Source organism: Anopheles arabiensis (assembly GCF_016920715.1).
Source record: "Anopheles arabiensis isolate DONGOLA chromosome X unlocalized genomic scaffold, AaraD3 X_pericentromeric_contig0035, whole genome shotgun sequence".
Taxonomy (NCBI): domain Eukaryota; kingdom Metazoa; phylum Arthropoda; class Insecta; order Diptera; family Culicidae; genus Anopheles; species Anopheles arabiensis.
The window spans coordinates 1-70,769 of NW_024412113.1; the positions used below are offsets into that span (position 1 = coordinate 1).

The window sequence follows — 70,769 nt, forward strand, 5'->3', positions numbered from 1 at the left end:
ATAGGGCGTGTCGATCGAGATTCTACCCTGTGCCCTCCTGTGGCGGAAGTTGTGAACAAGCGTTGAACAAGCGTCGGTAGTGCGAGACACGCACGCAACGTTTCTGGATGAAGGAATCATCATTGACTTTGCTGAAGTTACCCTGCATTGGCAGTATCAGTTATTCGAGTCAGGGCCACGCCGGGCTAACTTGTGTTGGTTTCACTGGACGGCCAACGTGAAACGCAAGGCGACGTTTCAGCTTCACGTTTGACCTGGAGCCTGGAGATTGCTGCACGCGGGGAGAGCGGTCGTTCACGGCGATGGTTTCAACAGCTAAGTTTACAACAACATATTCATTATCCCACACTGACAAGTTCGAATGATTACGTACAGGATCGGCCAGCGGAACATCAGGAGGATGGTACACCGAGAACCAGGCTTGGAAAATCCCAATCGGCTTGGAGAATGTGCTCCTACTACTTCCACCGCTGGAGCCTCAATCTGGGTGACCGATTGCGGTGAGGACGATGTTGGGATGGGCTGTTTACGGGACACAAAGGGAAACACCATCAGGCGAGTGACGATACCGGGTGGTGAGATAGTATGCACCACCAAACACACAAGCAGCGGGAAAGGCAGCGTCGACGTACCAGGACCAGGGCATCCTGCAGCAGCACAGCGGTGTCTATGAGCAGCTGCTATGACGGCCGAATGCCACCGGTAGCAGCAATCCTTACGACAATTCCAGCGGCAGCAGCAGTACGTACGATCCACAACACCCATCGCGCAAACACTCCACCGCTACACGGCCGCGCACGGAAAGCGCATCTGAGCACGGAAAGCGCATGTGATCACGGAAAGTGTAAAGTGAATCGGGAAAAACGATGACAGTTGTTGTTGAACTTGTCCCGTTCTAGCCAAGGTGGATTCAAAATATCAGGTGGTGGATTAGGGGGCCTTTGGGGGGTCGCCATAGTTGAGGACTTTACGTCATTTTAGAACCGTTGACCATTGGTTTCCGCACACAAAGCTTAGCAAATATAACAGATTTCGATTTGTTATTATGTGCATTTTAGTGTGTCGATTGATTTTATCGAAAAACGTAATAAATATATACAAAAGATTTGATGATTTGTTTATGCACGAAATTTAAAATCATGCATGAGTTCTAATGTCAAGTAAATTGCGGCCATGCGGCTCGTAGATAATGAGGAATTAATGTAAAATTGAAAAAATAATGATTTCTTAATTTTTATCATCAAAAATGTCGAAAACACAAAGAATTCTAGAATAAATTCACAGAATAACACAAAATAACACACTTTAATGTATGTTTCAATGTTAAATAAGAAATACTCACCAAGTCCAAAATATATTTTTAAAGAATATTTATTCGAAAAATGGGGTAGATAAATTATATGAACAAATTTAATTCATGTAAACAAAGTTTGAATCCTGGGGACCTTACGTCAAGTGACGAATTGTCAAAATGCACTAGAGTCCACCACCTGATATTTTTAAATTCACCTTGGGTGGGTCGCCATAGTTGGGGACTTTGGTGTCATTTTAAACCCGCTACACACCGTTGGTTTCAAAAAGTATAGCAAACAGAACACTTTCTTTCTTGCTTATAGGCAAGTGCATTTTTGTATTTATTCATTTTATTGAACAAACATCAGAGATACAAAATCAGGCAATACTTACTGCAATTGTCCTCGTGTGTCCATGTGTGTCTCGTAGATGATGCGGAATAAAGGTGAAAATAGCAAATAAATTAATGATTTCTTAGTCTTCGTCTCTATCTGTCCTCACCTGATCTCGGATTGCATCCACCTTGCGTAGAGCTTCGGTTGACAGTAAAAGATGCAGCGGTTCTGAGTAGTACTAAATCTCGCCGATAGATGACGCTGGACATTGGGACATTGGTTCGTGTTGGAGGAGGCGAATGAGCTGTGCGATTCGTGCGCGATCGGGTGATTTCTCGCCATCGCAATTCGCAAATTCGCACGCTTCATATCTCGGCGGCATCTCGACATCGCGACCGAAAACGGGTACCATTTTACGAGGTGTAATTAGAATCCGCGCAATAAACCGTTTCCATCAAAGGCACACATCCGCGTGTTTGGAAGACTCTCCTGCAAAAAAAAAAAGTAAACGTTTTCGCTACGCGATTAAATGTTAATGTTCACAAACCAATTTCATGTTTTTTTAGTTCTCTAAAGTTCCAATCCGGGCGAGGTTTTCAATACTTTTGCATTCATACTTTAAAGGCTTGCGTCCATCCAGCCTGGGTAATATGTAAGTTCTTTTTAAATTCTGCCGCCGGTTGATGCTTTGATGTTGATCCTGTTTCGGAGATAAAAGCGTCCACCACTTTGACGCATTCTCATGGAGACGCACGGTGGCGGGTGTGATACAGCTGCTGGCTGTTGGTCTGGCTTTTCATCTCCACGGACTGAAATTACAACAAAACATTATTTAAACGATGTAAACAAATGCCTACCGGTTGTTACAGGATGAAGGGAACGATGCTGAGCGCCACTGTCCCAGAAAACCTTATCACTTTTACCCGTACAAAAAGCCGTAAAAAGAAAAACCCAATAAAAAGAAGCACACAGGACGCGACACAGGATCTGCACAGAACTCGCACAGGCTACGCCAGGCCAGGACACCGGTACGACGAAATGAACCAAAATCGGACCTGGAAATGTAACAACACTTGGATGCGTTTTCAAAACCCACACACCACAGGTAACTAGATGGTTAACAGCCGAAAAAATGCGTAATCTGTCAAGTTGCTGTTTCGATCGTAGTACACATGTGAACATCACCCAACCAAAGGCTATATATGTAGACCACACTTATGCATCAGGTTATATCCTCACTACGAGTAAACGCAAGGTGACGTGTTTTCGTTCGCTCTCACTTTTAACGGTTTTTCGAGTGTTTTGCGAAAAATTGATTCTGCTGTTGCTTCTAGTTACATTTCGCAGGTGGCCAAAGAGAATCGAACATGTCGATTAGAGAAGGACGTGCGCCCAATTCTAGTTCGCCGGAGTCCTTGATGGTGGTGAATCTCTCCACCTATCGGATTGAAGGCGAATTCGATGCTGGTGGCTGCGGCACGGTGTTGGTGGGCAGCCATGCCCGCTCCAAGCAGCCGGTGGTGATGAAAATGGCCAGCAAAGAGGTGGACCGGCTTCTGCTCGCCACGGAGCGCCGGATCTATGCGCGGCTGCCGAAGGCTCGTGGATGGCCCAGACTCATCGACGCCGGTACGTATCGCAAACGCGACGTGCTGGTTTTGGAGCGCCTGGGGCCATCACTGCAGGACTTACTGAACTTGTGCGGAGGACGCTTCGGTCTGAAGACGGTTTCGCAGCTAGCGCTGCAACTGCTCGACAGGCTGGAAACATTCCACGAGCTGGGGTACGTTCACCGCGACCTGAAGCCGGACAATGTCCTGCTGGGTCGCGGAACGACCCGCAAGACGCTGCACTTGATCGACTTCGGTCTTGCCGAGCCGTATCGGCACCCACGCACGGGGAACACATAGCGCAGGATGCGTTTTCCCGTTCGCCGGAACGATCGAGTTTGCACCAGTGTTCGCTCATCTGGAGTATACACCGAGCAGGCGAGATGACATTTTGTCACTCGCCTACATGCTGGTGTTTTGCTCCGCGGTGGCCTACCGTGGTATGGTACCGAGGAGCGATTTGATCCGGACGAGGCACTGCTTCTGAAGTTGCGCATTACGCCTAGCGAGCTGTGTAGAGGACTGCCGGCTGAGTTTCAGCGGTTGACCGAGTACGCGTTGCAGATGGAATTCTGCGACGCGCCGGACTATACCGAGCTGAAGCGGATGTTCCGGAATCTGCTGCGCCAACATTCCATGCAGCACGATTTGCATTTCGATTGGAACCGGTTTGGCTGCTAAACCAGCACCTAATTTCTTTTCTTCTCTCTCTCTCTCTCTCTTCGTTCCAGCTTTCGTAAAGTGACGTGTAAGTCACCCCAGTATAAGGCGCCGTGAAGGAACAGCCCGATGCTGGGACGGTGGCCAAATCCGATCCTCTGCCTCCTCGTGGCGCCACTGGATGTTGGCCTCTGGTGTTGTCAGACTCACCAGCGGCCTAACCAAAGAGGACGGTCAGTGGGACACCAAGCGTTTGCTCAACGGAGCTACACGTACATTTGATGCTATGGGGTTGAAGGGAAATAAATATGTATTTATTGTACTTTAGTGTAAGATTGAGGCCATGTAAAAATACACGTGTAGCATTGGAATAAATTGAAATGTACAAATGCCTATATAAAACGAGTTAATTTTCGAGTTTGCAATGATTGCAATTTTCAACTCTTTCTCGCCGGATAGCATCAACTTCAAACGTACATTGTGGGGATGTTTTCCACTGCCGACGCCGATCCACGAACACAAATTTTGATAGGCCACCTTTACATGAGCATAGCTTTCGAACGCGAGCTTATATAAGGGCGTGCGTGCGGGGCATCGAAGGAAAGCTCTCGCCAAGTACTATCCGACGGTGGGGTATTGCCCCTCCTCCCGCCCTCCCTGTTCCATACTGCAGGAAGGAAAACCGTCAAATTGCTTTCGAACGGAAGCTAATACAAAGCTATATCAGGCAGCGACAGACGCGTCGGTACAAGTTGTGCAACTTTTGTCTCACAAACGTGTCCTCCTAGGAACCACTCAGCACGACTCTTCCAGTCAAAAACGTGATTTTGTGTGAAATTTTCACCGTTTTACACACAGGTGTGTGAATGTTCTATCCCCTTCCCGGATCCATTGTTATCCCTCGTTGGATAGGGCGCGGCTAGTAGACCAAATTTGGTACGACCATTTGCGTAGGTACGATCAACACTCGTTACTCAAAATCGGAGTCAAAGTCCTTCTGCAGAACGCGCCACGGGCTGTCATTTGAAAACGGCCTCCGGAAAATGAACCGAATTTTTGTGATTCGGTTTCACATGTGATTCGTGATGGAAAAAGCCATCGAACACTTCAATTTACATCGAGATTAGAATGCGTGTAGCGGAAGAGAACGTTTCTCCGTCGACGCTTAGATAATCGAGATAATTCATTTGCTGCTACTCGCCATTTGTCTGAAGCATTCTTACCCCGGTTTAGTAGCGATGTCCACATCTGCAACCGAATGTAGAGGAAAGAACTTCAGTCCGGAATCAATGGCCTACAAAAATGGACAACTAAAACGAAATATCAGGGAAATGTAAAATATTTCACACCAAACAACCTTAAAGCTTGGGTTGTTCCAAAATATTTTATCGAATAGAAATAGTGTCTTCGAAAGTCTCTGGCTCCTCTTTACCGTACTGCTCTGAGGCATTCTATCGGGGCCTTTATAGTCCAGTCCTATTCCATCACTGTTCTGCAAAAGCGGGCAGCTTTCTTTCTCACATATCATCACACACCGATTGGATTACAGAAGCCTTCATTGAAGGTGCCAAACAGGCATTCACGGTGCTGACGGAAGGAAGAACGGTTGCCACAAACTGCAGAACAATCACGAAATGGAGAAAGGTTATGGGTCCAAAACAGCCCCAGAGTTGATTGGGAAATGCAAAACAGAGCCGATAGATGATGCTAAATTCAGATGGTTCGTGTTCGAGGAGGCGAATGAGTTGCGCGATTCGTGCGCGATCGGGTTTCTCGCCATCGCAAATTGAAACTCCCTACCTTCGTTGGATCGAACACGGATCATACGCTAAGAGAATGATGCGAAGCGCATGTCTCCCATGGAACGTATTGAGATTGTAACGCAGATGAAGCTGTGCCGCAAACCACGTAACAAAGCCTTGTCGATCGAGATTCTCCTGTGTCCTGTGGCCCGGGTTGTGCAAGCGTTGAACAAGCGAGTGCGAGACACGCACGCAATTTCTGGATGAAGGATCATCATTGACGCTGAAGTTACCCTAGCAGCGAGTATCAGATTGAAGGGCCAGCCGGGCCCCACTTGAGTTGCAGTGGACGGCCAACGTGAAACGCAAGGCGACGTTTCAGCTTCACGTTTGACCTGGAGCCTGGAGATTGCTGCACGCGGGGAGAGCGGTCGTTCACGGCGATGGTTTCAACAGCTAAGTTTGCCACAACAACATATTCATTATCCCACACTGACAAGTTCGAATGATTACGTACAGGATCGGCCAGCGGAACATCAGGAGGATGGTACACCGAGAACCAGGCTTGGAAAATCCCAATCGGCTTGGAGAATGTGCTCCTACTACTTCCACCGCTGGAGCCTCAATCTGGGTGACCGATTGCGGTGAGGACGATGTTGGGATGGGCTGTTTACGGGACACAAAGGGAAACACCATCAGGCGAGTGACGATACCGGGTGGTGAGATAGTATGCACCACCAAACACACAAGCAGCGGGAAAGGCAGCGTCGACGTACCAGGACCAGGGCATCCTGCAGCAGCACAGCGGTGTCTATGAGCAGCTGCTATGACGGCCGAATGCCACCGGTAGCAGCAATCCTTACGACAATTCCAGCGGCAGCAGCAGTACGTACGATCCACAACACCCATCGCGCAAACACTCCACCGCTACACGGCCGCGCACGAAAGCGCATCTGAGCACGGAAAGCGCATGTGATCACGGAAAGTGTAAAGTGAATCGGGAAAAACGATGACAGTTGTTGTTGAACTTGTCCCGTTCTAGCCAAGGTGGATTCAAAATATCAGGTGGTGGATTAGGGGGCCTTTGGGGGTCGCCATAGTTGAGGGACTTTACGTCATTTTAGAACCGTTGACCATTGGTTTCCGCACACAAAGCTTAGCAAATATAACAGATTTCGATTTGTTATTATGTGCATTTTAGTGTGTCGATTGATTTTATCGAAAAACGTAATAAATATATACAAAGATTTGATGATTTGTTTATGCACGAAATTTAAAATCATGCATGAGTTCTAATGTCAAGTAAATTGCGGCCATGCGGCTCGTAGATAATGAGGAATTAATGTAAAATTGAAAAAAATAATGATTTCTTAATTTTTTGTCATCAAAAATGTCGAAAACACAAAGAATTCTAGAATAAATTCACAGAATAACACAAAATAACACACTTTAATGTATGTTTCAATGTTAAATAAGAAATACTCACCAAGTCCAACATATATTTTTAAAGAATTTTTTTTTTCGAAAAAATGGGGTAGATAAATTATATGAACAAATTTAATTAATGTAAACAAAGTTTGAATCCTGGGGACCTTACGTCAAGTGACGAATTGTCAAAATGCACTAGAGTCCACCACCTGATATTTTTAAAATCCACCTTGGGTGGGTCGCCATAGTTGGGGGACTTTGGTGTCATTTTAAACCCGCTACACACCGTTGGTTTCAAAAGTATAGCAAACAGAAAAAATTTCTTTCTTGCTTATAGGCAAGTGCATTTTTGTATTTATTCATTTTATTGAACAAACATCAGAGATACAAAATCAGGCAATACTTACTGCAATTGTCCTCGTGTGTCCATGTGTGTCTCGTAGATGATGCGGAATAAAGGTGAAAATAGCAAATAAATTAATGATTTCTTAGTCTTCGTCTCTATCTGTCCTCACCTGATCTCGGATTGCATCCACCTTGCGTAGAGCTTCGGTTGACAGTAAAAGATGCAGCGGTTCTGAGTAGTACTAAATCTCGCCGATAGATGACGCTGGACATTGGGACATTGGTTCGTGTTGGAGGAGGCGAATGAGCTGTGCGATTCGTGCGCGATCGGGTGATTTCTCGCCATCGCAATTCGCAAATTCGCACGCTTCATATCTCGGCGGCATCTCGACATCGCGACCGAAAAACGGGTACCATTTTACGAGGTGTAATTAGAATCCGCGCAATAAACCGTTTCCATCAAAGGCACACATCCGCGTGTTTGGAAGACTCTCCCTGCAAAAAAAAAAAAGTAAACGTTTTCGCTACGCGATTAAATGTTAATGTTCACAAACCAATTTCATGTTTTTTAGTTCTCTAAAGTTCCAATCCGGGCGAGGTTTTCAATACTTTTGCATTCATACTTTAAAGGCTTGCGTCCATCCAGCCTGGGTAATATGTAAGTTCTTTTTAAATTCTGCCGCCGGTTGATGCTTTGATGTTGATCCTGTTTCGGAGATAAAAGCGTCCACCACTTTGACGCATTCTCATGGAGACGCACGGTGGCGGGTGTGATACAGCTGCTGGCTGTTGGTCTGGCTTTTCATCTCCACGGACTGAAATTACAACAAAACATTATTTAAACGATGTAAACAAATGCCTACCGGTTGTTACAGGATGAAGGGAACGATGCTGAGCGCCACTGTCCCAGAAAACCTTATCACTTTTACCCGTACAAAAAAGCCGTAAAAAGAAAAAACCCAATAAAGAAGCACACAGGACGCGACACAGGATCTGCACAGAACTCGCACAGGCTACGCCAGGCCAGGACACCGGTACGACGAAATGAACCAAAATCGGACCTGGAAATGTAACAACACTTGGATGCGTTTTCAAAACCCACACACCACAGGTAACTAGATGGTTAACAGCCGAAAAAATGCGTAATCTGTCAAGTTGCTGTTTCGATCGTAGTACACATGTGAACATCACCCAACCAAAGGCTATATATGTAGACCACACTTATGCATCAGGTTATATCCTCACTACGAGTAAACGCAAGGTGACGTGTTTTCGTTCGCTCTCACTTTTAACGGTTTTTCGAGTGTTTTTGCGAAAAATTGATTCTGCTGTTGCTTCTAGTTACATTTCGCAGGTGGCCAAAGAGAATCGAACATGTCGATTAGAGAAGGACGTGCGCCCAATTCTAGTTCGCCGGAGTCCTTGATGGTGGTGAATCTCTCCACCTATCGGATTGAAGGCGAATTCGATGCTGGTGGCTGCGGCACGGTGTTGGTGGGCAGCCATGCCCGCTCCAAGCAGCCGGTGGTGATGAAAATGGCCAGCAAAGAGGTGGACCGGCTTCTGCTCGCCACGGAGCGCCGGATCTATGCGCGGCTGCCGAAGGCTCGTGGATGGCCCAGACTCATCGACGCCGGTACGTATCGCAAACGCGACGTGCTGGTTTTGGAGCGCCTGGGGCCATCACTGCAGGACTTACTGAACTTGTGCGGAGGACGCTTCGGTCTGAAGACGGTTTCGCAGCTAGCGCTGCAACTGCTCGACAGGCTGGAAACATTCCACGAGCTGGGGTACGTTCACCGCGACCTGAAGCCGGACAATGTCCTGCTGGGTCGCGGAACGACCACAAGACGCTGCACTTGATCGACTTCGGTCTTGCCGAGCCGTATCGGCACCCACGCACGGGGAACACATAGCGCAGGATGCGTTTTCCCGTTCGCCGGAACGATCGAGTTTGCACCAGTGTTCGCTCATCTGGGTATACACCGAGCAGGCGAGATGACATTTTGTCACTCGCCTACATGCTGGTGTTTTGCTCCGCGGTGGCCTACCGTGGTATGGTACCGAGGAGCGATTTGATCCGGACGAGGCACTGCTTCTGAAGTTGCGCATTACGCCTAGCGAGCTGTGTAGAGGACTGCCGGCTGAGTTTCAGCGGTTGACCGAGTACGCGTTGCAGATGGAATTCTGCGACGCGCCGGACTATACCGAGCTGAAGCGGATGTTCCGGAATCTGCTGCGCCAACATTCCATGCAGCACGATTTGCATTTCGATTGGAACCGGTTTGGCTGCTAAACCAGCACCTAATTTCTTTTCTTCTCTCTCTCTCTCTCTCTCTTCGTTCCAGCTTTCGTAAAGTGACGTGTAAGTCACCCCAGTATAAGGCGCCGTGAAGGAACAGCCCGATGCTGGGACGGTGGCCAAATCCGATCCTCTGCCTCCTCGTGGCGCCACTGGATGTTGGCCTCTGGTGTTGTCAGACTCACCAGCGGCCTAACCAAAGAGGACGGTCAGTGGGACACCAAGCGTTTGCTCAACGGAGCTACACGTACATTTGATGCTATGGGGTTGAAGGGAAATAAATATGTATTTATTGTACTTTAGTGTAAGATTGAGGCCATGTAAAAATACACGTGTAGCATTGGAATAAATTGAAATGTACAAATGCCTATATAAAACGAGTTAATTTTCGAGTTTGCAATGATTGCAATTTTCAACTCTTTCTCGCCGGATAGCATCAACTTCAAACGTACATTGTGGGGATGTTTTCCACTGCCGACGCCGATCCACGAACACAAATTTTGATAGGCCACCTTTACATGAGCATAGCTTTCGAACGCGAGCTTATATAAGGGCGTGCGTGCGGGGCATCGAAGGAAAGCTCTCGCCAAGTACTATCCGACGGTGGGGTATTGCCCCTCCTCCCGCCCTCCCTGTTCCATACTGCAGGAAGGAAAACCGTCAAATTGCTTTCGAACGGAAGCTAATACAAAGCTATATCAGGCAGCGACAGACGCGTCGGTACAAGTTGTGCAACTTTTGTCTCACAAACGTGTCCTCCTAGGAACCACTCAGCACGACTCTTCCAGTCAAAAACGTGATTTTGTGTGAAATTTTCACCGTTTTACACACAGGTGTGTGAATGTTCTATCCCCCTTCCCGGATCCATTGTTATCCCTCGTTGGATAGGGCGCGGCTAGTAGACCAAATTTGGTACGACCATTTGCGTAGGTACGATCAACACTCGTTACTCAAAATCGGAGTCAAAGTCCTTCTGCAGAACGCGCCACGGGCTGTCATTTGAAAACGGCCTCCGGAAAATGAACCGAATTTTTGTGATTCGGTTTCACATGTGATTCGTGATGGAAAAAGCCATCGAACACTTCAATTTACATCGAGATTAGAATGCGTGTAGCGGAAGAGAACGTTTCTCCGTCGACGCTTAGATAATCGAGATAATTCATTTGCTGCTACTCGCCATTTGTCTGAAGCATTCTTACCCCGGTTTAGTAGCGATGTCCACATCTGCAACCGAATGTAGAGGAAAGAACTTCAGTCCGGAATCAATGGCCTACAAAAATGGACAACTAAAACGAAATATCAGGGAAATGTAAAATATTTCACACCAAACAACCTTAAAGCTTGGGTTGTTCCAAAAATATTTTATCGAATAGAAATAGTGTCTTCGAAAGTCTCTGGCTCCTCTTTACCGTACTGCTCTGAGGCATTCTATCGGGGCCTTTATAGTCCAGTCCTACTCCATCACTGTTCTGCAAAAGCGGGCAGCTTTCTTTCTCACATATCATCACACACAGATTGGATTACAGAAGCCTTCATTGAAAGTGCCAAACAGGCATTCACGGAACTGACGGAAGGAAGAACGGTTGCCACAAACTGCAGAACAATCACGAAATGGAGAAAGGTTATGGGTCCAAAACAGCCCCAGAGTTGATTGCGAAATGCAAAACAGGACCGATAGATGATGCTAAATTCAGATGGTTCGTGTTCGAGGAGGCGAATGAGCTGCGCGATTCGTGCGCGATCGGGTTTCTCGCCATCGCAAATTGAAACTCCCTACCTTCGTTGGATCGAACACGGATCATACGCTAAGAGAATGATGCGAAGCGCATGTCTCCCATGGAACGTATTGAGATTGTAACGCAGATGAAGCTGTGCCGCAAACCACGTAACAAAGCCTTGTCGATCGAGATTCTCCTGTGTCCTGTGGCCCGGGTTGTGCAAGCGTTGAACAAGCGAGTGCGAGACACGCACGCAATTTCTGGATGAAGGATCATCATTGACGCTGAAGTTACCCTAGCAGCGAGTATCAGATTGAAGGGCCAGCCGGGCCCCCAGTTGCAGTGGACGGCCAACGTGAAACGCAAGGCGACGTTTCAGCTTCACGTTTGACCTGGAGCCTGGAGATTGCTGCACGCGGGGAGAGCGGTCGTTCACGGCGATGGTTTCAACAGCTAAGTTTGCCACAACAACATATTCATTATCCCACACTGACAAGTTCGAATGATTACGTACAGGATCGGCCAGCGGAACATCAGGAGGATGGTACACCGAGAACCAGGCTTGGAAAATCCCAATCGGCTTGGAGAATGTGCTCCTACTACTTCCACCGCTGGAGCCTCAATCTGGGTGACCGATTGCGGTGAGGACGATGTTGGGATGGGCTGTTTACGGGACACAAAAGGGAAACACCATCAGGCGAGTGACGATACCGGGTGGTGAGATAGTATGCACCACCAAACACACAAGCAGCGGGAAAGGCAGCGTCGACGTACCAGGACCAGGGCATCCTGCAGCAGCACAGCGGTGTCTATGAGCAGCTGCTATGACGGCCGAATGCCACCGGTAGCAGCCATCCTTACGACAATTCCAGCGGCAGCAGCAGTACGTACGATCCACAACACCCATCGCGCAAACACTCCACCGCTACACGGCCGCGCACGGAAAGCGCATCTGAGCACGGAAAGCGCATGTGATCACGGAAAGTGTAAAGTGAATCGGGAAAAAACGATGACAGTTGTTGTTGAGCTTGTCCCGTTGTAGCCAAGGTGGATTAAAAATATCAGGTGGTGGATTAGGGGGGGCCTTTGGGGGGTCGCCATAGTTGAGGACTTTACGTCATTTTAGAACCGTTGACCATTGGTTTCCGCACACAAAGCTTAGCAAATATAACAGATTTCGATTTGTTATTAGGTGCATTTTAGTGTGTCTATTGATTTTATCGAAAAAACGTAATAAATATATACAAAAGATTTGATGATTTGTTTATGCACGAAATTTAAAATCATGCATGAGTTCTAATGTCAAGTAAATTGCGGCCATGCGGCTCGTAGATAATGAGGAATTAATGTAAAAATTGAAAAAAATAATGATTTCTTAATTTTTATCATCAAAATGTCGAAAACACAAAGAATTCTAGAATAAATTCACAGAATAACACAAAATAACACACTTTAATGTATGTTTCAATGTTAAATAAGAAATACTCACCAAGTCCAACATATATTTTTAAAGAATTTTTTTTTTCGAAAAAATGGGGTAGATAAATTATATGAACAAATTTAATTAATGTAAACAAAGTTTGAATCCTGGGGACCTTACGTCAAGTGACGAATTGTCAAAATGCACTAGAGTCCACCACCTGATAGTTTTAAATTCACCTTGGGTGGGTCGCCATAGTTGGGGGGACTTTGGTGTCATTTTAAACCCGCTACACACCGTTGGTTTCAAAAGTATAGCAAACAGAAAAAATTTCTTTCTTGCTTATAGGCAAGTGCATTTTGTATTTATTCATTTTATTGAACAAACATCAGAGATACAAAATCAGGCAATACTTACTGCAATTGTCCTCGTGTGTCCATGTGTGTCTCGTAGATGATGCGGAATAAAGGTGAAAATAGCAAATAAATTAATGATTTCTTAGTCTTCGTCTCTATCTGTCCTCACCTGATCTCGGATTGCATCCACCTTGCGTAGAGCTTCGGTTGACAGTAAAAGATGCAGCGGTTCTGAGTAGTACTAAATCTCGCCGATAGATGACGCTGGACATTGGGACATTGGTTCGTGTTGGAGGAGGCGAATGAGCTGTGCGATTCGTGCGCGATCGGGTGATTTCTCGCCATCGCAATTCGCAAATTCGCACGCTTCATATCTCGGCGGCATCTCGACATCGCGACCGAAAAACGGGTACCATTTTACGAGGTGTAATTAGAATCGGCGCAATAAACCGTTTCCATCAAAGGCACACATCCGCGTGTTTGGAAGACTCTCCCTGCAAAAAAAAAAAGTAAACGTTTTCGCTACGCGATTAAATGTTAATGTTCACAAACCAATTTCATGTTTTTTTTAGTTCTCTAAAGTTCCAATCCGGGCGAGGTTTTCAATACTTTTGCATTCATACTTTAAAGGCTTGCGTCCATCCAGCCTGGGTAATATGTAAGTTCTTTTTAAATTCTGCCGCCGGTTGATGCTTTGATGTTGATCCTGTTTCGGAGATAAAAGCGTCCACCACTTTGACGCATTCTCATGGAGACGCACGGTGGCGGGTGTGATACAGCTGCTGGCTGTTGGTCTGGCTTTTCATCTCCACGGACTGAAATTACAACAAAACATTATTTAAACGATGTAAACAAATGCCTACCGGTTGTTACAGGATGAAGGGAACGATGCTGAGCGCCACTGTCCCAGAAAACCATCACTTTTACCCGTACAAAAAAAGCCGTAAAAAAGAAAAACCCAATAAAAGAAGCACACAGGACGCGACACAGGATCTGCACAGAACTCGCACAGGCCACGCCAGGCCAGGACACCGGTACGACGAAATGAACCAAAATCGGACCTGGAAATGTAACAACACTTGGATGCGTTTTCCAAAACCCACACACCACAGGTAACTAGATGGTTACCAGCCGAAAATGCGTAATCTGTCAAGTTGCTGTTTCGATCGTAGTACACATGTGAACATCACCCAACCAAAGGCTATATATGTAGACCACACTTATGCATCAGGTTATATCCTCACTACGAGTAAACGCAAGGTGACGTGTTTTCGTTCGCTCTCACTTTTAACGGTTTTTCGAGTGTTTTTGCGAAAAATTGATTCTGCTGTTGCTTCCAGTTACATTTCGCAGGTGGCCAAAGAGAATCGAACATGTCGATTAGAGAAGGACGTGCGCCCAATTCTAGTTCGCCGGAGTCCTTGATGGTGGTGAATCTCTCCACCTATCGGATTGAAGGCGAATTCGATGCTGGTGGCTGCGGCACGGTGTTGGTGGGCAGCCATGCCCGCTCCAAGCAGCCGGTGGTGATGAAAATGGCCAGCAAAGAGGTGGACCGGCTCCTGCTCGCCACGGAGCGCCGGATCTATGCGCGGCTGCCGAAGGCTCCGTGGATGGCCCAGACTCATCGACGCCGGTACGTATCGCAAACGCGACGTGCTGGTTTTGGAGCGCCTGGGGCCATCACTGCAGGACTTACTGAACTTGTGCGGAGGACGCTTCGGTCTGAAGACGGTTTCGCAGCTAGCGCTGCAACTGCTCGACAGGCTGGAAACATTCCACGAGCTGGGGTACGTTCACCGCGACCTGAAGCCGGACAATGTCCTGCTGGGTCGCGGAACGACCCGCAAGACGCTGCACTTGATCGACTTCGGTCTTGCCGAGCCGTATCGGCACCCACGCACGGGGAACACATAGCGCAGGATGCGTTTTTCCCGTTCGCCGGAACGATCGAGTTTGCACCAGTGTTCGCTCATCTGGAGTATACACCGAGCAGGCGAGATGACATTTTGTCACTCGCCTACATGCTGGTGTTTTTGCTCCGCGGTGGCCTACCGTGGTATGGTACCGAGGAGCGATTTGATCCGGACGAGGCACTGCTTCTGAAGTTGCGCATTACGCCTAGCGAGCTGTGTAGAGGACTGCCGGCTGAGTTTCAGCGGTTGACCGAGTACGCGTTGCAGATGGAATTCTGCGACGCGCCGGACTATACCGAGCTGAAGCGGATGTTCCGGAATCTGCTGCGCCAACATTCCATGCAGCACGATTTGCATTTCGATTGGAACCGGTTTGGCTGCTAAACCAGCACCTAATTTCTTTTCTTCTCTCTCTCTCTCTCTCTCTTCGTTCCAGCTTTCGTAAAGTGACGTGTAAGTCACCCCAGTATAAGGCGCCGTGAAGGAACAGCCCGATGCTGGGACGGTGGCCAAATCCGATCCTCTGCCTCCTCGTGGCGCCACTGGATGTTGGCCTCTGGTGTTGTCAGACTCACCAGCGGCCTAACCAAAGAGGACGGTCAGTGGGACACCAAGCGTTTGCTCAACGGAGCTACACGTACATTTGATGCTATGGGGGTTGAAGGGAAATAAATATGTATTTATTGTACTTTAGTGTAAGATTGAGGCCATGTAAAAATACACGTGTAGCATTGGAATAAATTGAAATGTACAAATGCCTATATAAAACGAGTTAATTTTCGAGTTTGCAATGATTGCAATTTTCAACTCTTTCTCGCCGGATAGCATCAACTTCAAACGTACATTGTGGGGATGTTTTCCACTGCCGACGCCGATCCACGAACACAAATTTTGATAGGCCACCTTTACATGAGCATAGCTTTCGAACGCGAGCTTATATAAGGGCGTGCGTGCGGGGCATCGAAGGAAAGCTCTCGCCAAGTACTATCCGACGGTGGGGTATTGCCCCTCCTCCCGCCCTCCCTGTTCCATACTGCAGGAAGGAAAACCGTCAAATTGCTTTCGAACGGAAGCTAATACAAAGCTATATCAGGCAGCGACAGACGCGTCGGTACAAGTTGTGCAACTTTTGTCTCACAAACGTGTCCTCCTAGGAACCACTCAGCACGACTCTTCCAGTCAAAAACGTGATTTTGTGTGAAATTTTCACCGTTTTACACACAGGTGTGTGAATGTTCTATCCCCCTTCCCGGATCCATTGTTATCCCTCGTTGGATAGGGCGCGGCTAGTAGACCAAATTTGGTACGACCATTTGCGTAGGTACGATCAACACTCGTTACTCAAAATCGGAGTCAAAGTCCTTCTGCAGAACGCGCCACGGGCTGTCATTTGAAAACGGCCTCCGGAAAATGAACCGAATTTTTGTGATTCGGTTTCACATGTGATTCGTGATGGAAAAAGCCATCGAACACTTCAATTTACATCGAGATTAGAATGCGTGTAGCGGAAGAGAACGTTTCTCCGTCGACGCTTAGATAATCGAGATAATTCATTTGCTGCTACTCGCCATTTGTCTGAAGCATTCTTACCCCGGTTTAGTAGCGATGTCCACATCTGCAACCGAATGTAGAGGAAAGAACTTCAGTCCGGAATCAATGGCCTACAAAAATGGACAACTAAAACGAAATATCAGGGAAATGTAAAATATTTCACACCAAACAACCTTAAAGCTTGGGTTGTTCCAAAAATATTTTATCGAATAGAAATAGTGTCTTCGAAAGTCTCTGGCTCCTCTTTACCGTACTGCTCTGAGGCATTCTATCGGGGCCTTTATAGTCCAGTCCTATTCCATCACTGTTCTGCAAAAGCGGGCAGCTTTCTTTCTCACATATCATCACACACCGATTGGATTACAGAAGCCTTCATTGAAGGTGCCAAACAGGCATTCACGGTGCTGACGGAAGGAAGAACGGTTGCCACAAACTGCAGAACAATCACGAAATGGAGAAAGGTTATGGGTCCAAAACAGCCCCAGAGTTGATTGCGAAATGCAAAACAGGACCGATAGATGATGCTAAATTCAGATGGTTCGTGTTCGAGGAGGCGAATGAGTTGCGCGATTCGTGCGCGATCGGGTTTCTCGCCATCGCAAATTGAAACTCCCTACCTTCGTTGGATCGAACACGGATCATACGCTAAGAGAATGATGCGAAGCGCATGTCTCCCATGGAACGTATTGAGATTGTAACGCAGATGAAGCTGTGCCGCAAACCACGTAACAAAGCCTTGTCGATCGAGATTCTCCTGTGTCCTGTGGCCCGGGTTGTGCAAGCGTTGAACAAGCGAGTGCGAGACACGCACGCAATTTCTGGATGAAGGATCATCATTGACGCTGAAGTTACCCTAGCAGCGAGTATCAGATTGAAGGGCCAGCCGGGCCCCCACTTGAGTTGCAGTGGACGGCCAACGTGAAACGCAAGGCGACGTTTCAGCTTCACGTTTGACCTGGAGCCTGGAGATTGCTGCACGCGGGGGAGAGCGGTCGTTCACGGCGACGGTTTCAACAGCTAAGTTTGCCACAACAAAATATTCATTATCCCACACTGACAAGTTCGAATGATTACGTACAGGATCGGCCAGCGGAACATCAGGAGGATGGTACACCGAGAACCAGGCTTGGAAAATCCCAATCGGCTTGGAGAATGTGCTCCTACTACTTCCACCGCTGGAGCCTCAATCTGGGTGACCGATTGCGGTGAGGACGATGTTGGGATGGGCTGTTTACGGGACACAAAAGGGAAACACCATCAGGCGAGTGACGATACCGGGTGGTGAGATAGTATGCACCACCAAACACACAAGCAGCGGGAAAGGCAGCGTCGACGTACCAGGACCAGGGCATCCTGCAGCAGCACAGCGGTGTCTATGAGCAGCTGCTATGACGGCCGAATGCCACCGGTAGCAGCAATCCTTACGACAATTCCAGCGGCAGCAGCAGTACGTACGATCCACAACACCCATCGCGCAAACACTCCACCGCTACACGGCCGCGCACGGAAAGCGCATCTGAGCACGGAAAGCGCATGTGATCACGGAAAGTGTAAAGTGAATCGGGAAAAACGATGACAGTTGTTGTTGAACTTGTCCCGTTCTAGCCAAGGTGGATTAAAAATATCAGGTGGTGGATTAGGGGGGCCTTTGGGGGGTCGCCATAGTTGAGGGACTTTACGTCATTTTAGAACCGTTGACCATTGGTTTCCGCACACAAAGCTTAGCAAATATAACAGATTTCGATTTGTTATTAGGTGCATTTTAGTGTGTCTATTGATTTTATCGAAAAACGTAATAAATATATACAAAAGATTTGATGATTTGTTTATGCACGAAATTTAAAATCATGCATGAGTTCTAATGTCAAGTAAATTGCGGCCATGCGGCTCGTAGATAATGAGGAATTAATGTAAAAATTGAAAAAAATAATGATTTCTTAATTTTTGTCATCAAAAATGTCGAAAACACAAAGAATTCTAGAATAAATTCACAGAATAACACAAAATAACACACTTTAATGTATGTTTCAATGTTAAATAAGAAATACTCACCAAGTCCAACATATATTTTTAAAGAATTTTTTTTTCGAAAAAATGGGGTAGATAAATTATATGAACAAATTTAATTAATGTAAACAAAGTTTGAATCCTGGGGACCTTACGTCAAGTGACGAATTGTCAAAATGCACTAGAGTCCACCACCTGATAGTTTTAAATTCACCTTGGGTGGGTCGCCATAGTTGGGGGACTTTGGTGTCATTTTAAACCCGCTACACACCGTTGGTTTCAAAAGTATAGCAAACAGAAAAAAATTTCTTTCTTGCTTATAGGCAAGTGCATTTTTGTATTTATTCATTTTATTGAACAAACATCAGAGATACAAAATCAGGCAATACTTACTGCAATTGTCCTCGTGTGTCCATGTGTGTCTCGTAGATGATGCGGAATAAAGGTGAAAATAGCAAATAAATTAATGATTTCTTAGTCTTCGTCTCTATCTGTCCTCACCTGATCTCGGATTGCATCCACCTTGCGTAGAGCTTCGGTTGACAGTAAAAGATGCAGCGGTTCTGAGTAGTACTAAATCTCGCCGATAGATGACGCTGGACATTGGGACATTGGTTCGTGTTGGAGGAGGCGAATGAGCTGTGCGATTCGTGCGCGATCGGGTGATTTCTCGCCATCGCAATTCGCAAATTCGCACGCTTCATATCTCGGCGGCATCTCGACATCGCGACCGAAAAACGGGTACCATTTTACGAGGTGTAATTAGAATCCGCGCAATAAACCGTTTCCATCAAAGGCACACATCCGCGTGTTTGGAAGACTCTCCCTGCAAAAAAAAAAAAAAGTAAACGTTTTCGCTACGCGATTAAATGTTAATGTTCACAAACCAATTTCATGTTTTTTTTAGTTCTCTAAAGTTCCAATCCGGGCGAGGTTTTCAATACTTTTGCATTCATACTTTAAAGGCTTGCGTCCATCCAGCCTGGGTAATATGTAAGTTCTTTTTAAATTCTGCCGCCGGTTGATGCTTTGATGTTGATCCTGTTTCGGAGATAAAAGCGTCCACCACTTTGACGCATTCTCATGGAGACGCACGGTGGCGGGTGTGATACAGCTGCTGGCTGTTGGTCTGGCTTTTCATCTCCACGGACTGAAATTACAACAAAACATTATTTAAACGATGTAAACAAATGCCTACCGGTTGTTACAGGATGAAGGGAACGATGCTGAGCGCCACTGTCCCAGAAAACCATCACTTTTACCCGTACAAAAAAAGCCGTAAAAAGAAAAAAAACCCAATAAAAGAAGCACACAGGACGCGACACAGGATCTGCACAGAACTCGCACAGGCTACGCCAGGCCAGGACACCGGTACGACGAAATGAACCAAAATCGGACCTGGAAATGTAACAACACTTGGATGCGTTTTCCAAAACCCACACACCACAGGTAACTAGATGGTTACCAGCCGAAAATGCGTAATCTGTCAAGTTGCTGTTTCGATCGTAGTACACATGTGAACATCACCCAACCAAAGGCTATATATGTAGACCACACTTATGCATCAGGTTATATCCTCACTACGAGTAAACGCAAGGTGACGTGTTTTCGTTCGCTCTCACTTTTAACGGTTTTTCGAGTGTTTTTGCGAAAAATTGATTCTGCTGTTGCTTCCAGTTACATTTCGCAGGTGGCCAAAGAGAATCGAACATGTCGATTAGAGAAGGACGTGCGCCCAATTCTAGTTCGCCGGAGTCCTTGATGGTGGTGAATCTCTCCACCTATCGGATTGAAGGCGAATTCGATGCTGGTGGCTGCGGCACGGTGTTGGTGGGCAGCCATGCCCGCTCCAAGCAGCCGGTGGTGATGAAAATGGCCAGCAAAGAGGTGGACCGGCTCCTGCTCGCCACGGAGCGCCGGATCTATGCGCGGCTGCCGAAGGCCCGTGGATGGCCCAGACTCATCGACGCCGGTACGTATCGCAAACGCGACGTGCTGGTTTTGGAGCGCCTGGGGCCATCACTGCAGGACTTACTGAACTTGTGCGGAGGACGCTTCGGTCTGAAGACGGTTTCGCAGCTAGCGCTGCAACTGCTCGACAGGCTGGAAACATTCCACGAGCTGGGGTACGTTCACCGCGACCTGAAGCCGGACAATGTCCTGCTGGGTCGCGGAACGACCCGCAAGACGCTGCACTTGATCGACTTCGGTCTTGCCGAGCCGTATCGGCACCCACGCACGGGGAACACATAGCGCAGGATGCGTTTTTCCCGTTCGCCGGAACGATCGAGTTTGCACCAGTGTTCGCTCATCTGGAGTATACACCGAGCAGGCGAGATGACATTTTGTCACTCGCCTACATGCTAGTGTTTTTGCTCCGCGGTGGCCTACCGTGGTATGGTACCGAGGAGCGATTTGATCCGGACGAGGCACTGCTTCTGAAGTTGCGCATTACGCCTAGCGAGCTGTGTAGAGGACTGCCGGCTGAGTTTCAGCGGTTGACCGAGTACGCGTTGCAGATGGAATTCTGCGACGCGCCGGACTATACCGAGCTGAAGCGGATGTTCCGGAATCTGCTGCGCCAACATTCCATGCAGCACGATTTGCATTTCGATTGGAACCGGTTTGGCTGCTAAACCAGCACCTAATTTCTTTTCTTCTCTCTCTCTCTCTCTCTCTTCGTTCCAGCTTTCGTAAAGTGACGTGTAAGTCACCCCAGTATAAGGCGCCGTGAAGGAACAGCCCGATGCTGGGACGGTGGCCAAATCCGATCCTCTGCCTCCTCGTGGCGCCACTGGATGTTGGCCTCTGGTGTTGTCAGACTCACCAGCGGCCTAACCAAAGAGGACGGTCAGTGGGACACCAAGCGTTTGCTCAACGGAGCTACACGTACATTTGATGCTATGGGGGTTGAAGGGAAATAAATATGTATTTATTGTACTTTAGTGTAAGATTGAGGCCATGTAAAAATACACGTGTAGCATTGGAATAAATTGAAATGTACAAATGCCTATATAAAACGAGTTAATTTTCGAGTTTGCAATGATTGCAATTTTCAACTCTTTCTCGCCGGATAGCATCAACTTCAAACGTACATTGTGGGGATGTTTTCCACTGCCGACGCCGATCCACGAACACAAATTTTGATAGGCCACCTTTACATGAGCATAGCTTTCGAACGCGAGCTTATATAAGGGCGTGCGTGCGGGGCATCGATGGAAAGCTCTCGCCAAGTACTATCCGACGGTGGGGTATTGCCCCTCCTCCCGCCCTCCCTGTTCCATACTGCAGGAAGGAAAACCGTCAAATTGCTTTCGAACGGATGCTAATACAAAGCTATATCAGGCAGCGACAGACGCGTCGGTACAAGTTGTGCAACTTTTGTCTCACAAACGTGTCCTCCTAGGAACCACTCAGCACGACTCTTCCAGTCAAAAACGTGATTTTGTGTGAAATTTTCACCGTTTTACACACAGGTGTGTGAATGTTCTATCCCCCTTCCCGGATCCATTGTTATCCCTCGTTGGATAGGGCGCGGCTAGTAGACCAAATTTGGTACGACCATTTGCGTAGGTACGATCAACACTCGTTACTCAAAATCGGAGTCAAAGTCCTTCTGCAGAACGCGCCACGGGCTGTCATTTGAAAACGGCCTCCGGAAAATGAACCGAATTTTTGTGATTCGGTTTCACATGTGATTCGTGATGGAAAAAGCCATCGAACACTTCAATTTACATCGAGATTAGAATGCGTGTAGCGGAAGAGAACGTTTCTCCGTCGACGCTTAGATAATCGAGATAATTCATTTGCTGCTACTCGCCATTTGTCTGAAGCATTCTTACCCCGGTTTAGTAGCGATGTCCACATCTGCAACCGAATGTAGAGGAAAGAACTTCAGTCCGGAATCAATGGCCTACAAAAATGGACAACTAAAACGAAATATCAGGGAAATGTAAAATATTTCACACCAAACAACCTTAAAGCTTGGGTTGTTCCAAAAATATTTTATCGAATAGAAATAGTGTCTTCGAAAGTCTCTGGCTCCTCTTTACCGTACTGCTCTGAGGCATTCTATCGGGGCCTTTATAGTCCAGTCCTACTCCATCACTGTTCTGCAAAAGCGGGCAGCTTTCTTTCTCACATATCATCACACACAGATTGGATTACAGAAGCCTTCATTGAAAGTGCCAAACAGGCATTCACGGAACTGACGGAAGGAAGAACGGTTGCCACAAACTGCAGAACAATCACGAAATGGAGAAAGGTTATGGGTCCAAAACAGCCCCAGAGTTGATTGCGAAATGCAAAACAGGACCGATAGATGATGCTAAATTCAGATGGTTCGTGTTCGAGGAGGCGAATGAGCTGCGCGATTCGTGCGCGATCGGGTTTCTCGCCATCGCAAATTGAAACTCCCTACCTTCGTTGGATCGAACACGGATCATACGCTAAGAGAATGATGCGAAGCGCATGTCTCCCATGGAACGTATTGAGATTGTAACGCAGATGAAGCTGTGCCGCAAACCACGTAACAAAGCCTTGTCGATCGAGATTCTCCTGTGTCCTGTGGCCCGGGTTGTGCAAGCGTTGAACAAGCGAGTGCGAGACACGCACGCAATTTCTGGATGAAGGATCATCATTGACGCTGAAGTTACCCTAGCAGCGAGTATCAGATTGAAGGGCCAGCCGGGCCCCACTTGAGTTGCAGTGGACGGCCAACGTGAAACGCAAGGCGACGTTTCAGCTTCACGTTTGACCTGGAGCCTGGAGATTGCTGCACGCGGGGAGAGCGGTCGTTCACGGCGATGGTTTCAACAGCTAAGTTTGCCACAACAACATATTCATTATCCCACACTGACAAGTTCGAATGATTACGTACAGGATCGGCCAGCGGAACATCAGGAGGATGGTACACCGAGAACCAGGCTTGGAAAATCCCAATCGGCTTGGAGAATGTGCTCCTACTACTTCCACCGCTGGAGCCTCAATCTGGGTGACCGATTGCGGTGAGGACGATGTTGGGATGGGCTGTTTACGGGACACAAAAGGGAAACACCATCAGGCGAGTGACGATACCGGGTGGTGAGATAGTATGCACCACCAAACACACAAGCAGCGGGAAAGGCAGCGTCGACGTACCAGGACCAGGGCATCCTGCAGCAGCACAGCGGTGTCTATGAGCAGCTGCTATGACGGCCGAATGCCACCGGTAGCAGCAATCCTTACGACAATTCCAGCGGCAGCAGCAGTACGTACGATCCACAACACCCATCGCGCAAACACTCCACCGCTACACGGCCGCGCACGGAAAGCGCATCTGAGCACGGAAAGCGCATGTGATCACGGAAAGTGTAAAGTGAATCGGGAAAAACGATGACAGTTGTTGTTGAACTTGTCCCGTTCTAGCCAAGGTGGATTCAAAATATCAGGTGGTGGATTAGGGGGGCCTTTGGGGGGTCGCCATAGTTGAGGGACTTTACGTCATTTTAGAACCGTTGACCATTGGTTTCCGCACACAAAGCTTAGCAAATATAACAGATTTCGATTTGTTATTATGTGCATTTTAGTGTGTCGATTGATTTTATCGAAAAAACGTAATAAATATATACAAAAGATTTGATGATTTGTTTATGCACGAAATTTAAAATCATGCATGAGTTCTAATGTCAAGTAAATTGCGGCCATGCGGCTCGTAGATAATGAGGAATTAATGTAAAAATTGAAAAAAATAATGATTTCTTAATTTTTATCATCAAAAATGTCGAAAACACAAAGAATTCTAGAATAAATTCACAGAATAACACAAAATAACACACTTTAATGTATGTTTCAATGTTAAATAAGAAATACTCACCAAGTCCAAAATATATTTTTAAAGAATTTATTTATTCGAAAAAATGGGGTAGATAAATTATATGAACAAATTTAATTAATGTAAACAAAGTTTGAATCCTGGGGACCTTACGTCAAGTGACGAATTGTCAAAATGCACTAGAGTCCACCACCTGATAGTTTTAAATTCACCTTGGGTGGGTCGCCATAGTTGGGGGACTTTGGTGTCATTTTAAACCCGCTACACACCGTTGGTTTCAAAAGTATAGCAAACAGAAAAAATTTCTTTCTTGCTTATAGGCAAGTGCATTTTTGTATTTATTCATTTTATTGAACAAACATCAGAGATACAAAATCAGGCAATACTTACTGCAATTGTCCTCGTGTGTCCATGTGTGTCTCGTAGATGATGCGGAATAAAGGTGAAAATAGCAAATAAATTAATGATTTCTTAGTCTTCGTCTCTATCTGTCCTCACCTGATCTCGGATTGCATCCACCTTGCGTAGAGCTTCGGTTGACAGTAAAAGATGCAGCGGTTCTGAGTAGTACTAAATCTCGCCGATAGATGACGCTGGACATTGGGACATTGGTTCGTGTTGGAGGAGGCGAATGAGCTGTGCGATTCGTGCGCGATCGGGTGATTTCTCGCCATCGCAATTCGCAAATTCGCACGCTTCATATCTCGGCGGCATCTCGACATCGCGACCGAAAAACGGGTACCATTTTACGAGGTGTAATTAGAATCCGCGCAATAAACCGTTTCCATCAAAGGCACACATCCGCGTGTTTGGAAGACTCTCCCTGCAAAAAAAAAAAAAGTAAACGTTTTCGCTACGCGATTAAATGTTAATGTTCACAAACCAATTTCATGTTTTTTTTAGTTCTCTAAAGTTCCAATCCGGGCGAGGTTTTCAATACTTTTGCATTCATACTTTAAAGGCTTGCGTCCATCCAGCCTGGGTAATATGTAAGTTCTTTTTAAATTCTGCCGCCGGTTGATGCTTTGATGTTGATCCTGTTTCGGAGATAAAAGCGTCCACCACTTTGACGCATTCTCATGGAGACGCACGGTGGCGGGTGTGATACAGCTGCTGGCTGTTGGTCTGGCTTTTCATCTCCACGGACTGAAATTACAACAAAACATTATTTAAACGATGTAAACAAATGCCTACCGGTTGTTACAGGATGAAGGGAACGATGCTGAGCGCCACTGTCCCAGAAAACCTTATCACTTTTACCCGTACAAAAAAGCCGTAAAAAAGAAAAAACCCAATAAAAGAAGCACACAGGACGCGACACAGGATCTGCACAGAACTCGCACAGGCTACGCCAGGCCAGGACACCGGTACGACGAAATGAACCAAAATCGGACCTGGAAATGTAACAACACTTGGATGCGTTTTCAAAAACCCACACACCACAGGTAACTAGATGGTTAACAGCCGAAAAAATGCGTAATCTGTCAAGTTGCTGTTTCGATCGTAGTACACATGTGAACATCACCCAACCAAAGGCTATATATGTAGACCACACTTATGCATCAGGTTATATCCTCACTACGAGTAAACGCAAGGTGACGTGTTTTCGTTCGCTCTCACTTTTAACGGTTTTTTCGAGTGTTTTTGCGAAAAATTGATTCTGCTGTTGCTTCTAGTTACATTTCGCAGGTGGCCAAAGAGAATCGAACATGTCGATTAGAGAAGGACGTGCGCCCAATTCTAGTTCGCCGGAGTCCTTGATGGTGGTGAATCTCTCCACCTATCGGATTGAAGGCGAATTCGATGCTGGTGGCTGCGGCACGGTGTTGGTGGGCAGCCATGCCCGCTCCAAGCAGCCGGTGGTGATGAAAATGGCCAGCAAAGAGGTGGACCGGCTTCTGCTCGCCACGGAGCGCCGGATCTATGCGCGGCTGCCGAAGGCTCGTGGATGGCCCAGACTCATCGACGCCGGTACGTATCGCAAACGCGACGTGCTGGTTTTGGAGCGCCTGGGGCCATCACTGCAGGACTTACTGAACTTGTGCGGAGGACGCTTCGGTCTGAAGACGGTTTCGCAGCTAGCGCTGCAACTGCTCGACAGGCTGGAAACATTCCACGAGCTGGGGTACGTTCACCGCGACCTGAAGCCGGACAATGTCCTGCTGGGTCGCGGAACGACCCGCAAGACGCTGCACTTGATCGACTTCGGTCTTGCCGAGCCGTATCGGCACCCACGCACGGGGAACACATAGCGCAGGATGCGTTTTTCCCGTTCGCCGGAACGATCGAGTTTGCACCAGTGTTCGCTCATCTGGAGTATACACCGAGCAGGCGAGATGACATTTTGTCACTCGCCTACATGCTGGTGTTTTGCTCCGCGGTGGCCTACCGTGGTATGGTACCGAGGAGCGATTTGATCCGGACGAGGCACTGCTTCTGAAGTTGCGCATTACGCCTAGCGAGCTGTGTAGAGGACTGCCGGCTGAGTTTCAGCGGTTGACCGAGTACGCGTTGCAGATGGAATTCTGCGACGCGCCGGACTATACCGAGCTGAAGCGGATGTTCCGGAATCTGCTGCGCCAACATTCCATGCAGCACGATTTGCATTTCGATTGGAACCGGTTTGGCTGCTAAACCAGCACCTAATTTCTTTTCTTCTCTCTCTCTCTCTCTCTCTTCGTTCCAGCTTTCGTAAAGTGACGTGTAAGTCACCCCAGTATAAGGCGCCGTGAAGGAACAGCCCGATGCTGGGACGGTGGCCAAATCCGATCCTCTGCCTCCTCGTGGCGCCACTGGATGTTGGCCTCTGGTGTTGTCAGACTCACCAGCGGCCTAACCAAAGAGGACGGTCAGTGGGACACCAAGCGTTTGCTCAACGGAGCTACACGTACATTTGATGCTATGGGGTTGAAGGGAAATAAATATGTATTTATTGTACTTTAGTGTAAGATTGAGGCCATGTAAAAATACACGTGTAGCATTGGAATAAATTGAAATGTACAAATGCCTATATAAAACGAGTTAATTTTCGAGTTTGCAATGATTGCAATTTTCAACTCTTTCTCGCCGGATAGCATCAACTTCAAACGTACATTGTGGGGATGTTTTCCACTGCCGACGCCGATCCACGAACACAAATTTTGATAGGCCACCTTTACATGAGCATAGCTTTCGAACGCGAGCTTATATAAGGGCGTGCGTGCGGGGCATCGAAGGAAAGCTCTCGCCAAGTACTATCCGACGGTGGGGTATTGCCCCTCCTCCCGCCCTCCCTGTTCCATACTGCAGGAAGGAAAACCGTCAAATTGCTTTCGAACGGAAGCTAATACAAAGCTATATCAGGCAGCGACAGACGCGTCGGTACAAGTTGTGCAACTTTTGTCTCACAAACGTGTCCTCCTAGGAACCACTCAGCACGACTCTTCCAGTCAAAAACGTGATTTTGTGTGAAATTTTCACCGTTTTACACACAGGTGTGTGAATGTTCTATCCCCCTTCCCGGATCCATTGTTATCCCTCGTTGGATAGGGCGCGGCTAGTAGACCAAATTTGGTACGACCATTTGCGTAGGTACGATCAACACTCGTTACTCAAAATCGGAGTCAAAGTCCTTCTGCAGAACGCGCCACGGGCTGTCATTTGAAAACGGCCTCCGGAAAATGAACCGAATTTTTGTGATTCGGTTTCACATGTGATTCGTGATGGAAAAAGCCATCGAACACTTCAATTTACATCGAGATTAGAATGCGTGTAGCGGAAGAGAACGTTTCTCCGTCGACGCTTAGATAATCGAGATAATTCATTTGCTGCTACTCGCCATTTGTCTGAAGCATTCTTACCCCGGTTTAGTAGCGATGTCCACATCTGCAACCGAATGTAGAGGAAAGAACTTAAGTCCGGAATCAATGGCCTACAAAAATGGACAACTAAAACGAAATATCAGGGAAATGTAAAATATTTCACACCAAACAACCTTAAAGCTTGGGTTGTTCCAAAAATATTTTATCGAATAGAAATAGTGTCTTCGAAAGTCTCTGGCTCCTCTTTACCGTACTGCTCTGAGGCATTCTATCGGGGCCTTTATAGTCCAGTCCTACTCCATCACTGTTCTGCAAAAGCGGGCAGCTTTCTTTCTCACATATCATCACACACAGATTGGATTACAGAAGCCTTCATTGAAAGTGCCAAACAGGCATTCACGGAACTGACGGAAGGAAGAACGGTTGCCACAAACTGCAGAACAATCACGAAATGGAGAAAGGTTATGGGTCCAAAACAGCCCCAGAGTTGATTGCGAAATGCAAAACAGGACCGATAGATGATGCTAAATTCAGATGGTTCGTGTTCGAGGAGGCGAATGAGCTGCGCGATTCGTGCGCGATCGGGTTTCTCGCCATCGCAAATTGAAACTCCCTACCTTCGTTGGATCGAACACGGATCATACGCTAAGAGAATGATGCGAAGCGCATGTCTCCCATGGAACGTATTGAGATTGTAACGCAGATGAAGCTGTGCCGCAAACCACGTAACAAAGCCTTGTCGATCGAGATTCTCCTGTGTCCTGTGGCCCGGGTTGTGCAAGCGTTGAACAAGCGAGTGCGAGACACGCACGCAATTTCTGGATGAAGGATCATCATTGACGCTGAAGTTACCCTAGCAGCGAGTATCAGATTGAAGGGCCAGCCGGGCCCCCACTTGAGTTGCAGTGGACGGCCAACGTGAAACGCAAGGCGACGTTTCAGCTTCACGTTTGACCTGGAGCCTGGAGATTGCTGCACGCGGGGAGAGCGGTCGTTCACGGCGATGGTTTCAACAGCTAAGTTTGCCACAACAACATATTCATTATCCCACACTGACAAGTTCGAATGATTACGTACAGGATCGGCCAGCGGAACATCAGGAGGATGGTACACCGAGAACCAGGCTTGGAAAATCCCAATCGGCTTGGAGAATGTGCTCCTACTACTTCCACCGCTGGAGCCTCAATCTGGGTGACCGATTGCGGTGAGGACGATGTTGGGATGGGCTGTTTACGGGACACAAAAGGGAAACACCATCAGGCGAGTGACGATACCGGGTGGTGAGATAGTATGCACCACCAAACACACAAGCAGCGGGAAAGGCAGCGTCGACGTACCAGGACCAGGGCATCCTGCAGCAGCACAGCGGTGTCTATGAGCAGCTGCTATGACGGCCGAATGCCACCGGTAGCAGCCATCCTTACGACAATTCCAGCGGCAGCAGCAGTACGTACGATCCACAACACCCATCGCGCAGACTACTCCACCGCTACACGGCCGCGCACGAAAGCGCATCTGAGCACGGAAAGCGCATGTGATCACGGAAAGTGTAAAGTTAATCGGGAAAAAACGATGACAGTTGTTGTTGAACTTGTCCCGTTGTAGCCAAGGATTAAAAATATCAGGTGGTGGATTAGGGGGGCCTTTGGGGGGTCGCCATAGTTGAGGGACTTTACGTCATTTTAGAACCGTTGACCATTGGTTTCCGCACACAAAGCTTAGCAAATATAACAGATTTCGATTTGTTATTATGTGCATTTTAGTGTGTCGATTGATTTTATCGAAAAAACGTAATAAATATATACAAAAGATTTGATGATTTGTTTATGCACGAAATTTAAAATCATGCATGAGTTCTAATGTCAAGTAAATTGCGGCCATGCGGCTCGTAGATAATGAGGAATTAATGTAAAAATTGAAAAAAATAATGATTTCTTAATTTTTATCATCAAAAATGTCGAAAACACAAAGAATTCTAGAATAAATTCACAGAATAACACAAAATAACACACTTTAATGTATGTTTCAATGTTAAATAAGAAATACTCACCAAGTCCAACATATATTTTTAAAGAATTTTTTTTTTCGAAAAAATGGGGTAGATAAATTATATGAACAAATTTAATTAATGTAAACAAAGTTTGAATCCTGGGGACCTTACGTCAAGTGACGAATTGTCAAAATGCACTAGAGTCCACCACCTGATAGTTTTAAATTCACCTTGGGTGGGTCGCCATAGTTGGGGGGACTTTGGTGTCATTTTAAACCCGCTACACACCGTTGGTTTCAAAAGTATAGCAAACAGAAAAAATTTCTTTCTTGCTTATAGGCAAGTGCATTTTTGTATTTATTCATTTTATTGAACAAACATCAGAGATACAAAATCAGGCAATACTTACTGCAATTGTCCTCGTGTGTCCATGTGTGTCTCGTAGATGATGCGGAATAAAGGTGAAAATAGCAAATAAATTAATGATTTCTTAGTCTTCGTCTCTATCTGTCCTCACCTGATCTCGGATTGCATCCACCTTGCGTAGAGCTTCGGTTGACAGTAAAAGATGCAGCGGTTCTGAGTAGTACTAAATCTCGCCGATAGATGACGCTGGACATTGGGACATTGGTTCGTGTTGGAGGAGGCGAATGAGCTGTGCGATTCGTGCGCGATCGGGTGATTTCTCGCCATCGCAATTCGCAAATTCGCACGCTTCATATCTCGGCGGCATCTCGACATCGCGACCGAAAAACGGGTACCATTTTACGAGGTGTAATTAGAATCCGCGCAATAAACCGTTTCCATCAAAGGCACACATCCGCGTGTTTGGAAGACTCTCCCTGCAAAAAAAAAAAAAAGTAAACGTTTTCGCTACGCGATTAAATGTTAATGTTCACAAACCAATTTCATGTTTTTTTTTAGTTCTCTAAAGTTCCAATCCGGGCGAGGTTTTCAATACTTTTGCATTCATACTTTAAAGGCTTGCGTCCATCCAGCCTGGGTAATATGTAAGTTCTTTTTAAATTCTGCCGCCGGTTGATGCTTTGATGTTGATCCTGTTTCGGAGATAAAAGCGTCCACCACTTTGACGCATTCTCATGGAGACGCACGGTGGCGGGTGTGATACAGCTGCTGGCTGTTGGTCTGGCTTTTCATCTCCACGGACTGAAATTACAACAAAACATTATTTAAACGATGTAAACAAATGCCTACCGGTTGTTACAGGATGAAGGGAACGATGCTGAGCGCCACTGTCCCAGAAAACCTTATCACTTTTACCCGTACAAAAAAGCCGTAAAAAAGAAAAAACCCAATAAAAGAAGCACACAGGACGCGACACAGGATCTGCACAGAACTCGCACAGGCTACGCCAGGCCAGGACACCGGTACGACGAAATGAACCAAAATCGGACCTGAAAATGTAACAACACTTGGATGCGTTTTCAAAACCCACACACCACAGGTAACTAGATGGTTAACAGCCGAAAAAATGCGTAATCTGTCAAGTTGCTGTTTCGATCGTAGTACACATGTGAACATCACCCAACCAAAGGCTATATATGTAGACCACACTTATGCATCAGGTTATATCCTCACTACGAGTAAACGCAAGGTGACGTGTTTTCGTTCGCTCTCACTTTTAACGGTTTTTTCGAGTGTTTTTGCGAAAAATTGATTCTGCTGTTGCTTCTAGTTACATTTCGCAGGTGGCCAAAGAGAATCGAACATGTCGATTAGAGAAGGACGTGCGCCCAATTCTAGTTCGCCGGAGTCCTTGATGGTGGTGAATCTCTCCACCTATCGGATTGAAGGCGAATTCGATGCTGGTGGCTGCGGCACGGTGTTGGTGGGCAGCCATGCCCGCTCCAAGCAGCCGGTGGTGATGAAAATGGCCAGCAAAGAGGTGGACCGGCTTCTGCTCGCCACGGAGCGCCGGATCTATGCGCGGCTGCCGAAGGCTCGTGGATGGCCCAGACTCATCGACGCCGGTACGTATCGCAAACGCGACGTGCTGGTTTTGGAGCGCCTGGGGCCATCACTGCAGGACTTACTGAACTTGTGCGGAGGACGCTTCGGTCTGAAGACGGTTTCGCAGCTAGCGCTGCAACTGCTCGACAGGCTGGAAACATTCCACGAGCTGGGGTACGTTCACCGCGACCTGAAGCCGGACAATGTCCTGCTGGGTCGCGGAACGACCCGCAAGACGCTGCACTTGATCGACTTCGGTCTTGCCGAGCCGTATCGGCACCCACGCACGGGGGAACACATAGCGCAGGATGCGTTTTTCCCGTTCGCCGGAACGATCGAGTTTGCACCAGTGTTCGCTCATCTGGAGTATACACCGAGCAGGCGAGATGACATTTTGTCACTCGCCTACATGCTGGTGTTTTTGCTCCGCGGTGGCCTACCGTGGTATGGTACCGAGGAGCGATTTGATCCGGACGAGGCATTGCTTCTGAAGTTGCGCATTACGCCTAGCGAGCTGTGTAGAGGACTGCCGGCTGAGTTTCAGCGGTTGACCGAGTACGCGTTGCAGATGGAATTCTGCGACGCGCCGGACTATACCGAGCTGAAGCGGATGTTCCGGAATCTGCTGCGCCAACATTCCATGCAGCACGATTTGCATTTCGATTGGAACCGGTTTGGCTGCTAAACCAGCACCTAATTTCTTTTCTTCTTTCTCTTTCTCTCTCTCTCTCTTCGTTCCAGCTTTCGTAAAGTGACGTGTAAGTCACCCCAGTATAAGGCGCCGAGAAGGAACAGCCCGATGCTGGGACGGTGGCCAAATCCGATCCTCTGCCTCCTCGTGGCGCCACTGGATGTTGGCCTCTGGTGTTGTCAGACTCACCAGCGGCCTAACCAAAGAGGACGGTCAGTGGGACACCAAGCGTTTGCTCAACGGAGCTACACGTACATTTGATGCTATGGGGGTTGAAGGGAAATAAATATGTATTTATTGTACTTTAGTGTAAGATTGAGGCCATGTAAAAATACACGTGTAGCATTGGAATAAATTGAAATGTACAAATGCCTATATAAAACGAGTTAATTTTCGAGTTTGCAATGATTGCTATTTTCAACTCTTTCTCGCCGGATAGCATCAACTTCAAACGTACATTGTGGGGATGTTTTCCACTGCCGACGCCGATCCACGAACACAAATTTTGATAGGCCACCTTTACATGAGCATAGCTTTCGAACGCGAGCTTATATAAGGGCGTGCGTGCGGGGCATCGAAGGAAAGCTCTCGCCAAGTACTATCCGACGGTGGGGTATTGCCCTCCTCCCGCCCTCCCTGTTCCATACTGCAGGAAGGAAAACCGTCAAATTGCTTTCGAACGGAAGCTAATACAAAGCTATATCAGGCAGCGACAGACGCGTCGGTACAAGTTGTGCAACTTTTGTCTCACAAACGTGTCCTCCTAGGAACCACTCAGCACGACTCTTCCAGTCAAAAACGTGATTTTGTGTGAAATTTTCACCGTTTTACACACAGGTGTGTGAATGTTCTATCCCCCTTCCCGGATCCATTGTTATCCCTCGTTGGATAGGGCGCGGCTAGTAGACCAAATTTGGTACGACCATTTGCGTAGGTACGATCAACACTCGTTACTCAAAATCGGAGTCAAAGTCCTTCTGCAGAACGCGCCACGGGCTGTCATTTGAAAACGGCCTCCGGAAAATGAACCGAATTTTTGTGATTCGGTTTCACATGTGATTCGTGATGGAAAAAGCCATCGAACACTTCAATTTACATCGAGATTAGAATGCGTGTAGCGGAAGAGAACGTTTCTCCGTCGACGCTTAGATAATCGAGATAATTCATTTGCTGCTACTCGCCATTTGTCTGAAGCATTCTTACCCCGGTTTAGTAGCGATGTCCACATCTGCAACCGAATGTAGAGGAAAGAACTTCAGTCCGGAATCAATGGCCTACAAAAATGGACAACTAAAACGAAATATCAGGGAAATGTAAAATATTTCACACCAAACAACCTTAAAGCTTGGGTTGTTCCAAAAATATTTTATCGAATAGAAATAGTGTCTTCGAAAGTCTCTGGCTCCTCTTTACCGTACTGCTCTGAGGCATTCTATCGGGGCCTTTATAGTCCAGTCCTATTCCATCACTGTTCTGCAAAAGCGGGCAGCTTTCTTTCTCACATATCATCACACACCGATTGGATTACAGAAGCCTTCATTGAAGGTGCCAAACAGGCATTCACGGTGCTGACGGAAGGAAGAACGGTTGCCACAAACTGCAGAACAATCACGAAATGGAGAAAGGTTATGGGTCCAAAACAGCCCCAGAGTTGATTGGGAAATGCAAAACAGAGCCGATAGATGATGCTAAATTCAGATGGTTCGTGTTCGAGGAGGCGAATGAGTTGCGCGATTCGTGCGCGATCGGGTTTCTCGCCATCGCAAATTGAAACTCCCTACCTTCGTTGGATCGAACACGGATCATACGCTAAGAGAATGATGCGAAGCGCATGTCTCCCATGGAACGTATTGAGATTGTAACGCAGATGAAGCTGTGCCGCAAACCACGTAACAAAGCCTTGTCGATCGAGATTCTCCTGTGTCCTGTGGCCCGGGTTGTGCAAGCGTTGAACAAGCGAGTGCGAGACACGCACGCAATTTCTGGATGAAGGATCATCATTGACGCTGAAGTTACCCTAGCAGCGAGTATCAGATTGAAGGGCCAGCCGGGCCCCCACTTGAGTTGCAGTGGACGGCCAACGTGAAACGCAAGGCGACGTTTCAGCTTCACGTTTGACCTGGAGCCTGGAGATTGCTGCACGCGGGGGAGAGCGGTCGTTCACGGCGACGGTTTCAACAGCTAAGTTTGCCACAACAAAATATTCATTATCCCACACTGACAAGTTCGAATGATTACGTACAGGATCGGCCAGCGGAACATCAGGAGGATGGTACACCGAGAACCAGGCTTGGAAAATCCCAATCGGCTTGGAGAATGTGCTCCTACTACTTCCACCGCTGGAGCCTCAATCTGGGTGACCGATTGCGGTGAGGACGATGTTGGGATGGGCTGTTTACGGGACACAAAAGGGAAACACCATCAGGCGAGTGACGATACCGGGTGGTGAGATAGTATGCACCACCAAACACACAAGCAGCGGGAAAGGCAGCGTCGACGTACCAGGACCAGGGCATCCTGCAGCAGCACAGCGGTGTCTATGAGCAGCTGCTATGACGGCCGAATGCCACCGGTAGCAGCCATCCTTACGACAATTCCAGCGGCAGCAGCAGTACGTACGATCCACAACACCCATCGCGCAATTACTCCACCGCTACACGGCCGCGCACGGAAAGCGCATCTGAGCACGGAAAGCGCATGTGATCACGGAAAGTGTAAAGTTAATCGGGAAAAAACGATGACAGTTGTTGTTGAACTTGTCCCGTTGTAGCCAAGGATTAAAAATATCAGGTGGTGGATTAGGGGGGCCTTTGGGGGGTCGCCATAGTTGAGGGACTTTACGTCATTTTAGAACCGTTGACCATTGGTTTCCGCACACAAAGCTTAGCAAATATAACAGATTTCGATTTGTTATTAGGTGCATTTTAGTGTGTCTATTGATTTTATCGAAAAAACGTAATAAATATATACAAAAGATTTGATGATTTGTTTATGCACGAAATTTAAAATCATGCATGAGTTCTAATGTCAAGTAAATTCCGGCCATGCGGCTCGTAGATAATGAGGAATTAATGTAAAAATTGAAAAAAAATAATGATTTCTTAATTTTTGTCATCAAAAATGTCGAAAACACAAAGAATTCTAGAATAAATTCACAGAATAACACAAAATAACACACTTTAATGTATGTTTCAATGTTAAATAAGAAATACTCACCAAGTCCAACATATATTTTTAAAGAATTTTTTTTTTCGAAAAAATGGGGTAGATAAATTATATGAACAAATTTAATTAATGTAAACAAAGTTTGAATCCTGGGGACCTTACGTCAAGTGACGAATTGTCAAAATGCACTAGAGTCCACCACCTGATAGTTTTAAATTCACCTTGGGTGGGTCGCCATAGTTGGGGGGACTTTGGTGTCATTTTAAACCCGCTACACACCGTTGGTTTCCAAAAAGTATAGCAAACAGAAAAAATTTCTTTCTTGCTTATAGGCAAGTGCATTTTTGTATTTATTCATTTTATTGAACAAACATCAGAGATACAAAATCAGGCAATACTTACTGCAATTGTCCTCGTGTGTCCATGTGTGTCTCGTAGATGATGCGGAATAAAGGTGAAAATAGCAAATAAATTAATGATTTCTTAGTCTTCGTCTCTATCTGTCCTCACCTGATCTCGGATTGCATCCACCTTGCGTAGAGCTTCGGTTGACAGTAAAAGATGCAGCGGTTCTGAGTAGTACTAAATCTCGCCGATAGATGACGCTGGACATTGGGACATTGGTTCGTGTTGGAGGAGGCGAATGAGCTGTGCGATTCGTGCGCGATCGGGTGATTTCTCGCCATCGCAATTCGCAAATTCGCACGCTTCATATCTCGGCGGCATCTCGACATCGCGACCGAAAAACGGGTACCATTTTACGAGGTGTAATTAGAATCCGCGCAATAAACCGTTTCCATCAAAGGCACACATCCGCGTGTTTGGAAGACTCTCCCTGCAAAAAAAAAAGTAAACGTTTTCGCTACGCGATTAAATGTTAATGTTCACAAACCAATTTCATGTTTTTTTTAGTTCTCTAAAGTTCCAATCCGGGCGAGGTTTTCAATACTTTTGCATTCATACTTTAAAGGCTTGCGTCCATCCAGCCTGGGTAATATGTAAGTTCTTTTTAAATTCTGCCGCCGGTTGATGCTTTGATGTTGATCCTGTTTCGGAGATAAAAGCGTCCACCACTTTGACGCATTCTCATGGAGACGCACGGTGGCGGGTGTGATACAGCTGCTGGCTGTTGGTCTGGCTTTTCATCTCCACGGACTGAAATTACAACAAAACATTATTTAAACGATGTAAACAAATGCCTACCGGTTGTTACAGGATGAAGGGAACGATGCTGAGCGCCACTGTCCCAGAAAACCTTATCACTTTTACCCGTACAAAAAAGCCGTAAAAAAGAAAAAACCCAATAAAAGAAGCACACAGGACGCGACACAGGATCTGCACAGAACTCGCACAGGCTACGCCAGGCCAGGACACCGGTACGACGAAATGAACCAAAATCGGACCTGGAAATGTAACAACACTTGGATGCGTTTTCAAAACCCACACACCACAGGTAACTAGATGGTTAACAGCCGAAAAAATGCGTAATCTGTCAAGTTGCTGTTTCGATCGTAGTACACATGTGAACATCACCCAACCAAAGGCTATATATGTAAACCACACTTATGCATCAGGTTATATCCTCACTACGAGTAAACGCAAGGTGACGTGTTTTCGCTCGCTCTCACTTTTAACGGTTTTTTCGAGTGTTTTTGCGAAAAATTGATTCTGCTGTTGCTTCTAGTTACATTTCGCAGGTGGCCAAAGAGAATCGAACATGTCGATTAGAGAAGGACGTGCGCCCAATTCTAGTTCGCCGGAGTCCTTGATGGTGGTGAATCTCTCCACCTATCGGATTGAAGGCGAATTCGATGCTGGTGGCTGCGGCACGGTGTTGGTGGGCAGCCATGCCCGCTCCAAGCAGCCGGTGGTGATGAAAATGGCCAGCAAAGAGGTGGACCGGCTTCTGCTCGCCACGGAGCGCCGGATCTATGCGCGGCTGCCGAAGGCTCGTGGATGGCCCAGACTCATCGACGCCGGTACGTATCGCAAACGCGACGTGCTGGTTTTGGAGCGCCTGGGGCCATCACTGCAGGACTTACTGAACTTGTGCGGAGGACGCTTCGGTCTGAAGACGGTTTCGCAGCTAGCGCTGCAACTGCTCGACAGGCTGGAAACATTCCACGAGCTGGGGTACGTTCACCGCGACCTGAAGCCGGACAATGTCCTGCTGGGTCGCGGAACGACCCGCAAGACGCTGCACTTGATCGACTTCGGTCTTGCCGAGCCGTATCGGCACCCACGCACGGGGGAACACATAGCGCAGGATGCGTTTTTCCCGTTCGCCGGAACGATCGAGTTTGCACCAGTGTTCGCTCATCTGGAGTATACACCGAGCAGGCGAGATGACATTTTGTCACTCGCCTACATGCTGGTGTTTTTGCTCCGCGGAGGCCTACCGTGGTATGGTACCGAGGAGCGATTTGATCCGGACGAGGCACTGCTTCTGAAGTTGCGCATTACGCCTAGCGAGCTGTGTAGAGGACTGCCGGCTGAGTTTCAGCGGTTGACCGAGTACGCGTTGCAGATGGAATTCTGCGACGCGCCGGACTATACCGAGCTGAAGCGGATGTTCCGGAATCTGCTGCGCCAGCATTCCATGCAGCACGATTTGCATTTCGATTGGAACCGGTTTGGCTGCTAAACCAGCACCTAATTTCTTTTCTTCTCTCTCTCTCTCTCTCTCTTCGTTCCAGCTTTCGTAAAGTGACGTGTAAGTCACCCCAGTATAAGGCGCCGTGAAGGAACAGCCCGATGCTGGGACGGTGGCCAAATCCGATCCTCTGCCTCCTCGTGGCGCCACTGGATGTTGGCCTCTGGTGTTGTCAGACTCACCAGCGGCCTAACCAAAGAGGACGGTCAGTGGGACACCAAGCGTTTGCTCAACGGAGCTACACGTACATTTGATGCTATGGGGGTTGAAGGGAAATAAATATGTATTTATTGTATTTTAGTGTAAGATTGAGGCCATGTAAAAATACACGTGTAGCATTGGAATAAATTGAAATGTACAAATGCCTATATAAAACGAGTTAATTTTCGAGTTTGCAATGATTGCAATTTTCAACTCTTTCTCGCCGGATAGCATCAACTTCAAACGTACATTGTGGGGATGTTTTCCACTGCCGACGCCGATCCACGAACACAAATTTTGATAGGCCACCTTTACATGAGCATAGCTTTCGAACGCGAGCTTATATAAGGGCGTGCGTGCGGGGCATCGAAGGAAAGCTCTCGCCAAGTACTATCCGACGGTGGGGTATTGCCCTCCTCCCGCCCTCCCTGTTCCATACTGCAGGAAGGAAAACCGTCAAATTGCTTTCGAACGGAAGCTAATACAAAGCTATATCAGGCAGCGACAGACGCGTCGGTACAAGTTGTGCAACTTTTGTCTCACAAACGTGTCCTCCTAGGAACCACTCAGCACGACTCTTCCAGTCAAAAACGTGATTTTGTGTGAAATTTTCACCGTTTTACACACAGGTGTGTGAATGTTCTATCCCCCTTCCCGGATCCATTGTTATCCCTCGTTGGATAGGGCGCGGCTAGTAGACCAAATTTGGTACGACCATTTGCGTAGGTACGATCAACACTCGTTACTCAAAATCGGAGTCAAAGTCCTTCTGCAGAACGCGCCACGGGCTGTCATTTGAAAACGGCCTCCGGAAAATGAACCGAATTTTTGTGATTCGGTTTCACATGTGATTCGTGATGGAAAAAGCCATCGAACACTTCAATTTACATCGAGATTAGAATGCGTGTAGCGGAAGAGAACGTTTCTCCGTCGACGCTTAGATAATCGAGATAATTCATTTGCTGCTACTCGCCATTTGTCTGAAGCATTCTTACCCCGGTTTAGTAGCGATGTCCACATCTGCAACCGAATGTAGAGGAAAGAACTTCAGTCCAGAATCAATGGCCTACAAAAATGGACAACTAAAACGAAATATCAGGGAAATGTAAAATATTTCACACCAAACAACCTTAAAGCTTGGGTTGTTCCAAAAATATTTTATCGAATAGAAATAGTGTCTTCGAAAGTCTCTGGCTCCTCTTTACCGTACTGCTCTGAGGCATTCTATCGGGGCCTTTATAGTCCAGTCCTATTCCATCACTGTTCTGCAAAAGCGGGCAGCTTTCTTTCTCACATATCATCACACACCGATTGGATTACAGAAGCCTTCATTGAAGGTGCCAAACAGGCATTCACGGTGCTGACGGAAGGAAGAACGGTTGCCACAAACTGCAGAACAATCACGAAATGGAGAAAGGTTATGGGTCCAAAACAGCCCCAGAGTTGATTGCGAAATGCAAAACAGGACCGATAGATGATGCTAAATTCAGATGGTTCGTGTTCGAGGAGGCGAATGAGCTGCGCGATTCGTGCGCGATCGGGTTTCTCGCCATCGCAAATTGAAACTCCCTACCTTCGTTGGATCGAACACGGATCATACGCTAAGAGAATGATGCGAAGCGCATGTCTCCCATGGAACGTATTGAGATTGTAACGCAGATGAAGCTGTGCCGCAAACCACGTAACAAAGCCTTGTCGATCGAGATTCTCCTGTGTCCTGTGGCCCGGGTTGTGCAAGCGTTGAACAAGCGAGTGCGAGACACGCACGCAATTTCTGGATGAAGGATCATCATTGACGCTGAAGTTACCCTAGCAGCGAGTATCAGATTGAAGGGCCAGCCGGGCCCCCACTTGAGTTGCAGTGGACGGCCAACGTGAAACGCAAGGCGACGTTTCAGCTTCACGTTTGACCTGGAGCCTGGAGATTGCTGCACGCGGGGGAGAGCGGTCGTTCACGGCGACGGTTTCAACAGCTAAGTTTGCCACAACAAAATATTCATTATCCCACACTGACAAGTTCGAATGATTACGTACAGGATCGGCCAGCGGAACATCAGGAGGATGGTACACCGAGAACCAGGCTTGGAAAATCCCAATCGGCTTGGAGAATGTGCTCCTACTACTTCCACCGCTGGAGCCTCAATCTGGGTGACCGATTGCGGTGAGGACGATGTTGGGATGGGCTGTTTACGGGACACAAAAGGGAAACACCATCAGGCGAGTGACGATACCGGGTGGTGAGATAGTATGCACCACCAAACACACAAGCAGCGGGAAAGGCAGCGTCGACGTACCAGGACCAGGGCATCCTGCAGCAGCACAGCGGTGTCTATGAGCAGCTGCTATGACGGCCGAATGCCACCGGTAGCAGCAATCCTTACGACAATTCCAGCGGCAGCAGCAGTACGTACGATCCACAACACCCATCGCGCAAACACTCCACCGCTACACGGCCGCGCACGGAAAGCGCATCTGAGCACGGAAAGCGCATGTGATCACGGAAAGTGTAAAGTGAATCGGGAAAAACGATGACAGTTGTTGTTGAACTTGTCCCGTTGTAGCCAAGGTGGATTAAAAATATCAGGTGGTGGATTAGGGGGGCCTTTGGGGGGTCGCCATAGTTGAGGGACTTTACGTCATTTTAGAACCGTTGACCATTGGTTTCCGCACACAAAGCTTAGCAAATATAACAGATTTCGATTTGTTATTAGGTGCATTTTAGTGTGTCTATTGATTTTATCGAAAAAACGTAATAAATATATACAAAAGATTTGATGGTTTGTTTATGCACGAAATTTAAAATCATGCTAGCATGAGTTCTAATCTCAAGTAAATTCCGGCCATGCGGCTCGTAGATAATGAGGAATTAATGTAAAAATTGAAAAAAAATAATGATTTCTTAATTTTTGTCATCAAAAATGTCGAAAACACAAAGAATTCTAGAATAAATTCACAGAATAACACAAAATAACACACTTTAATGTATGTTTCAATGTTAAATAAGAAATACTCACCAAGTCCAACATATATTTTTAAAGAATTTTTTTTTTCGAAAAAATGGGGTAGATAAATTATATGAACAAATTTAATTAATGTAAACAAAGTTTGAATCCTGGGGACCTTACGTCAAGTGACGAATTGTCAAAATGCACTAGAGTCCACCACCTGATATTTTTAAAATCCACCTTGGGTGGGTCACCATAGTTGGGGGGACTTTGGTGTCATTTTAAACCCGCTACACACCGTTGGTTTCAAAAAGTATAGCAAACAGAACACTTTCTTTCTTGCTTATAGGCAAGTGCATTTTTGTATTTATTCATTTTATTGAACAAACATCAGAGATACAAAATCAGGCAATACTTACTGCAATTGTCCTCGTGTGTCCATGTGTGTCTCGTAGATGATGCGGAATAAAGGTGAAAATAGCAAATAAATTAATGATTTCTTAGTCTTCGTCTTCGTCTTTGTCCTCACCTGATCTCGGATTGCATCCACCTTGCGTAGAGCTTCGGTTGACAGTAAAAGAAGCAGCGGTTCTGAATAGTACTAAATCTCGCCGATAGATGACGCTGGACATTGGGACATTGGTTCGTGTTCGAGGAGGCGAATGAGCTGCGCGATTCGTGCGCGATCGGGTGATTTCTCGCCATCGCAATTCGCAAATTCGCACGCTTCATATCTCGGCGGCATCTCGACATCGCGACCGAAAAACGGGTACCATTTTACGAGGTGTAATTAATAAGGTGTAATCCGCGCAATAAACCGTTTCCATCAAAGGCACACATCCGCGTGTTTGGAAGACTCTCCCTGCAAAAAAAAAAAAAAGTAAACGTTTTCGCTACGCGATTAAATGTTAATGTTCACAAACCAATTTCATGTTTTTTTTTTTTTTAGTTCTCTAAAGTTCCAATCCGGGCGAGGTTTTCAATACTTTTGCATTCATACTTTAAAGGCTTGCGTCCATCCAGCCTGGGTAATAAGTTCTTTTTTAAATTCTGCCGCCGGTTGATGCTTTGATGTTGATCCTGTTTCGGAGATAAAAGCGTCCACCACTTTGACGCATTCTCATGGAGACGCACGGTGGCGGCTGAGCGCCACTGTCCCAGAAAACCATCACTTTTACCCGTACAAAAAAAAACCGTAGAAAAGAAAAACCCAATAAAAGAAGCACACAGGACGCGACACAGGATCTGCACAGAACTCGCACAGGCTACGCCAGGCCAGGACACCGGTACGACGAAATGAACCAAAATCGGACCTGGAAATGTAACAACACTTGGATGCGTTTTCCAAAACCCACACACCACAGGTAACTAGATGGTTACCAGCCGAAAATGCGTAATCTGTCAAGTTGCTGTTTCGATCGTAGTACACATGTGAACATCACCCAACCAAAGGCTATATATGTAAACCACACTTATGCATCAGGTTATATCCTCACTACGAGTAAACGCAAGGTGACGTGTTTTCGTTCGCTCTCACTTTTAACGGTTTTTTCGAGTGTTTTTGCGAAAAATTGATTCTGCTGTTGCTTCCAGTTACATTTCGCAGGTGGCCAAAGAGAATCGAACATGTCGATTAGAGAAGGACGTGCGCCCAATTCTAGTTCGCCGGAGTCCTTGATGGTGGTGAATCTCTCCACCTATCGGATTGAAGGCGAATTCGATGCTGGTGGCTGCGGCACGGTGTTGGTGGGCAGCCATGCCCGCTCCAAGCAGCCGGTGGTGATGAAAATGGCCAGCAAAGAGGTGGACCGGCTCCTGCTCGCCACGGAGCGCCGGATCTATGCGCGGCTGCCGAAGGCTCGTGGATGGCCCAGACTCATCGACGCCGGTACGTATCGCAAACGCGACGTGCTGGTTTTGGAGCGCCTGGGGCCATCACTGCAGGACTTACTGAACTTGTGCGGAGGACGCTTCGGTCTGAAGACGGTTTCGCAGCTAGCGCTGCAACTGCTCGACAGGCTGGAAACATTCCACGAGCTGGGGTACGTTCACCGCGACCTGAAGCCGGACAATGTCCTGCTGGGTCGCGGAACGACCCGCAAGACGCTGCACTTGATCGACTTCGGTCTTGCCGAGCCGTATCGGCACCCACGCACGGGGGGAACACATAGCGCAGGATGCGTTTTTCCCGTTCGCCGGAACGATCGAGTTTGCACCAGTGTTCGCTCATCTGGAGTATACACCGAGCAGGCGAGATGACATTTTGTCACTCGCCTACATGCTGGTGTTTTTGCTCCGCGGTGGCCTACCGTGGTATGGTACCGAGGAGCGATTTGATCCGGACGAGGCATTGCTTCTGAAGTTGCGCATTACGCCTAGCGAGCTGTGTAGAGGACTGCCGGCTGAGTTTCAGCGGTTGACCGAGTACGCGTTGCAGATGGAATTCTGCGACGCGCCGGACTATACCGAGCTGAAGCGGATGTTCCGGAATCTGCTGCGCCAACATTCCATGCAGCACGATTTGCATTTCGATTGGAACCGGTTTGGCTGCTAAACCAGCACCTAATTTCTTTTCTTCTTTCTCTTTCTCTCTCTCTCTCTCTTCGTTCCAGCTTTCGTAAAGTGACGTGTAAGTCACCCCAGTATAAGGCGCCGTGAAGGAACAGCCCGATGCTGGGACGGTGGCCAAATCCGATCCTCTGCCTCCTCGTGGCGCCACTGGATGTTGGCCTCTGGTGTTGTCAGACTCACCAGCGGCCTAACCAAAGAGGACGGTCAGTGGGACACCAAGCGTTTGCTCAACGGAGCTACACGTACATTTGATGCTATGGGGGTTGAAGGGAAATAAATATGTATTTATTGTACTTTAGTGTAAGATTGAGGCCATGTAAAAATACACGTGTAGCATTGGAATAAATTGAAATGTACAAATGCCTATATAAAACGAGTTAATTTTCGAGTTTGCAATGATTGCAATTTTCAACTCTTTCTCGCCGGATAGCATCAACTTCAAACGTACATTGTGGGGATGTTTTCCACTGCCGACGCCGATCCACGAACACAAATTTTGATAGGCCACCGAATGTAGAGGAAAGAACTTCAGTCCGGAATCAAAAATGGCCTACAAAAATGGACAACTAAAACGAAATATCAGGGAAATGTAAAATATTTCACACCAAACAACCTTAAAGCTTGGGTTGTTCCAAAAATATTTTATCGAATAGAAATAGTGTCTTCGAAAGTCTCTGGCTCCTCTTTACCGTACTGCTCTGAGGCATTCTATCGGGGCCTTTATAGTCCAGTCCTATTCCATCACTGTTCTGCAAAAGCGGGCAGCTTTTCTTTCTCACATATCATCACACACCGATTGGATTACAGAAGCCTTCATTGAAGGTGCCAAACAGGCATTCACGGTGCTGACGGAAGGAAGAACGGTTGCCACAAACTGCAGAACAATCACGAAATGGAGAAAGGTTATGGGTCCAAAACAGCCCCAGAGTTGATTGCGAAATGCAAAACAGGACCGATAGATGATGCTAAATTCAGATGGTTCGTGTTCGAGGAGGCGAATGAGCTGCGCGATTCGTGCGCGATCGGGTTTCTCGCCATCGCAAATTGAAACTCCCTACCTTCGTTGGATCGAACACGGATCATACGCTAAGAGAATGATGCGAAGCGCATGTCTCCCATGGAACGTATTGAGATTGTAACGCAGATGAAGCTGTGCCGCAAACCACGTAACAAAGCCTTGTCGATCGAGATTCTCCTGTGTCCTGTGGCCCGGGTTGTGCAAGCGTTGAACAAGCGAGTGCGAGACACGCACGCAATTTCTGGATGAAGGATCATCATTGACGCTGAAGTTACCCTAGCAGCGAGTATCAGATTGAAGGGCCAGCCGGGCCCCCACTTGAGTTGCAGTGGACGGCCAACGTGAAACGCAAGGCGACGTTTCAGCTTCACGTTTGACCTGGAGCCTGGAGATTGCTGCACGCGGGGGAGAGCGGTCGTTCACGGCGACGGTTTCAACAGCTAAGTTTGCCACAACAAAATATTCATTATCCCACACTGACAAGTTCGAATGATTACTTACAGGATCGGCCAGCGGAACATCAGGAGGATGGTACACCGAGAACCAGGCTTGGAAAATCCCAATCGGCTTGGAGAATGTGCTCCTACTACTTCCACCGCTGGAGCCTCAATCTGGGTGACCGATTGCGGTGAGGACGATGTTGGGATGGGCTGTTTACGGGACACAAAAGGGAAACACCATCAGGCGAGTGACGATACCGGGTGGTGAGATAGTATGCACCACCAAACACACAAGCAGCGGGAAAGGCAGCGTCGACGTACCAGGACCAGGGCATCCTGCAGCAGCACAGCGGTGTCTATGAGCAGCTGCTATGACGGCCGAATGCCACCGGTAGCAGCAATCCTTACGACAATTCCAGCGGCAGCAGCAGTACGTACGATCCACAACACCCATCGCGCAATTACTCCACCGCTACACGGCCGCGCACGGAAAGCGCATCTGAGCACGGAAAGCGCATGTGATCACGGAAAGTGTAAAGTGAATCGGGAAAAACGATGACAGTTGTTGTTGAGCTTGTCCCGTTCTAGCCAAGGTGGATTCAAAATATCAGGTGGTGGATTAGGGGGGGGGGCCTTTGGTGTCATTTTAAACCCGCTACACACCGTTGGTTTGAAAAAGTATAGCAAACAGAAAACATTTTCTTTCTCGCTCATAGGCAAGTGCATTTTTGTATTTATTCATTTTATTGAACAAACATCAGAGCTACAGCGGCCTAACCAAAGAGGACGGTCAGTGGGACACCAAGCGTTTGCTCAACGGAGCTACACGTACATTTGATGCTATGGGGGTTGAAGGGAAATAAATATGTATTTATTGTATTTTAGTGTAAGATTGAGGCCATGTATCAAATAGACCTGTAGCATTGGAATAAATTGAAATGTACAAATGCCTATATAAAACGAGTTAATTTTCGAGTTTGCAATGATTGCAATTTTCAACTCTTTCTCGCCGGATAGCATCAACTTCAAACGTACATTGTGGGGATGTTTTCCACTGCCGACGCCGATCCACGAACACAAATTTTGATAGGCCACCGAATGTAGAGGAAAGAACTTCAGTCCGGAATCAAAAATGGCCTACAAAAATGGACAACTAAAACGAAATATCAGGGAAATGTAAAATATTTCACACCAAACAACCTTAAAGCTTGGGTTGTTCCAAAAATATTTTATCGAATAGAAATAGTGTCTTCGAAAGTCTCTGGCTCCTCTTTACCGTACTGCTCTGAGGCATTCTATCGGGGCCTTTATAGTCCAGTCCTACTCCATCACTGTTCTGCAAATCAAGCGGGCAGCTTTCTTTCTCACATATCATCACACACAGATTGGATTACAGAAGCCTTCATTGAAAGTGCCAAACAGGCATTCACGGTGCTGACGGAAGGAAGAACGGTTGCCACAAACTGCAGAACAATCACGAAATGGAGAAAGGTTATGGGTCCAAAACAGCCCCAGAGTTGATTGCGAAATGCAAAACAGGACCGATAGATGATGCTAAATTCAGATGGTTCGTGTTCGAGGAGGCGAATGAGCTGCGCGATTCGTGCGCGATCGGGTTTCTCGCCATCGCAAATTGAAACTCCCTACCTTCGTTGGATCGAACACGGATCATACGCTAAGAGAATGATGCGAAGCGCATGTCTCCCATGGAACGTATTGAGATTGTAACGCAGATGAAGCTGTGCCGCAAACCACGTAACAAAGCCTTGTCGATCGAGATTCTCCTGTGTCCTGTGGCCCGGGTTGTGCAAGCGTTGAACAAGCGAGTGCGAGACACGCACGCAATTTCTGGATGAAGGATCATCATTGACGCTGAAGTTACCCTAGCAGCGAGTATCAGATTGAAGGGCCAGCCGGGCCCCCACTTGAGTTGCAGTGGACGGCCAACGTGAAACGCAAGGCGACGTTTCAGCTTCACGTTTGACCTGGAGCCTGGAGATTGCTGCACGCGGGGGAGAGCGGTCGTTCACGGCGACGGTTTCAACAGCTAAGTTTGCCACAACAAAATATTCATTATCCCACACTGACAAGTTCGAATGATTACTTACAGGCCAGCGGAACATCAGGAGGATGGTACACCGAGAACCAGGCTTGGAAAATCCCAATCGGCTTGGAGAATGTGCTCCTACTACTTCCACCGCTGGAGCCTCAATCTGGGTGACCGATTGCGGTGAGGACGATGTTGGGATGGGCTGTTTACGGGACACAAAAGGGAAACACCATCAGGCGAGTGACGATACCGGGTGGTGAGATAGTATGCACCACCAAACACACAAGCAGCGGGAAAGGCAGCGTCGACGTACCAGGACCAGGGCATCCTGCAGCAGCACAGCGGTGTCTATGAGCAGCTGCTATGACGGCCGAATGCCACCGGTAGCAGCAATCCTTACGACAATTCCAGCGGCAGCAGCAGTACGTACGATCCACAACACCCATCGCGCAATTACTCCACCGCTACACGGCCGCGCACGGAAAGCGCATCTGAGCACGGAAAGCGCATGTGATCACGGAAAGTGTAAAGTGAATCGGGAAAAAACGATGACAGTTGTTGTTGAGCTTGTCCCGTTCTAGCCAAGGTGGATTCAAAATATCAGGTGGTGGATTAGGGGGGGGGCCTTTGGTGTCATTTTAAACCCGCTACACACCGTTGGTTTGAAAAAGTATAGCAAACAGAAAACATTTTCTTTCTCGCTCATAGGCAAGTGCATTTTTGTATTTATTCATTTTATTGAACAAACATCAGAGATACAGAGGCCTAACCAAAGAGGACGGTCAGTGGGACACCAAGCGTTTGCTCAACGGAGCTACACGTACATTTGATGCTATGGGGGTTGAAGGGAAATAAATATGTATTTATTGTATTTTAGTGTAAGATTGAGGCCATGTATAAAATAGACCTGTAGCATTGGAATAAATTGAAATGTACAAATGCCTATATAAAACGAGTTAATTTTCGAGTTTGCAATGATTGCAATTTTCAACTCTTTCTCGCCGGATAGCATCAACTTCAAACGTACATTGTGGGGATGTTTTCCACTGCCGACGCCGATCCACGAACACAAATTTTGATAGGCCACCGAATGTAGAGGAAAGAACTTCAGTCCGGAATCAAAAATGGCCTACAAAAATGGACAACTAAAACGAAATATCAGGGAAATGTAAAATATTTCACACCAAACAACCTTAAAGCTTGGGTTGTTCCAAAAATATTTTATCGAATAGAAATAGTGTCTTCGAAAGTCTCTGGCTCCTCTTTACCGTACTGCTCTGAGGCATTCTATCGGGGCCTTTATAGTCCAGTCCTACTCCATCACTGTTCTGCAAATCAAGCGGGCAGCTTTCTTTCTCACATATCATCACACACAGATTGGATTACAGAAGCCTTCATTGAAAGTGCCAAACAGGCATTCACGGTGCTGACGGAAGGAAGAACGGTTGCCACAAACTGCAGAACAATCACGAAATGGAGAAAGGTTGTGGGTCCAAAACAGCCCCCGATCGAGATTCTCCTGTGTCCTGTGGCCCGGGTTGTGCAAGCGTTGAACAAGCGAGTGCGAGACACGCACGCAATTTCTGGATGAAGGATCATCATTGACGCTGAAGTTACCCTAGCAGCGAGTATCAGATTGAAGGGCCAGCCGGGCCCCCACTTGAGTTGCAGTGGACGGCCAACGTGAAACGCAAGGCGACGTTTCAGCTTCACGTTTGACCTGGAGCCTGGAGATTGCTGCACGCGGGGGAGAGCGGTCGTTCACGGCGACGGTTTCAACAGCTAAGTTTGCCACAACAAAATATTCATTATCCCACACTGACAAGTTCGAATGATTACTTACAGGCCAGCGGAACATCAGGAGGATGGTACACCGAGAACCAGGCTTGGAAAATCCCAATCGGCTTGGAGAATGTGCTCCTACTACTTCCACCGCTGGAGCCTCAATCTGGGTGACCGATTGCGGTGAGGACGATGTTGGGATGGGCTGTTTACGGGACACAAAAGGGAAACACCATCAGGCGAGTGACGATACCGGGTGGTGAGATAGTATGCACCACCAAACACACAAGCAGCGGGAAAGGCAGCGTCGACGTACCAGGACCAGGGCATCCTGCAGCAGCACAGCGGTGTCTATGAGCAGCTGCTATGACGGCCGAATGCCACCGGTAGCAGCAATCCTTACGACAATTCCAGCGGCAGCAGCAGTACGTACGATCCACAACACCCATCGCGCAATTACTCCACCGCTACACGGCCGCGCACGGAAAGCGCATCTGAGCACGGAAAGCGCATGTGATCACGGAAAGTGTAAAGTGAATCGGGAAAAAACGATGACAGTTGTTGTTGAGCTTGTCCCGTTCTAGCCAAGGTGGATTCAAAATATCAGGTGGTGGATTAGGGGGGGGGCCTTTGGTGTCATTTTAAACCCGCTACACACCGTTGGTTTGAAAAAGTATAGCAAACAGAAAACATTTTCTTTCTCGCTCATAGGCAAGTGCATTTTTGTATTTATTCATTTTATTGAACAAACATCAGAGATACAGAGGCCTAACCAAAGAGGACGGTCAGTGGGACACCAAGCGTTTGCTCAACGGAGCTACACGTACATTTGATGCTATGGGGGTTGAAGGGAAATAAATATGTATTTATTGTATTTTAGTGTAAGATTGAGGCCATGTATAAAATAGACCTGTAGCATTGGAATAAATTGAAATGTACAAATGCCTATATAAAACGAGTTAATTTTCGAGTTTGCAATGATTGCAATTTTCAACTCTTTCTCGCCGGATAGCATCAACTTCAAACGTACATTGTGGGGATGTTTTCCACTGCCGACGCCGATCCACGAACACAAATTTTGATAGGCCACCGAATGTAGAGGAAAGAACTTCAGTCCGGAATCAAAAATGGCCTACAAAAATGGACAACTAAAACGAAATATCAGGGAAATGTAAAATATTTCACACCAAACAACCTTAAAGCTTGGGTTGTTCCAAAAATATTTTATCGAATAGAAATAGTGTCTTCGAAAGTCTCTGGCTCCTCTTTACCGTACTGCTCTGAGGCATTCTATCGGGGCCTTTATAGTCCAGTCCTACTCCATCACTGTTCTGCAAATCAAGCGGGCAGCTTTCTTTCTCACATATCATCACACACAGATTGGATTACAGAAGCCTTCATTGAAAGTGCCAAACAGGCATTCACGGTGCTGACGGAAGGAAGAACGGTTGCCACAAACTGCAGAACAATCACGAAATGGAGAAAGGTTGTGGGTCCAAAACAGCCCCCGATCGAGATTCTCCTGTGTCCTGTGGCCCGGGTTGTGCAAGCGTTGAACAAGCGAGTGCGAGACACGCACGCAATTTCTGGATGAAGGATCATCATTGACGCTGAAGTTACCCTAGCAGCGAGTATCAGATTGAAGGGCCAGCCGGGCCCCCACTTGAGTTGCAGTGGACGGCCAACGTGAAACGCAAGGCGACGTTTCAGCTTCACGTTTGACCTGGAGCCTGGAGATTGCTGCACGCGGGGGAGAGCGGTCGTTCACGGCGACGGTTTCAACAGCTAAGTTTGCCACAACAAAATATTCATTATCCCACACTGACAAGTTCGAATGATTACTTACAGGATCGGCCAGCGGAACATCAGGAGGATGGTACACCGAGAACCAGGCTTGGAAAATCCCAATCGGCTTGGAGAATGTGCTCCTACTACTCCTACCACCGCTGGAGCCTCAATCTGGGTGACCGATTGCGGTGAGGACGATGTTGGGATGGGCTGTTTACGGGACACAAAAGGGAAACACCATCAGGCGAGTGACGATACCGGGTGGTGAGATAGTATGCACCACCAAACACACAAGCAGCGGGAAAGGCAGCGTCGACGTTCCCGGGACCAGGGCATCCTGCAGCAGCAGCAGCGGTGTCTATGAGCAGCTGCTATGACGGCCGAATGCCACCGGTAGCAGCCATCCTTACGACAATTCCAGCGGCAGCAGCAGTACGTACGATCCACAACACCCATCGCGCAAACACTCCACCGCTACACGGCCGCGCACGGAAAGCGCATCTGAGCACGGAAAGCGCATGTGATCACGGAAAGTGTAAAGTGAATCGGGAAAAAAACGATGACAGTTGTTGTTGAGCTTGTCCCGTTGTAGCCAAGGTGGATTAAAAATATCAGGTGGTGGATTAGGGGGGGGGCCTTTGGTGTCATTTTAAACCCGCTACACACCGTTGGTTTCAAAAAGTATAGCAAACAGAAAACATTTTCTTTCTCGCTCATAGGCAAGTGCATTTTTGTATTTATTCATTTTATTGAACAAACATCAGAGATACAGCGGCCTAACCAAAGAGGACGGTCAGTGGGACACCAAGCGTTTGCTCAACGGAGCTACACGTACATTTGATGCTATGGGGGTTGAAGGGAAATAAATATGTATTTATTGTATTTTAGTGTAAGATTGAGGCCATGTAAAAATACACGTGTAGCATTGGAATAAATTGAAATGTACAAATGCCTATATAAAACGAGTTAATTTTCGAGTTTGCAATGATTGCAATTTTCAACTCTTTCTCGCCGGATAGCATCAACTTCAAACGTACATTGTGGGGATGTTTTCCACTGCCGACGCCGATCCACGAACACAAATTTTGATAGGCCACCTTTACATGAGCATAGCTTTCGAACGCGAGCTTATATAAGGGCGTGCGTGCGGGGCATCGAAGGAAAGCTCTCGCCAAGTACTATCCGACGGTGGGGTATTGCCCCTCCTCCCGCCCTCCCTGTTCCATACTGCAGGAAGGAAAACCGTCAAATTGCTTTCGAACGGAAGCTAATACAAAGCTATATCAGGCAGCGACAGACGCGTCGGTACAAGTTGTGCAACTTTTGTCTCACAAACGTGTCCTCCTAGGAACCACTCAGCACGACTCTTCCAGTCAAAAAACGTGATTTTGTGTGAAATTTTCACCGTTTTACACACAGGTGTGTGAATGTTCTATCCCCCTTCCCGGATCCATTGTTATCCCTCGTTGGATAGGGCGCGGCTAGTAGACCAAATTTGGTACGACCATTTGCGTAGGTACGATCAACACTCGTTACTCAAAATCGGAGTCAAAGTCCTTCTGCAGAACGCGCCACGGGCTGTCATTTGAAAACGGCCTCCGGAAAATGAACCGAATTTTTGTGATTCGGTTTCACATGTGATTCGTGATGGAAAAAGCCATCGAACACTTCAATTTACATCGAGATTTGAATGCGTGTAGCGGAAGAGAACGTTTCTCCGTCGACGCTTAGATAATCGAGATAATTCATTTGCTGCTACTCGCCATTTGTCTGAAGCATTCTTACCCCGGTTTAGTAGCGATGTCCACATCTGCAACCGAATGTAGAGGAAAGAACTTCAGTCCGGAATCAATGGCCTACAAAAATGGACAACTAAAACGAAATATCAGGGAAATGTAAAATATTTCACACCAAACAACCTTAAAGCTTGGGTTGTTCCAAAAATATTTTATCGAATAGAAATAGTGTCTTCGAAAGTCTCTGGCTCCTCTTTACCGTACTGCTCTGAGGCATTCTATCGGGGCCTTTATAGTCCAGTCCTACTCCATCACTGTTCTGCAAATCAAGCGGGCAGCTTTCTTTCTCACATATCATCACACACAGATTGGATTACAGAAGCCTTCATTGAAAGTGCCAAACAGGCATTCACGGTGCTGACGGAAGGAAGAACGGTTGCCACAAACTGCAGAACAATCACGAAATGGAGAAAGGTTGTGGGTCCAAAACAGCCCCCGATCGAGATTCTCCTGTGTCCTGTGGCCCGGGTTGTGCAAGCGTTGAACAAGCGAGTGCGAGACACGCACGCAATTTCTGGATGAAGGATCATCATTGACGCTGAAGTTACCCTAGCAGCGAGTATCAGATTGAAGGGCCAGCCGGGCCCCCACTTGAGTTGCAGTGGACGGCCAACGTGAAACGCAAGGCGACGTTTCAGCTTCACGTTTGACCTGGAGCCTGGAGATTGCTGCACGCGGGGGAGAGCGGTCGTTCACGGCGATGGTTTCAACAGCTAAGTTTGCCACAACAACATATTCATTATCCCACACTGACAAGTTCGAATGATTACGTACAGGATCGGCCAGCGGAACATCAGGAGGATGGTACACCGAGAACCAGGCTTGGAAAATCCCAATCGGCTTGGAGAATGTGCTCCTACTACTTCCACCGCTGGAGCCTCAATCTGGGTGACCGATTGCGGTGAGGACGATGTTGGGATGGGCTGTTTACGGGACACAAAAGGGAAACACCATCAGGCGAGTGACGATACCGGGTGGTGAGATAGTATGCACCACCAAACACACAAGCAGCGGGAAAGGCAGCGTCGACGTACCAGGACCAGGGCATCCTGCAGCAGCACAGCGGTGTCTATGAGCAGCTGCTATGACGGCCGAATGCCACCGGTAGCAGCAATCCTTACGACAATTCCAGCGGCAGCAGCAGTACGTACGATCCACAACACCCATCGCGCAATTACTCCACCGCTACACGGCCGCGCACGGAAAGCGCATCTGAGCACGGAAAGCGCATGTGATCACGGAAAGTGTAAAGTGAATCGGGAAAAAACGATGACAGTTGTTGTTGAGCTTGTCCCGTTCTAGCCAAGGTGGATTCAAAATATCAGGTGGTGGATTAGGGGGGGGGGCCTTTGGTGTCATTTTAAACCCGCTACACACCGTTGGTTTGAAAAAGTATAGCAAACAGAAAACATTTTCTTTCTCGCTCATAGGCAAGTGCATTTTTGTATTTATTCATTTTATTGAACAAACATCAGAGATACAGAGGCCTAACCAAAGAGGACGGTCAGTGGGACACCAAGCGTTTGCTCAACGGAGCTACACGTACATTTGATGCTATGGGGGTTGAAGGGAAATAAATATGTATTTATTGTATTTTAGTGTAAGATTGAGGCCATGTATAAAATAGACCTGTAGCATTGGAATAAATTGAAATGTACAAATGCCTATATAAAACGAGTTAATTTTCGAGTTTGCAATGATTGCAATTTTCAACTCTTTCTCGCCGGATAGCATCAACTTCAAACGTACATTGTGGGGATGTTTTCCACTGCCGACGCCGATCCACGAACACAAATTTTGATAGGCCACCGAATGTAGAGGAAAGAACTTCAGTCCGGAATCAAAAATGGCCTACAAAAATGGACAACTAAAACGAAATATCAGGGAAATGTAAAATATTTCACACCAAACAACCTTAAAGCTTGGGTTGTTCCAAAAATATTTTATCGAATAGAAATAGTGTCTTCGAAAGTCTCTGGCTCCTCTTTACCGTACTGCTCTGAGGCATTCTATCGGGGCCTTTATAGTCCAGTCCTACTCCATCACTGTTCTGCAAATCAAGCGGGCAGCTTTCTTTCTCACATATCATCACACACAGATTGGATTACAGAAGCCTTCATTGAAAGTGCCAAACAGGCATTCACGGTGCTGACGGAAGGAAGAACGGTTGCCACAAACTGCAGAACAATCACGAAATGGAGAAAGGTTGTGGGTCCAAAACAGCCCCCGATCGAGATTCTCCTGTGTCCTGTGGCCCGGGTTGTGCAAGCGTTGAACAAGCGAGTGCGAGACACGCACGCAATTTCTGGATGAAGGATCATCATTGACGCTGAAGTTACCCTAGCAGCGAGTATCAGATTGAAGGGCCAGCCGGGCCCCCACTTGAGTTGCAGTGGACGGCCAACGTGAAACGCAAGGCGACGTTTCAGCTTCACGTTTGACCTGGAGCCTGGAGATTGCTGCACGCGGGGGAGAGCGGTCGTTCACGGCGACGGTTTCAACAGCTAAGTTTGCCACAACAAAATATTCATTATCCCACACTGACAAGTTCGAATGATTACTTACAGGATCGGCCAGCGGAACATCAGGAGGATGGTACACCGAGAACCAGGCTTGGAAAATCCCAATCGGCTTGGAGAATGTGCTCCTACTACTTCCACCGCTGGAGCCTCAATCTGGGTGACCGATTGCGGTGAGGACGATGTTGGGATGGGCTGTTTACGGGACACAAAAGGGAAACACCATCAGGCGAGTGACGATACCGGGTGGTGAGATAGTATGCACCACCAAACACACAAGCAGCGGGAAAGGCAGCGTCGACGTTCCCGGGACCAGGGCATCCTGCAGCAGCAGCAGCGGTGTCTATGAGCAGCTGCTATGACGGCCGAATGCCACCGGTAGCAGCCATCCTTACGACAATTCCAGCGGCAGCAGCAGTACGTACGATCCACAACACCCATCGCGCAATTACTCCACCGCTACACGGCCGCGCACGGAAAGCGCATCTGAGCACGGAAAGCGCATGTGATCACGGAAAGTGTAAAGTGAATCGGGAAAAAACGATGACAGTTGTTGTTGAGCTTGTCCCGTTCTAGCCAAGGTGGATTCAAAATATCAGGTGGTGGATTAGGGGGGGGGGCCTTTGGTGTCATTTTAAACCCGCTACACACCGTTGGTTTGAAAAAGTATAGCAAACAGAAAACATTTTCTTTCTCGCTCATAGGCAAGTGCATTTTTGTATTTATTCATTTTATTGAACAAACATCAGAGATACAGAGGCCTAACCAAAGAGGACGGTCAGTGGGACACCAAGCGTTTGCTCAACGGAGCTACACGTACATTTGATGCTATGGGGGTTGAAGGGAAATAAATATGTATTTATTGTATTTTAGTGTAAGATTGAGGCCATGTATAAAATAGACCTGTAGCATTGGAATAAATTGAAATGTACAAATGCCTATATAAAACGAGTTAATTTTCGAGTTTGCAATGATTGCAATTTTCAACTCTTTCTCGCCGGATAGCATCAACTTCAAACGTACATTGTGGGGATGTTTTCCACTGCCGACGCCGATCCACGAACACAAATTTTGATAGGCCACCGAATGTAGAGGAAAGAACTTCAGTCCGGAATCAAAAATGGCCTACAAAAATGGACAACTAAAACGAAATATCAGGGAAATGTAAAATATTTCACACCAAACAACCTTAAAGCTTGGGTTGTTCCAAAAATATTTTATCGAATAGAAATAGTGTCTTCGAAAGTCTCTGGCTCCTCTTTACCGTACTGCTCTGAGGCATTCTATCGGGGCCTTTATAGTCCAGTCCTACTCCATCACTGTTCTGCAAATCAAGCGGGCAGCTTTCTTTCTCACATATCATCACACACAGATTGGATTACAGAAGCCTTCATTGAAAGTGCCAAACAGGCATTCACGGTGCTGACGGAAGGAAGAACGGTTGCCACAAACTGCAGAACAATCACGAAATGGAGAAAGGTTGTGGGTCCAAAACAGCCCCCGATCGAGATTCTCCTGTGTCCTGTGGCCCGGGTTGTGCAAGCGTTGAACAAGCGAGTGCGAGACACGCACGCAATTTCTGGATGAAGGATCATCATTGACGCTGAAGTTACCCTAGCAGCGAGTATCAGATTGAAGGGCCAGCCGGGCCCCCACTTGAGTTGCAGTGGACGGCCAACGTGAAACGCAAGGCGACGTTTCAGCTTCACGTTTGACCTGGAGCCTGGAGATTGCTGCACGCGGGGGAGAGCGGTCGTTCACGGCGACGGTTTCAACAGCTAAGTTTGCCACAACAAAATATTCATTATCCCACACTGACAAGTTCGAATGATTACTTACAGGATCGGCCAGCGGAACATCAGGAGGATGGTACACCGAGAACCAGGCTTGGAAAATCCCAATCGGCTTGGAGAATGTGCTCCTACTACTTCCACCGCTGGAGCCTCAATCTGGGTGACCGATTGCGGTGAGGACGATGTTGGGATGGGCTGTTTACGGGACACAAAAGGGAAACACCATCAGGCGAGTGACGATACCGGGTGGTGAGATAGTATGCACCACCAAACACACAAGCAGCGGGAAAGGCAGCGTCGACGTTCCCGGGACCAGGGCATCCTGCAGCAGCAGCAGCGGTGTCTATGAGCAGCTGCTATGACGGCCGAATGCCACCGGTAGCAGCCATCCTTACGACAATTCCAGCGGCAGCAGCAGTACGTACGATCCACAACACCCATCGCGCAATTACTCCACCGCTACACGGCCGCGCACGGAAAGCGCATCTGAGCACGGAAAGCGCATGTGATCACGGAAAGTGTAAAGTGAATCGGGAAAAACGATGACAGTTGTTGTTGAGCTTGTCCCGTTCTAGCCAAGGTGGATTCAAAATATCAGGTGGTGGATTAGGGGGGGGGCCTTTGGTGTCATTTTAAACCCGCTACACACCGTTGGTTTGAAAAAGTATAGCAAACAGAAAACATTTTCTTTCTCGCTCATAGGCAAGTGCATTTTTGTATTTATTCATTTTATTGAACAAACATCAGAGATACAGAGGCCTAACCAAAGAGGACGGTCAGTGGGACACCAAGCGTTTGCTCAACGGAGCTACACGTACATTTGATGCTATGGGGGTTGAAGGGAAATAAATATGTATTTATTGTATTTTAGTGTAAGATTGAGGCCATGTATAAAATAGACCTGTAGCATTGGAATAAATTGAAATGTACAAATGCCTATATAAAACGAGTTAATTTTCGAGTTTGCAATGATTGCAATTTTCAACTCTTTCTCGCCGGATAGCATCAACTTCAAACGTACATTGTGGGGATGTTTTCCACTGCCGACGCCGATCCACGAACACAAATTTTGATAGGCCACCGAATGTAGAGGAAAGAACTTCAGTCCGGAATCAAAAATGGCCTACAAAAATGGACAACTAAAACGAAATATCAGGGAAATGTAAAATATTTCACACCAAACAACCTTAAAGCTTGGGTTGTTCCAAAAATATTTTATCGAATAGAAATAGTGTCTTCGAAAGTCTCTGGCTCCTCTTTACCGTACTGCTCTGAGGCATTCTATCGGGGCCTTTATAGTCCAGTCCTACTCCATCACTGTTCTGCAAATCAAGCGGGCAGCTTTCTTTCTCACATATCATCACACACAGATTGGATTACAGAAGCCTTCATTGAAAGTGCCAAACAGGCATTCACGGTGCTGACGGAAGGAAGAACGGTTGCCACAAACTGCAGAACAATCACGAAATGGAGAAAGGTTGTGGGTCCAAAACAGCCCCCGATCGAGATTCTCCTGTGTCCTGTGGCCCGGGTTGTGCAAGCGTTGAACAAGCGAGTGCGAGACACGCACGCAATTTCTGGATGAAGGATCATCATTGACGCTGAAGTTACCCTAGCAGCGAGTATCAGATTGAAGGGCCAGCCGGGCCCCCACTTGAGTTGCAGTGGACGGCCAACGTGAAACGCAAGGCGACGTTTCAGCTTCACGTTTGACCTGGAGCCTGGAGATTGCTGCACGCGGGGGAGAGCGGTCGTTCACGGCGACGGTTTCAACAGCTAAGTTTGCCACAACAAAATATTCATTATCCCACACTGACAAGTTCGAATGATTACTTACAGGATCGGCCAGCGGAACATCAGGAGGATGGTACACCGAGAACCAGGCTTGGAAAATCCCAATCGGCTTGGAGAATGTGCTCCTACTACTCCTACCACCGCTGGAGCCTCAATCTGGGTGACCGATTGCGGTGAGGACGATGTTGGGATGGGCTGTTTACGGGACACAAAAGGGAAACACCATCAGGCGAGTGACGATACCGGGTGGTGAGATAGTATGCACCACCAAACACACAAGCAGCGGGAAAGGCAGCGTCGACGTTCCCGGGACCAGGGCATCCTGCAGCAGCAGCAGCGGTGTCTATGAGCAGCTGCTATGACGGCCGAATGCCACCGGTAGCAGCCATCCTTACGACAATTCCAGCGGCAGCAGCAGTACGTACGATCCACAACACCCATCGCGCAAACACTCCACCGCTACACGGCCGCGCACGGAAAGCGCATCTGAGCACGGAAAGCGCATGTGATCACGGAAAGTGTAAAGTGAATCGGGAAAAAACGATGACAGTTGTTGTTGAACTTGTCCCGTTCTAGCCAAGGTGGATTCAAAATATCAGGTGGTGGATTAGGGGGGGGGGCCTTTGGTGTCATTTTAAACCCGCTACACACCGTTGGTTTCAAAAAGTATAGCAAACAGAAAACATTTTCTTTCTCGCTCATAGGCAAGTGCATTTTTGTATTTATTCATTTTATTGAACAAACATCAGAGATACAGCGGCCTAACCAAAGAGGACGGTCAGTGGGACACCAAGCGTTTGCTCAACGGAGCTACACGTACATTTGATGCTATGGGGGTTGAAGGGAAATAAATATGTATTTATTGTATTTTAGTGTAAGATTGAGGCCATGTATCAAATAGACCTGTAGCATTGGAATAAATTGAAATGTACAAATGCCTATATAAAACGAGTTAATTTTCGAGTTTGCAATGATTGCAATTTTCCACTCTTTCTCGCCGGATAGCATCAACTTCAAACGTACATTGTGGGGATGTTTTCCACTGCCGACGCCGATCCACGAACACAAATTTTGATAGGCCACCGAATGTAGAGGAAAGAACTTCAGTCCGGAATCAAAAATGGCCTACAAAAATGGACAACTAAAACGAAATATCAGGGAAATGTAAAATATTTCACACCAAACAACCTTAAAGCTTGGGTTGTTCCAAAAATATTTTATCGAATAGAAATAGTGTCTTCGAAAGTCTCTGGCTCCTCTTTACCGTACTGCTCTGAGGCATTCTATCGGGGCCTTTATAGTCCAGTCCTACTCCATCACTGTTCTGCAAATCAAGCGGGCAGCTTTCTTTCTCACATATCATCACACACAGATTGGATTACAGAAGCCTTCATTGAAAGTGCCAAACAGGCATTCACGGTGCTGACGGAAGGAAGAACGGTTGCCACAAACTGCAGAACAATCACGAAATGGAGAAAGGTTGTGGGTCCAAAACAGCCCCCGATCGAGATTCTCCTGTGTCCTGTGGCCCGGGTTGTGCAAGCGTTGAACAAGCGAGTGCGAGACACGCACGCAATTTCTGGATGAAGGATCATCATTGACGCTGAAGTTACCCTAGCAGCGAGTATCAGATTGAAGGGCCAGCCGGGCCCCCACTTGAGTTGCAGTGGACGGCCAACGTGAAACGCAAGGCGACGTTTCAGCTTCACGTTTGACCTGGAGCCTGGAGATTGCTGCACGCGGGGGAGAGCGGTCGTTCACGGCGACGGTTTCAACAGCTAAGTTTGCCACAACAAAATATTCATTATCCCACACTGACAAGTTCGAATGATTACTTACAGGCCAGCGGAACATCAGGAGGATGGTACACCGAGAACCAGGCTTGGAAAATCCCAATCGGCTTGGAGAATGTGCTCCTACTACTTCCACCGCTGGAGCCTCAATCTGGGTGACCGATTGCGGTGAGGACGATGTTGGGATGGGCTGTTTACGGGACACAAAAGGGAAACACCATCAGGCGAGTGACGATACCGGGTGGTGAGATAGTATGCACCACCAAACACACAAGCAGCGGGAAAGGCAGCGTCGACGTTCCCGGGACCAGGGCATCCTGCAGCAGCAGCAGCGGTGTCTATGAGCAGCTGCTATGACGGCCGAATGCCACCGGTAGCAGCCATCCTTACGACAATTCCAGCGGCAGCAGCAGTACGTACGATCCACAACACCCATCGCGCAAACACTCCACCGCTACACGGCCGCGCACGGAAAGCGCATCTGAGCACGGAAAGCGCATGTGATCACGGAAAGTGTAAAGTGAATCGGGAAAAAAACGATGACAGTTGTTGTTGAGCTTGTCCCGTTGTAGCCAAGGTGGATTAAAAATATCAGGTGGTGGATTAGGTGGGGGGCCTTTGGTGTCATTTTAAACCCGCTACACACCGTTGGTTTCAAAAAGTATAGCAAACAGAAAACATTTTCTTTCTCGCTCATAGGCAAGTGCATTTTTGTATTTATTCATTTTATTGAACAAACATCAGAGATACAGAGGCCTAACCAAAGAGGACGGTCAGTGGGACACCAAGCGTTTGCTCAACGGAGCTACACGTACATTTGATGCTATGGGGGTTGAAGGGAAATAAATATGTATTTATTGTATTTTAGTGTAAGATTGAGGCCATGTATAAAATAGACCTGTAGCATTGGAATAAATTGAAATGTACAAATGCCTATATAAAACGAGTTAATTTTCGAGTTTGCAATGATTGCAATTTTCCACTCTTTCTCGCCGGATAGCATCAACTTCAAACGTACATTGTGGGGATGTTTTCCACTGCCGACGCCGATCCACGAACACAAATTTTGATAGGCCACCGAATGTAGAGGAAAGAACTTCAGTCCGGAATCAAAAATGGCCTACAAAAATGGACAACTAAAACGAAATATCAGGGAAATGTAAAATATTTCACACCAAACAACCTTAAAGCTTGGGTTGTTCCAAAAATATTTTATCGAATAGAAATAGTGTCTTCGAAAGTCTCTGGCTCCTCTTTACCGTACTGCTCTGAGGCATTCTATCGGGGCCTTTATAGTCCAGTCCTACTCCATCACTGTTCTGCAAAAGCGGGCAGCTTTCTTTCTCACATATCATCACACACAGATTGGATTACAGAAGCCTTCATTGAAGGTGCCAAACAGGCATTCACGGTGCTGACGGAAGGAAGAACGGTTGCCACAAACTGCAGAACAATCACGAAATGGAGAAAGGTTATGGGTCCAAAACAGCCCCAGAGTTGATTGCGAAATGCAAAACAGGACCGATAGATGATGCTAAATTCAGATGGTTCGTGTTCGAGGAGGCGAATGAGCTGCGCGATTCGTGCGCGATCGGGTTTCTCGCCATCGCAAATTGAAACTCCCTACCTTCGTTGGATCGAACACGGATCATACGCTAAGAGAATGATGCGAAGCGCATGTCTCCCATGGAACGTATTGAGATTGTAACGCAGATGAAGCTGTGCCGCAAACCACGTAACAAAGCCTTGTCGATCGAGATTCTCCTGTGTCCTGTGGCCCGGGTTGTGCAAGCGTTGAACAAGCGAGTGCGAGACACGCACGCAATTTCTGGATGAAGGATCATCATTGACGCTGAAGTTACCCTAGCAGCGAGTATCAGATTGAAGGGCCAGCCGGGCCCCCACTTGAGTTGCAGTGGACGGCCAACGTGAAACGCAAGGCGACGTTTCAGCTTCACGTTTGACCTGGAGCCTGGAGATTGCTGCACGCGGGGGAGAGCGGTCGTTCACGGCGATGGTTTCAACAGCTAAGTTTGCCACAACAACATATTCATTATCCCACACTGACAAGTTCGAATGATTACGTACAGGATCGGCCAGCGGAACATCAGGAGGATGGTACACCGAGAACCAGGCTTGGAAAATCCCAATCGGCTTGGAGAATGTGCTCCTACTACTTCCACCGCTGGAGCCTCAATCTGGGTGACCGATTGCGGTGAGGACGATGTTGGGATGGGCTGTTTACGGGACACAAAAGGGAAACACCATCAGGCGAGTGACGATACCGGGTGGTGAGATAGTATGCACCACCAAACACACAAGCAGCGGGAAAGGCAGCGTCGACGTTCCCGGGACCAGGGCATCCTGCAGCAGCAGCAGCGGTGTCTATGAGCAGCTGCTATGACGGCCGAATGCCACCGGTAGCAGCCATCCTTACGACAATTCCAGCGGCAGCAGCAGTACGTACGATCCACAACACCCATCGCGCAAACACTCCACCGCTACACGGCCGCGCACGGAAAGCGCATCTGAGCACGGAAAGCGCATGTGATCACGGAAAGTGTAAAGTGAATCGGGAAAAAACGATGACAGTTGTTGTTGAGCTTGTCCCGTTCTAGCCAAGGTGGATTCAAAATATCAGGTGGTGGATTAGGGGGGGGGCCTTTGGTGTCATTTTAAACCCGCTACACACCGTTGGTTTCAAAAAGTATAGCAAACAGAAAACATTTTCTTTCTCGCTCATAGGCAAGTGCATTTTTGTATTTATTCATTTTATTGAACAAACATCAGAGATACAGCGGCCTAACCAAAGAGGACGGTCAGTGGGACACCAAGCGTTTGCTCAACGGAGCTACACGTACATTTGATGCTATGGGGGTTGAAGGGAAATAAATATGTATTTATTGTATTTTAGTGTAAGATTGAGGCCATGTATCAAATAGACCTGTAGCATTGGAATAAATTGAAATGTACAAATGCCTATATAAAACGAGTTAATTTTCGAGTTTGCAATGATTGCAATTTTCCACTCTTTCTCGCCGGATAGCATCAACTTCAAACGTACATTGTGGGGATGTTTTCCACTGCCGACGCCGATCCACGAACACAAATTTTGATAGGCCACCGAATGTAGAGGAAAGAACTTCAGTCCGGAATCAAAAATGGCCTACAAAAATGGACAACTAAAACGAAATATCAGGGAAATGTAAAATATTTCACACCAAACAACCTTAAAGCTTGGGTTGTTCCAAAAATATTTTATCGAATAGAAATAGTGTCTTCGAAAGTCTCTGGCTCCTCTTTACCGTACTGCTCTGAGGCATTCTATCGGGGCCTTTATAGTCCAGTCCTACTCCATCACTGTTCTGCAAATCAAGCGGGCAGCTTTCTTTCTCACATATCATCACACACAGATTGGATTACAGAAGCCTTCATTGAAAGTGCCAAACAGGCATTCACGGTGCTGACGGAAGGAAGAACGGTTGCCACAAACTGCAGAACAATCACGAAATGGAGAAAGGTTGTGGGTCCAAAACAGCCCCCGATCGAGATTCTCCTGTGTCCTGTGGCCCGGGTTGTGCAAGCGTTGAACAAGCGAGTGCGAGACACGCACGCAATTTCTGGATGAAGGATCATCATTGACGCTGAAGTTACCCTAGCAGCGAGTATCAGATTGAAGGGCCAGCCGGGCCCCCACTTGAGTTGCAGTGGACGGCCAACGTGAAACGCAAGGCGACGTTTCAGCTTCACGTTTGACCTGGAGCCTGGAGATTGCTGCACGCGGGGGAGAGCGGTCGTTCACGGCGACGGTTTCAACAGCTAAGTTTGCCACAACAAAATATTCATTATCCCACACTGACAAGTTCGAATGATTACTTACAGGCCAGCGGAACATCAGGAGGATGGTACACCGAGAACCAGGCTTGGAAAATCCCAATCGGCTTGGAGAATGTGCTCCTACTACTTCCACCGCTGGAGCCTCAATCTGGGTGACCGATTGCGGTGAGGACGATGTTGGGATGGGCTGTTTACGGGACACAAAAGGGAAACACCATCAGGCGAGTGACGATACCGGGTGGTGAGATAGTATGCACCACCAAACACACAAGCAGCGGGAAAGGCAGCGTCGACGTACCAGGACCAGGGCATCCTGCAGCAGCACAGCGGTGTCTATGAGCAGCTGCTATGACGGCCGAATGCCACCGGTAGCAGCAATCCTTACGACAATTCCAGCGGCAGCAGCAGTACGTACGATCCACAACACCCATCGCGCAATTACTCCACCGCTACACGGCCGCGCACGGAAAGCGCATCTGAGCACGGAAAGCGCATGTGATCACGGAAAGTGTAAAGTGAATCGGGAAAAAACGATGACAGTTGTTGTTGAGCTTGTCCCGTTCTAGCCAAGGTGGATTCAAAATATCAGGTGGTGGATTAGGGGGGGGGCCTTTGGTGTCATTTTAAACCCGCTACACACCGTTGGTTTCAAAAAGTATAGCAAACAGAAAACATTTTCTTTCTCGCTCATAGGCAAGTGCATTTTTGTATTTATTCATTTTATTGAACAAACATCAGAGATACAGAGGCCTAACCAAAGAGGACGGTCAGTGGGACACCAAGCGTTTGCTCAACGGAGCTACACGTACATTTGATGCTATGGGGGTTGAAGGGAAATAAATATGTATTTATTGTATTTTAGTGTAAGATTGAGGCCATGTATAAAATAGACCTGTAGCATTGGAATAAATTGAAATGTACAAATGCCTATATAAAACGAGTTAATTTTCGAGTTTGCAATGATTGCAATTTTCAACTCTTTCTCGCCGGATAGCATCAACTTCAAACGTACATTGTGGGGATGTTTTCCACTGCCGACGCCGATCCACGAACACAAATTTTGATAGGCCACCGAATGTAGAGGAAAGAACTTCAGTCCGGAATCAAAAATGGCCTACAAAAATGGACAACTAAAACGAAATATCAGGGAAATGTAAAATATTTCACACCAAACAACCTTAAAGCTTGGGTTGTTCCAAAAATATTTTATCGAATAGAAATAGTGTCTTCGAAAGTCTCTGGCTCCTCTTTACCGTACTGCTCTGAGGCATTCTATCGGGGCCTTTATAGTCCAGTCCTACTCCATCACTGTTCTGCAAATCAAGCGGGCAGCTTTCTTTCTCACATATCATCACACACAGATTGGATTACAGAAGCCTTCATTGAAAGTGCCAAACAGGCATTCACGGTGCTGACGGAAGGAAGAACGGTTGCCACAAACTGCAGAACAATCACGAAATGGAGAAAGGTTGTGGGTCCAAAACAGCCCCCGATCGAGATTCTCCTGTGTCCTGTGGCCCGGGTTGTGCAAGCGTTGAACAAGCGAGTGCGAGACACGCACGCAATTTCTGGATGAAGGATCATCATTGACGCTGAAGTTACCCTAGCAGCGAGTATCAGATTGAAGGGCCAGCCGGGCCCCCACTTGAGTTGCAGTGGACGGCCAACGTGAAACGCAAGGCGACGTTTCAGCTTCACGTTTGACCTGGAGCCTGGAGATTGCTGCACGCGGGGGAGAGCGGTCGTTCACGGCGACGGTTTCAACAGCTAAGTTTGCCACAACAAAATATTCATTATCCCACACTGACAAGTTCGAATGATTACTTACAGGCCAGCGGAACATCAGGAGGATGGTACACCGAGAACCAGGCTTGGAAAATCCCAATCGGCTTGGAGAATGTGCTCCTACTACTTCCACCGCTGGAGCCTCAATCTGGGTGACCGATTGCGGTGAGGACGATGTTGGGATGGGCTGTTTACGGGACACAAAAGGGAAACACCATCAGGCGAGTGACGATACCGGGTGGTGAGATAGTATGCACCACCAAACACACAAGCAGCGGGAAAGGCAGCGTCGACGTACCAGGACCAGGGCATCCTGCAGCAGCACAGCGGTGTCTATGAGCAGCTGCTATGACGGCCGAATGCCACCGGTAGCAGCAATCCTTACGACAATTCCAGCGGCAGCAGCAGTACGTACGATCCACAACACCCATCGCGCAATTACTCCACCGCTACACGGCCGCGCACGGAAAGCGCATCTGAGCACGGAAAGCGCATGTGATCACGGAAAGTGTAAAGTGAATCGGGAAAAACGATGACAGTTGTTGTTGAGCTTGTCCCGTTCTAGCCAAGGTGGATTCAAAATATCAGGTGGTGGATTAGGGGGGGGGGCCTTTGGTGTCATTTTAAACCCGCTACACACCGTTGGTTTGAAAAAGTATAGCAAACAGAAAACATTTTCTTTCTCGCTCATAGGCAAGTGCATTTTTGTATTTATTCATTTTATTGAACAAACATCAGAGATACAGAGGCCTAACCAAAGAGGACGGTCAGTGGGACACCAAGCGTTTGCTCAACGGAGCTACACGTACATTTGATGCTATGGGGGTTGAAGGGAAATAAATATGTATTTATTGTATTTTAGTGTAAGATTGAGGCCATGTATAAAATAGACCTGTAGCATTGGAATAAATTGAAATGTACAAATGCCTATATAAAACGAGTTAATTTTCGAGTTTGCAATGATTGCAATTTTCAACTCTTTCTCGCCGGATAGCATCAACTTCAAACGTACATTGTGGGGATGTTTTCCACTGCCGACGCCGATCCACGAACACAAATTTTGATAGGCCACCGAATGTAGAGGAAAGAACTTCAGTCCGGAATCAAAAATGGCCTACAAAAATGGACAACTAAAACGAAATATCAGGGAAATGTAAAATATTTCACACCAAACAACCTTAAAGCTTGGGTTGTTCCAAAAATATTTTATCGAATAGAAATAGTGTCTTCGAAAGTCTCTGGCTCCTCTTTACCGTACTGCTCTGAGGCATTCTATCGGGGCCTTTATAGTCCAGTCCTACTCCATCACTGTTCTGCAAATCAAGCGGGCAGCTTTCTTTCTCACATATCATCACACACAGATTGGATTACAGAAGCCTTCATTGAAAGTGCCAAACAGGCATTCACGGTGCTGACGGAAGGAAGAACGGTTGCCACAAACTGCAGAACAATCACGAAATGGAGAAAGGTTGTGGGTCCAAAACAGCCCCCGATCGAGATTCTCCTGTGTCCTGTGGCCCGGGTTGTGCAAGCGTTGAACAAGCGAGTGCGAGACACGCACGCAATTTCTGGATGAAGGATCATCATTGACGCTGAAGTTACCCTAGCAGCGAGTATCAGATTGAAGGGCCAGCCGGGCCCCCACTTGAGTTGCAGTGGACGGCCAACGTGAAACGCAAGGCGACGTTTCAGCTTCACGTTTGACCTGGAGCCTGGAGATTGCTGCACGCGGGGGAGAGCGGTCGTTCACGGCGACGGTTTCAACAGCTAAGTTTGCCACAACAAAATATTCATTATCCCACACTGACAAGTTCGAATGATTACTTACAGGCCAGCGGAACATCAGGAGGATGGTACACCGAGAACCAGGCTTGGAAAATCCCAATCGGCTTGGAGAATGTGCTCCTACTACTTCCACCGCTGGAGCCTCAATCTGGGTGACCGATTGCGGTGAGGACGATGTTGGGATGGGCTGTTTACGGGACACAAAAGGGAAACACCATCAGGCGAGTGACGATACCGGGTGGTGAGATAGTATGCACCACCAAACACACAAGCAGCGGGAAAGGCAGCGTCGACGTTCCCGGGACCAGGGCATCCTGCAGCAGCAGCAGCGGTGTCTATGAGCAGCTGCTATGACGGCCGAATGCCACCGGTAGCAGCCATCCTTACGACAATTCCAGCGGCAGCAGCAGTACGTACGATCCACAACACCCATCGCGCAAACATACTCCACCGCTACACGGCCGCGCACGGAAAGCGCATCTGAGCACGGAAAGCGCATGTGATCACGGAAAGTGTAAAGTGAATCGGGAAAAACGATGACAGTTGTTGTTGAGCTTGTCCCGTTCTAGCCAAGGTGGATTCAAAATATCAGGTGGTGGATTAGGTGGGGGGCCTTTGGTGTCATTTTAAACCCGCTACACACCGTTGGTTTCAAAAGTATAGCAAACAGAAAACATTTTCTTTCTCGCTCATAGGCAAGTGCATTTTTGTATTTATTCATTTTATTGAACAAACATCAGAGATACAGAGGCCTAACCAAAGAGGACGGTCAGTGGGACACCAAGCGTTTGCTCAACGGAGCTACACGTACATTTGATGCTATGGGGGTTGAAGGGAAATAAATATGTATTTATTGTATTTTAGTGTAAGATTGAGGCTAAGTGTAAAAATAGACCTGTAGCATTGGAATAAATTGAAATGTACAAATGCCTATATAAAACGAGTTAATTTTCGAGTTTGCAATGATTGCAATTTTCCACTCTTTCTCGCCGGATAGCATCAACTTCAAACGTACATTGTGGGGATGTTTTCCACTGCCGACGCCGATCCACGAACACAAATTTTGATAGGCCACCGAATGTAGAGGAAAGAACTTCAGTCCGGAATCAAAAATGGCCTACAAAAATGGACAACTAAAACGAAATATCAGGGAAATGTAAAATATTTCACACCAAACAACCTTAAAGCTTGGGTTGTTCCAAAAATATTTTATCGAATAGAAATAGTGTCTTCGAAAGTCTCTGGCTCCTCTTTACCGTACTGCTCTGAGGCATTCTATCGGGGCCTTTATAGTCCAGTCCTACTCCATCACTGTTCTGCAAAAGCGGGCAGCTTTCTTTCTCACATATCATCACACACAGATTGGATTACAGAAGCCTTCATTGAAGGTGCCAAACAGGCATTCACGGTGCTGACGGAAGGAAGAACGGTTGCCACAAACTGCAGAACAATCACGAAATGGAGAAAGGTTATGGGTCCAAAACAGCCCCGATCGAGATTCTCCTGTGTCCTGTGGCCCGGGTTGTGCAAGCGTTGAACAAGCGAGTGCGAGACACGCACGCAATTTCTGGATGAAGGATCATCATTGACGCTGAAGTTACCCTAGCAGCGAGTATCAGATTGAAGGGCCAGCCGGGCCCCCACTTGAGTTGCAGTGGACGGCCAACGTGAAACGCAAGGCGACGTTTCAGCTTCACGTTTGACCTGGAGCCTGGAGATTGCTGCACGCGGGGAGAGCGGTCGTTCACGGCGATGGTTTCAACAGCTAAGTTTGCCACAACAACATATTCATTATCCCACACTGACAAGTTCGAATGATTACGTACAGGATCGGCCAGCGGAACATCAGGAGGATGGTACACCGAGAACCAGGCTTGGAAAATCCCAATCGGCTTGGAGAATGTGCTCCTACTACTTCCACCGCTGGAGCCTCAATCTGGGTGACCGATTGCGGTGAGGACGATGTTGGGATGGGCTGTTTACGGGACACAAAAGGGAAACACCATCAGGCGAGTGACGATACCGGGTGGTGAGATAGTATGCACCACCAAACACACAAGCAGCGGGAAAGGCAGCGTCGACGTTCCCGGGACCAGGGCATCCTGCA

At 47.4% G+C, this 70,769-nt stretch overlaps 7 protein-coding genes and 4 long non-coding RNA genes across 11 annotated transcripts; 7 read left to right on the forward strand and 4 right to left on the reverse strand.

Moving 5' to 3' along the window:
- The first annotated feature begins 3,046 nt into the window (after positions 1–3,046).
- Positions 3,047–3,538, forward strand: LOC120908185 (casein kinase I-like). Its single transcript, XM_040319141.1, has one exon. It carries the CDS (start codon positions 3,047–3,049, stop codon positions 3,536–3,538), a length of 492 nt encoding a protein of 163 aa, XP_040175075.1.
- Positions 3,539–7,401: 3,863 nt separating this feature from the next.
- On the reverse strand, positions 7,402–7,983 carry LOC120908205. Its single transcript, XR_005741074.1, has 3 exons — positions 7,968–7,983; positions 7,584–7,908; positions 7,402–7,504 (listed from the first exon to the last, which is right to left on the reverse strand). It is a non-coding gene; the product is annotated as an uncharacterized LOC120908205 (long non-coding RNA).
- Positions 7,984–8,838: 855 nt separating this feature from the next.
- Positions 8,839–9,276, forward strand: LOC120908187 (casein kinase I-like). The gene has a single exon (XM_040319142.1). The coding sequence runs from the start codon at positions 8,839–8,841 to the stop codon at positions 9,274–9,276; it is 438 nt and encodes a 145-aa protein (XP_040175076.1).
- A 5,357-nt stretch (positions 9,277–14,633) lies between these two features.
- On the forward strand, positions 14,634–15,509 carry LOC120908188 (casein kinase I homolog hhp1-like). Its single transcript, XM_040319143.1, has 2 exons — positions 14,634–14,845; positions 15,206–15,509. Exons 1-2 carry the CDS (start codon positions 14,634–14,636, stop codon positions 15,507–15,509), a joined length of 516 nt encoding a protein of 171 aa, XP_040175077.1.
- A 3,494-nt stretch (positions 15,510–19,003) lies between these two features.
- LOC120908207 lies at positions 19,004–19,683 on the reverse strand. Its single transcript, XR_005741076.1, has 3 exons — positions 19,571–19,683; positions 19,185–19,509; positions 19,004–19,105 (listed from the first exon to the last, which is right to left on the reverse strand). It is a non-coding gene; the product is annotated as an uncharacterized LOC120908207 (long non-coding RNA).
- Positions 19,684–26,255: 6,572 nt separating this feature from the next.
- On the forward strand, positions 26,256–26,747 carry LOC120908189 (casein kinase I-like). Its single transcript, XM_040319144.1, has one exon. The coding sequence runs from the start codon at positions 26,256–26,258 to the stop codon at positions 26,745–26,747; it is 492 nt and encodes a 163-aa protein (XP_040175078.1).
- A 3,873-nt stretch (positions 26,748–30,620) lies between these two features.
- LOC120908204 lies at positions 30,621–31,302 on the reverse strand. The gene is made up of 3 exons (XR_005741073.1): positions 31,189–31,302; positions 30,803–31,127; positions 30,621–30,723 (listed from the first exon to the last, which is right to left on the reverse strand). It is a non-coding gene; the product is annotated as an uncharacterized LOC120908204 (long non-coding RNA).
- Positions 31,303–32,065: 763 nt separating this feature from the next.
- On the forward strand, positions 32,066–32,941 carry LOC120908190 (casein kinase I-like). Its single transcript, XM_040319145.1, has one exon. The coding sequence runs from the start codon at positions 32,066–32,068 to the stop codon at positions 32,939–32,941; it is 876 nt and encodes a 291-aa protein (XP_040175079.1).
- Positions 32,942–36,440: 3,499 nt separating this feature from the next.
- LOC120908206 lies at positions 36,441–37,117 on the reverse strand. The gene is made up of 3 exons (XR_005741075.1): positions 37,005–37,117; positions 36,623–36,947; positions 36,441–36,543 (listed from the first exon to the last, which is right to left on the reverse strand). It is a non-coding gene; the product is annotated as an uncharacterized LOC120908206 (long non-coding RNA).
- A 763-nt stretch (positions 37,118–37,880) lies between these two features.
- Positions 37,881–38,756, forward strand: LOC120908191 (casein kinase I-like). The gene has a single exon (XM_040319146.1). It carries the CDS (start codon positions 37,881–37,883, stop codon positions 38,754–38,756), a length of 876 nt encoding a protein of 291 aa, XP_040175080.1.
- A 4,832-nt stretch (positions 38,757–43,588) lies between these two features.
- On the forward strand, positions 43,589–44,465 carry LOC120908193 (casein kinase 1-like protein 5). Its single transcript, XM_040319147.1, has 2 exons — positions 43,589–44,049; positions 44,162–44,465. The coding sequence occupies exons 1-2, from the start codon at positions 43,589–43,591 to the stop codon at positions 44,463–44,465; spliced, it is 765 nt and encodes a 254-aa protein (XP_040175081.1).
- Positions 44,466–70,769: the final 26,304 nt, after the last annotated feature.

What these genes read in the sequence shown, in the direction of transcription:
- LOC120908185 (XM_040319141.1), top strand. Translation starts at nt 3,047, where the DNA reads ATGGTGGTGAATCTCTCCACCTATCGGATTGAAGGCGAATTCGATGCT.
- LOC120908187 (XM_040319142.1), top strand. Translation starts at nt 8,839, where the DNA reads ATGGTGGTGAATCTCTCCACCTATCGGATTGAAGGCGAATTCGATGCT.
- LOC120908188 (XM_040319143.1), top strand. Translation starts at nt 14,634, where the DNA reads ATGGTGGTGAATCTCTCCACCTATCGGATTGAAGGCGAATTCGATGCT. An exon ending in GCCCAGACTCATCGACGCCG is followed by an intron (nt 14,846 to 15,205) that starts GTACGTATCGCA and finishes TACACCGAGCAG; the next exon opens with GCGAGATGACATTTTGTCAC.
- LOC120908189 (XM_040319144.1), top strand. Translation starts at nt 26,256, where the DNA reads ATGGTGGTGAATCTCTCCACCTATCGGATTGAAGGCGAATTCGATGCT.
- LOC120908190 (XM_040319145.1), top strand. Translation starts at nt 32,066, where the DNA reads ATGGTGGTGAATCTCTCCACCTATCGGATTGAAGGCGAATTCGATGCT.
- LOC120908191 (XM_040319146.1), top strand. Translation starts at nt 37,881, where the DNA reads ATGGTGGTGAATCTCTCCACCTATCGGATTGAAGGCGAATTCGATGCT.
- LOC120908193 (XM_040319147.1), top strand. Translation starts at nt 43,589, where the DNA reads ATGGTGGTGAATCTCTCCACCTATCGGATTGAAGGCGAATTCGATGCT. An exon ending in GACTTCGGTCTTGCCGAGCC is followed by an intron (nt 44,050 to 44,161) that starts GTATCGGCACCC and finishes TACACCGAGCAG; the next exon opens with GCGAGATGACATTTTGTCAC.